Genomic DNA, 65,110 nt, shown 5'->3' on the forward strand with positions numbered 1-65,110 from the left:
TGACCAATACAAAAAAAAACCATAATAATATATATGTACGTTGTATATTATAAAGTTACTTCGTACCACTTGTTACCACAACTGTACGTCTGTACTTGTTATTGATTGTAAACAAATTATGTGGGGTGAAAAACGAGAGTTCGTGGACTCCTAATCGATAAAGATAGAAACCTTCCCACACGATATATAGGGTGGTAGGAGAGGGTGCAGCTGCCCTCAATTTCGCCCGGGTAAAATGGAAAGTACGTTTGAATAAATTTATTAACTTTCCAAAAAATTATAAATGTGACCAATACAAAAAAAAACCATAATAATATATATGTACGTTGTATATTATAAAGTTACTTCGTATCACTTGTTACCACAACTGTACGTCTGTACTTGTTATTGATTGTAAACAAATTGTGTGGGGTGAAAAACGAGAGTTCGTGGACTCCTAATCGATAAAGATAGAAACCATCCCAAACGATATATAGGGTGGTAGGAGAGGGTGCAGCTGCCCTCAATTTCGCCCGGGTAAAATGGAAAGTACGTATTGAATAAATTTAATAACTTTCCAAAAAATTATAAATGTGACCAATACAAAAAAAAACAGCATAATAATATATATTATGCATAGTATGTACGTTGTATTAAAAAGTTACTTCGTACCACTTGTTACCGCAACTGTACGTCTGTAGTACTTGTTATTGATTGTAAACAAATGGTGTGGGGTGAAAAACGAGAGTTCGTGGACTCCTAATCGATAAAGATAGAAACCATCCCACACGATATATAGGGTGGTAGGAGAGGGTGCAGCTGCCCTCAATTTCGCCCGGGTGAAATGGAAAGTATGTATAGGTACGTTTAGGTACCCGTGTCCAAAACAATTTTTCATTGCAATTGGCAGACATTTTTACCACGGGACACAACTAGTACCTAAAACCAAAAATGTCCATGATAAAATTATCCAAAATCAACAAAGTAAAACACCTCATTCAAAAATATTTACAACATTCATTAAAATAATACATATTTAAAAAAAAATAAACAATTATTTCGTTATTGCAGTAGTCAGATATAAAAAATGTATTTACAACATTGATTATAGTATATTTAAAAAAAATTATTAATAATAACTAATAATAATTCTTTCGTTATTGCTGTATACTTAAAATGTCAAAAAAACCAGATAATTAACACGTCATACATTTGTACCTAATTAAAATTTATAAATGTGAATGATATATACATTTTAAGAAGTTTTCAATACTTCTTTCGTTATTATTATACTCCTCACAAATTTTTTTTTAATTTTCATTGCGTATTAATATTCATTTTTTTCCGGTGGTTGTCCAATATCTCTTTGCCCAATTTTAACTTCATCGGCTCCTAATATTCTAATCGCATCTTTTCTATGAGTAACCATCATATACTTGGATGTGAACAATTTACCAATTTAGAAAATCTGTGATTCCGTCCTTATTATTTATCTATATATACTTAATTATTATTTATATATTAGCGCATTTTTCTAAAATTATATTAAACACATTCTCATACGTCTTTTGACTCTTATAGATAAGATATAATTCAGTATACTAATATCTTGCCTAATTAATAAAATATTTTTTAAAAATAAAAAATTGTATTATTCATTTTTTTATCTCCTACATAATCTAAATATCAAACTTCGATTTTAATTATTTGTGAATAGTATTATTAAGACCTGTGATAATAATTGATAAATGTCACAAGATATTATAAGTTATAACTAGAGCCCGGATTTATATGCGCCTAAAATTTTAAATAGGTATAAAATGTTTTTATGCTCTATAGTTTCATTAAAATAATCTTTTATATTCAAAAATTTTTTATAAATATATAATACATCGAAAATGACTTATAAAAGTATTCTCAATGTATTTTGAAGTATTTTGTCATGCGCAGTACACACGAAACACAATATTATGGATGACAATATTTTTTTATTAGTAACACAACAATCGATTGCGTTGATGCATAGCGTTCCATACGACCGTTTGTGAAATAACAACGTACCTCTACGTACCCCTCTACCACAGACCCGCGTCAACGACTCGCAGACCTCCGTCTCCTAGACATTGGGCGTGCCTACGGCCTACCGAGGCTGCGTCGATACGCGCGGAACGCCATCTATCGAGCGTTGTATACGTTTCGTTTTTGTGTATAGCGTCCTCTTAAAGTTTATTGTGTGTGTGTGTTCGTCTCTGTTCTTTGTTTATGAACGCACATCTCGCCGAAAACCGAAGTCCTGTAATTTATTGATCAGCAGAAGAAATTTGCACAATTCGTATTCTAACAGTTGATTAAACACAATAAATTTCGCGTTGTCGTTTTAACGGACGTGCTTTATTTACATTTTTCTACTATAATTCTCGAATACCTACACAACAAAATAACAATAATGGCATCAGCACCGTACCTTGATCAGTATCTTGGATGTAAGTTCTCTTTCGGTTTTGTATTTCAACGAAATACTAATAGAATGATATTTTAGCTTTGAAGAATCTTCCTATTGAGTTGAAACGAAACTTCGATTTGATGCGATACCTCGAAAAGAAAGCTCAGGAAGAGATGCGAGAAATCGACAAACTAGCGGACTACTTTATGAAGAATGTCCATCTCTACAAGCGAAATAAAAAAAATGAAGCTCTCATGCGACGTAAATATGACAAAGTAAAAGAATTAAAAGATGACAAAGTTAAATTGTCTATTCTAACTTATGAAATGGTATGTTGATTTTGAGGATTTCACGTAATGCTCGAACTGTTCTATTCTATTGTACCTTACAGGTGGATGAATATATTAAGAACATGGATCCAAACATGGCTCGCTTTGAATCCGAAATTCAAGACAGATCCATTGATGCTAAAAAAAATGCAGAGGAAGTAAAACGTAAGAGTTATGAAATATTTTTTATTATGATACCATTGTATTTGACTATTTCTTTATGCGTGTTTCAGGTGGACGCAACAAGAATAGAAGCAGTGAAATTTGGATAAAGATTGAAAATGATGAAGATGCAGCTCGTTACGATATACCGATAAAGCAACAACCTAAAAAAGGTTTATGGACAGCATTACTTTAGTCTTGTTTAAGTATATAAATTACAATAATTACCAACATTTTTCAGGACTTTCAAAAACGTCAAGTGCGGCATCGAGCAAAACATCTTCGGCCAGTGTTGTCAGTAATCCGAAAAACCCTACAAAAAGTGTAGCCAGTGCTGCAGTAGAGACTGCCCCCCTTACTGGAACATTAGTTAGTGCTGGAGCTGTACACTCGCCTGAAGTATTTGACATGCCTGTTGATCCAAATGAACCAACATACTGTTTGTGCAACCAAGTTTCCTATGGTGAAATGGTTGGCTGTGATAATCCCGATGTAAGCATACAAATTTTAATTTAATAATTATATATCTATGTATAACTTAATTACACGGACATATATTTCATATTGTGACCATTAAACAATTATAAATATTCAATTTTAACTGTGAATATTGTTTCAATATTTTGTTTTTATATAATTTTTTTTTAATCGTGTGCTTTAATTTATTTTAGTGTCCTATTGAATGGTTTCACTTTGAATGTGTCAAATTAACTACCAAGCCCAAGGGAAAATGGTTTTGTTCAAAATGTTTAAAAAATAAGAAGAAAAAATAATGTACTTGAAATATGAAATAAGATTATTTTTTTTTTAATATATATTATACAGTATATTTACACATATTATGTATATCCATGTTAATGTGTATATAATATACATGTATGTATGTGCAAATAATATAATATGGCGTTTAATTTTATGTTCATTTTCTTACAGTCTTAAACAATTGATTGAAATTGTAATTTGCAGTATAACTATTGTCGTAGAATTAGAAATACATGTAGTATTTGAATTACATATTCAAGAATAAAATAATAATTAAATAGAATAAACTTTCGATTCTTATTTATATGCATTTATATTTATGTAATTTCATGTTAGTTTTCTTCGTGTAAGCGATTAATTGGAGTTGTAATTTGTAGTATTACTAATGTCGTAGAATTAGAAATACATGTAGTATTTGAATTACATATTCAAGAATAAAATTATAATTAAATAAAATTAAATTTGGATTATGATTTATATGCATTTATATTTATGTAATTTTAAGTTAATATTCTTACAGTCTTAAGCCATTGATTGGAATTGTAATTTGTAGTATTTAGTGTATTACTATTGTCGTAGAATTAGAAACACATGTAGTATTTGAATTACATATTTAGGAATAAAATTATAATTAAATTGAATTAAATTTGGATTTATTTTATTAAAAACTGAAAGTAAATTCCATATTTCAAATCAATTAAATTAAGAATTATACTAGACTTTTTTGTGATAAAATATATTTATGGAAATAAAGACAATTAATGTTCAGTGCAATATTTAGGTAAACTAATCGTATTCCTACGAAGCAATATATTTGATCACACATTTTTCCAGTCTGAATAGTTAGTGACCAGTGCAGTTTCATCATTTTAGGACTATGTTTATGTGTTACAAAATAATCATTATGACAATTATTGAAACTATCTGTGGTAAATCACTTATCATGTCTAATTGTTAAATTTAATGGACTTACCAAATACCAGCAGAAACATCTATCCTATTAAAGAAAATGTAGAATTAAAAAGGTGGTCAAGTGAGTATTGCTCTGCTGTATAGCAGGCGGTGAGTGGATATTTCAAATTTGAATTAAATGGTATATCATTGTGCATAAAAACGTTTCTATGCAGGTACAGTCTTCTGACAGCCTATATCACTTGATAATCTCAAGGTAAGTTTTTGTTATAGTTATCTAAGTAATCTATTTTACTTTTTGTAGTACAGTACTAACAGTAAGTTGAATTCATTTTTACCAAAAACATTATATTTGAAAATGTTATTGCAGTGTGTTTACTGTATAATATAATATAAGTAAAAGTTCAGTGTCCCCCTGGAATAATGTTTTTGAATTATATTGAATATTATTATTCATAGTTTAAATTAAATATGTTCAAAAGTATATTATGCTTACATTTTTTTTAGATTTTTGATTTCTGTTTATGAACTACTAAGTATATTTTTATAAAACATTTTATTACATTTTAAGCTTTAGTTATCAAAATTGAACATTTCATAAATTTTCATCAGCAAGTATTCTTTTTTTTTTTTTTTTTGAAATTAAATGATATAGATATTCATATAATTATTCATTTATTTACTGTTTTTCTCGTTATTTGGCTTTAAAATAATATTGTTATTTTATAATTTATCATGGAATAACTATAAAATAAACATTGAGTGATATGTTCTGTTTATAAAAAAAAGTTAATGGGAGAACACATTTTCTTTTTAAATTAAGATTATATTTTAATAAATATGAATACATTTGAATTTAGTGGCCATCTACTCTACTGGAATAGGTGAATAGGAAACTGATGGAAAGCTCTATGATATTGAGTTATGATACTATATTAACTAATTACTTATAAACAGTATGGCATAGTAATGATTTACCTGTAAGAATATATAGGTACCTGATAATCAATTAAAAATATACAATAATATAAAATAAGTTTAATAACTTTAAAAATCATTGTGGTAATGTCATTTACATAGTTTATGTATTTATAAAAGTAAGATATAGTAACACATATTTATACTTACCAGCCGTGATTATGAGGAGGGGGTGCTTCGTAGCTGAAGCAATAAAACTATATTAATCGTATTCAATAAATAATGTCAATGGATTGGTGACAATCTTATCGATATATTATAATGTATAGTTATTTTTTTTTTTGATTTACACAAACATAAAAACTTTTTGGAGAGTGAATATAAAAGCTATATCTATAAAGGTGTTCTATGAGTAGGTTTAAATGGTTTAATTAAACTTATTTTATTAAAATATCCCTAAACCAAAATTATTTTAATTTTTATATATTCTTTAATATTTATTTATAATGATTTTACAGTTACAATTTTTAATCATCTAACACATTGATGACATCAATGGTATCATCATCCACTATTCCCATTGTGGATGCAGAGTCTTCATCCCGTATTAGAGTACCATCAAAGCGGAACTCTGTTTTTTCCATATCTGAACCCTAAAACAATTTTTAATGAATTAAATTATAAATGTTAAACTAACACATATTTTTTATTTAATGCTATTCATATAGATAAATAAAATATCTATCAAAACATTTAAAATATAATTTTAATTATATAATATATTTCTTTGAAACAATGATTCATCATTAACTAACATTGTACAGTTTTTTTTTTTGTTCACCATACTTATGTTTATTGTTTTCATCTCATAAATATGTCACTTTGACAATGAACATTAAGAAATTCACATACAAATTATTTATTCATCATCTATATTCAATGTTATAAAGAGGAAAGATATGATTGTTTGTATTGAATGGGCTCCAAAACAACTGAACCCATTTAAATGACTTATTTTAATATCCTTGCAATCACTTAGAAGACAAGGTTATTAATTAAATTAAAAAATGTTCCGGGTCAGCTATTAATATAAAAAAATCTCGGTTTTCATCTGAGATGACTTGTGCCAGGGCAACGTTGGGTGGGACAGCTATTATAAATTCCAGTATGAGCTATCATGTAGTGGAAATGTGCCAATTTTAGTAAAATAGAACTAAATGCAAGTTGATAAATGTGAATTTGTCAAACATTTGTTAGGTAAATGTTACAATGTTATATCATTATAAAAATAAATACAAGTGTGACGTCATCGCTTTTCTTTAAAGCAAACAAGATATGCATACAACTTAAACCAAGAAGTTATAATTCTGAACATATAGCCACTAGCCAGTAACTTTGCACATTTTTGGCTATACTAATAATGTTGAGGTTGTACGGCATTGTACAACAATTTAAATTCCAGAAAGATAACTTAGTCTTTTTTAAAAAGGATGTTTTACCTGAATGTCTTGTCTCTATTTTACTAATGTACAACATATTAAAACCGATTCATTCAAACAAGAATTACAGAAGCTGTAGTCTGTTCAAATTAAGTAACCATATTTTCATACTGAAAGAACACTATTCAATATAGTTTTAAATGTTTTAGCACAGTAAAGTCTGTGGTAACACTGGAAGATAACAAAGTCCTTCTTCTTATATTGTGAAAATATGATTGTTAACTTGGACTACAGCAGCCGTAATGGTGCATACAATTTTGTAATAATGTTACTTTACTTTTTTTCTGCAATTATGAGTAATCTATACTCTATATTGTCTTATAAAAAAAATATAGTATTTTAAAATGTAGATAAAACTAGAAAAATAAGACCTAAATAGTTTATTGTTTTATCTCAGTTATGATAAAAATACTAGGGTCTCTATTTCTAAAATCTAGACAATATGGAAAATAGAATTTATTATTTTCAAGTTAATAATACATTACAAGGGTGTTATTAAAAAAACATGACACTTAGTTGAATTTAATTGTTTTCCAACAAATAAATGGATACAAAAATATTCTATAGAATAAGTTTAATTAATGGAATTTAACTAAATATACAAGTATATTATAAAAACCATATTTAGTTACATCCACTATGTAAAACAAAGACACAAAAGTAGTGGTTAACTAAATATCTAAATAATACAAGTCATATACAAAGATTATGAATTATTTAATATACATAATATTGAGTAAAATTATTATTTAGGGTGATTCATTTAAAACCTAATTATGTAAAAAATGAATTTAATAACACCAAGTTGCATTTATGTATATACAATTGTATATGGTAATATACAATATACAGTATACAATAAAATTGAAGCAATTTCACAAGGTTGTCATCAGTCTTATCAATGTGATAGTACATAAATTCTTATATTGAATATTTCACTAACTTATGCTTGCATACACATACACAAATAAAGTTGATGACCACCTTACTTTTCCACTACTTGTTAGTAGTTTGAATCTTTTAGTTAATAGATATGGCTAATAAATTCATGTTAGTAACTACAGTTGCTAAACAACCGTGGTTTTATTCACTGCCAATTAGTGAGTAAATTAGCACAATAAAAATCAGTAGCTAAATTAATTCTTGATTGTATAACTTCTATTTAAAAAAATGTAGTCTAAAATGTAGTTATTTTAACTAATGGTAACAATTTCAATAAATAACTTCTTAATAACTTATACTTACAGTTCTTTCACAGTAACTTATCATGAGCCTTTTTAAAGGAGTATCTTTCTTGATCTTGAAGTGAAAATGATTATAATCATCTTGGTCTATAACATGAACCATAATTGCGCATTGAGGAGCATTCTAAAATAAAAGATATTTTGAATAATGATTGATATTTAAAAACTAAAACATTTAATATTTGTAACTAATGTTCAAATTCTATAAAATTAGATAAATTAATAATTCAATAAAAACCTATTGTAATCGTATCGAAACACTTTTTACACACAATCCAAAATTGATTTTTCATAACCACACGATTATAAACTTATAAAACCGGAGATAAGTCAGAAGTCACTTGACTTATCGTCCTAAATATAATCAATATTAACAATAAAAATTGTCAACAGGTCAGGTTCTAGGTATATAATTAAACTTATGAATGCGACATTTAATAATGGTACCACCACTTCTAAGACTAACAACATAACGACCTTCAATATGACAAAATACCATGGTTGACAAATACACACTATGCAGCACTGTCAAATTTTAGAAAAGCTTGATTGTTTAATAAGACGTGTATGAAACAAATGATCGTGTGTGGGAATGAAATAAGACGTTAACAAACCAGATTGGGAACTAATATTTCGGAAGGGTACGACAGAGTATATGCAATTTTACTCTTATATTAAAGCAAACATCACAAAATATGTTCTGCTGAACACAAATTTGTTATGATGTACGTTAGTAAGACGGAGACAACACATGCGGGCTCGGCGTCCTCTTAAAATACTAGATAGATATTTAGAAAAAATATATATACGGACACGACGCCGAATTGAGCAGTAGATGTCAACACGTACAGCGCGCACGAGCAAACGTCGAAACGGATGAGCAACAGACGCGATCGATCATCGGATTTTTCGTCAACCGACGCTATTACAGAACACCGACTTGTGTATTTATTTTGCGCGCGTTACGCTAACTTGAATATACATACTTCATTGTTTTCAGCCATTTCTGATTTGAGTTGATAATTTGGTTTACGGTGTTGAAGCCAAGAAAACACGGTAGCAGTGAAATTTACCGACAACAGTCAACAATAATGAATAGTGTGGTTCACGACAAATAAAATAGGTACGCCGGCAACTCGTAATGCGCATGTCTGTAACGCAAGTATTTCTCCCACTCGAATAGTTGTGGAGTGGGGTGATCTTCGGTGCGTTGGCGGAACATTGGGCCATTACCATTGGTAAACGGAGAAATGCTAACATCCATTGTTCTGTTTATATGATTTTTTATCCAGGGTAGATAGACATGTTAGTCGGTTGGTCACCATGATTTAGGTGGCACAACCGCTCACGCGTCGGGCGGCGACCGGTCTTCCGCCAAGATCCCTTTAACCGAGGTGTACCGACTATCCGCACGACCACCATTTTGTCACACTTATCACACCGATTAAAACCCTGTTACAACCATCATCGCATCCCGTCTATTGTTGTTGCATTTATAAAATTGTTATATCCTCGCGTCGTTCGACATCGAACTTGTTATTTTGTTAAGTCTAAACGTATATTCACGATATAATACAGTTATTACACTGTTACCTCCCTGTCGTTTCTTTCCTCCATAAAGCTAGAATGTGGAATTGATCGTTGGAGGTAAATACGACATCGGTAACCATTTTACCTCCATACGGCACGACCAAGCCGTTAGTACCAACGTTGAAGATAACGAGATCGATATTGACTATATAGAGAATATTGGAGCATATCATGCGTTCATGTATTACTGTCAATTTTGAGGGTATATGGTGTAAATATTTTTTGCACGCAAACCTTTATTATTCTAATTACAATGAGACTTAATTTGAAATTTGAACATAATAGTAGGTACTCCGCGTCAAAGAGAGGACATTCTTAAAGATATTTTCTCTCCAACAAAAAAGAACGCGAGCTCGTACAGTATTAATATAGTCGTAGTCTATCCATATATCCATTATCTATGTTTAAGAATACGAAAGGCTCTTATGGTTGCAGTAATTACCTCGAAAATTAAAAGTGACAACTATCAATTACATCGAATTTGTATTACATGCAGTTACTACGAAAATCAGTTACTACCAATAAACACAATCCACATAAAGTTATACCGAATTTATAAAATAATTGAATTTAGGAGGTATTGCCACGATTCCCTCAGAGGAGTGCAAAGTTATTATCAGTATTATCACAACGGGTTTGGCGAATCCAGGGCCCCCAAGCGATTCCAGTAACAAGTTGGTGTAGCGAATGAGACGTACCATCGCCTACACACCTTAACCATGTTTGTATCGTTGTTGAACAGCGTCACTAGTTCTCTACGCACCGTCAACCACGACTATCAGTCTCTCATCCCTTATCAGTTTAACTCACGATTACCAGGCAAACCGCAATTTTACAAACTTCCACCGGTAGTGAACAACACTGTTTTTATCGTCAGCTGACTGAACATGACATCGATCGGTAGCAGTGGTGGCGTTTGATATTTGCAATCGGGATAGCGGCTTAGAAGAGAACAATGCGCAAGCGCAGCCATACAATAAACAGCTAATGAACAGCTGCGCTCACAACCACCCCTTGCGAAGGCCACCATCACGTATTCGTGTTTTTTAATGCAAAGCCGTAGCGTGACACATCAGTGCTCCTGGCCATCTTGACATATTTCCACCCTTGTAAATGATTACTCCTCCCCACACCCTTCTTTTTTACAACAAAGACTTGAATATTAATTTGATTTCTTTTTTTAATTATTGTTTTTCGAATGGGTCAACAAACTTATGTTTTTACATTATTTTAATTCAAATTTAATCGATAAAAATAAAAACCAATAAATGGAAATGACAATTTTTTAAATACCTACTAATAGTAATTTGACCACTATCGACTATAGTATCATTACTATTATTTCAAAAATTTGAATATAGAGTTTTTTTGACGTTTATTTTGATGTTCAATAGTAATCTTAACTCTTAAGTTTTCGTTTTTCACCACCACTTTTAAATTTTCGATATTTATCACGTAAACGACCACTCATTTTAATATTGTTGTACTAGAATATTATATATAACCGATGTCAACAGCAAACGCACACACGAAAAAGTAAAAACTACTACTAATAGAATCAATTTACCTACTATTTGTTCAATACATATTATTTATTATTATCAATGTTTTCCCGATGCCCGACGGTGACAAAAGCATATTCATTCTATAAAAAAGCAAAAAATTAACATGAATAATTAGTAATAATTTATAAAACTGAATAAAAAAATAATTAAAAATTAATTTAAATTAAAATAAGAATTTACTGCCACGTATTTACTATATTCAATAGCCGATAAGCTATCGACCTATTAACTATCCGCAGATCGATAATCTATACGTTTAAGGTCATTTCACACTAATGGTACGATCACGGTCATTATTGCGGGTTTTCACATTTCTTATTAAGTAAATAAACATTTATTTTTTATTTTTATAGCATAATAGACATATAAAAATTCCACAGTTAGAGTAACTGAAAAAAGCACAAAAATCATTTACACAAAAAAAAGCTAAAAAAGCCAAAATAAATTCGTTTATTTGGAATTAGATTGACGTGAAACGAATTTATGTATAATAATTAGATTTCTATCTTAAATATATAAAAAGAAGCATTTCCTTAAAAATCCGAGCCCTACTAATAACTAATAAGTAATAACAATTCGACGAAAAAGACGGTCCGTAGCTACTGCCTGTTACCTGCATCACCAACTACAAAGATCGATGTATTGCGATTACGAAAATATTGTATTATGGATATTCCAATATTAGTACGTGGAACCAACTTCGTTATTTTTATACATTTATTCATATTTACTAATTAGGTATATAAAACATACAATTTAAATACTACGAAAAAAAACAATTAAAAAAAAAAACGCGAGACCCTAAATTTAAGCAAAAAGCGAGAGGCCCAGGGCCTGGGCCCTGCTTGCCTCCCCCCCTAAGGACGGTCCTGCCTACTAGATATTTTCATTTTGTATAACTAAACAATCTTATTTATATTGGAATATTATAATGTGAATAGGTTACCTACCTATTAATACATATTTATGTGTATATTACCTATATAAACGGGATTTGAATTTTAAGTCATATCTTTAACTTTGACATTTAACTTATATTCATTTTAATAATAATAATTCAAATTAATTTTGGAAATTTTTACTATCACAGCGTAATATTATAACGTCATATATTTTATTTGAAAAGCATTTTGTATTATTTGTATACTAAATATATTGTCTATTATGGATTCGTTATATATCTTGAATAGCCTTAAATATAGCACTATGCCCTTATATTTATGATTTATATATAAATATTAATATTATATAGTAAAACTATACTTTATGCATATTCTAAGTAAAATGTATATTTTATATTATTGATATTATAATAGATAAATAATAATAAGATAATTATTTTTTCGTATTTATTTTGCTTTTGCGACCCTAGGTCTGGTCAAGCCTTAGCTTGGGTTTTAATCCAATGCAATTACCGACGCCACTAGCACTACCACTTTCAAGCTAAGGTTTGTAGCGGTGAATGGAGGGGACTATATTACTGCATGATGTGAGTGTGTGGGACAACCCACTGACATTGAGTGGCAACCACCCACTATCACTTTTAGTTAAGCTATTGGGTCGCTCAGGTCGCTGTAAATTGCGTCCCCTTATAAATTTTTTATGTAAATTGCGGTCCGGGTATATTATTTGTCGGAGCACACTAGTTGCCTTGCAAAATATACCAATAGCCATTAGCCTCTCATCTTTATCGTAAATAAAATGGTTAATCTACACTAGTTGCCTACACTAGTAGATGAACAGGTAATTAAAAATTATATACAATTTGCCTGACAAGAATTTACTCACTGGTTGCCTCCCGTATAGACTTAAGTAGTGGTTCATAAATTATTATAGTAACATATGTAATATAATATATGGATATTTAGAAATTTAGAATTATTAAATAATTGTTATTGTAATTATTTAAAAAAATTTTTAGATAATAGGTACACAATTATATTAAAAACAATACTATAATTAATCAATAAAAAGAATATTATATAATATATTCTGTTTTAACTTATAGGTAATAATTATAAATTGTTTTATATTAAATAATTTTCAGTCATTACTCATTAAGTATATGTAGTTACAAATATATAGTACGATTAAAAAATTGCACATAATTAATATAAAATAATAAGTAGGTAAGTTAATACAAAACATGTGGTAGTCAATTAAAAAAATATAGGTAATATACATAAAATTATCTGTAAAATATTTGAATAAAAAATTATTTGTTATAACATTGCTTAGGTTTATATTTATTAGCCAATATTTGTAGGTATACTTAAAATTTGATAAATTTTTTTCATTCAACTTTTTTATTTGAGTATCAATGAAAATTATTTTGTTTCTAATTTGTAATTTGTAGTGTGGTTTAGGCTTATTAGAACTTTGTCTTAATATTACAGTGTCGGTCTGAATTAATTTTAAAACTTCGATAAATTTAAATATATTAGGATGCGGAGACTCAAAATAGCTATTAAATTTGCTATGAAAAGATTCACGTGCATTGGTTGTGCGCTGAATGCTTGAACATTTTCAGCCCATAAACGACTTTTATACAAATATTTGGCCACATACACGACTTTACAGAATTGTGTATTGCTTTTTCAAAGTCAATATAAATTATTTTTGGCAAATTTTTTTTTACAATGTATTTTTAAGCACAGCGTATTTAATATATTAAATGTATCAGTATATTTTTGTTCACTTTTATCTTTTAATAAAAAAAAAGCAAGAGGTATGCAATAATTATTTATTAATTCGTGTATAGTAAATAATTGACAAAAATATTTTGTGCAATATTGAAATGTCCCATCTACATATAAAGTATCGATTTTAACAAGAAATTCAAAATTAGTTTTAGTAGAAAATAATACAATTCCGCTTTCTATATCATTGTGTAATAACAATGGTTTATTTTCGTAAATAACATATATCTATTTGATGCTGTTTTAATTCTGCATGTAATAACTTTGACGGCCTTTCACATACGTATAATTATGTTTCAGTGACTGCTTTTCTTTTTAAAGAGTTACTTATTTCTTGTCTATTAAATACTAGTTCAGATAATGGTTCATGATTAGATATTATGGATTAACTTACTTTCATTGAATATTACTTGATCATTTTAATCTACTTTTAAAAAAGCTTTACATACTTTTTGTCGTACAATTCCACCGTTGATTGTCAGAGGCTAACTTCTTTTGAAAACTAAATTTAAAATTATTGATTATTTTGACACATTTTCCCTTTTCACTTATCATTTTCCGCACTTCAATTTGATTCATTAAAAAAACTAGTTCAAAAATTAAAATTAACTCAGGAAAATTTTTGAAAAAATAAAATAGTACAACGATAATATACAAGACACGAGTGTTGGAAATCAACTAAAGATACTCGATATAGCTTATATAGTTATACCAGTCTGGCTCAAGTCTGGTTTTTATTATATCTTATCAATTATTATTATTACACAAAATAGTATAATATTATCTTGATGAAAGTCGTATAGACTATACGTATAGGTCTGCAATGCACAAAAATCATAAATTACGACTTTGAACTTATTTTGATACATTATGAAGTTTGAAAATGTTTGGAACCACTTATACAATTATTACCTGTTCGTTGGGAGACAACTAGTACAGACCTTTTTCGATTACGATAAAAATTAGGGTAGGTCGGGACTCGGGAGGCAACTCGTATATAGTCGGGAGGCAATTCGTATAAAAATTATTGACCTTTTTGACTTCGGGAGGCAACTAGTGTGTCCCCTTATTAGTACATACATAAATTTATTGGGGCCTGGGTATATATATTATATCTTTAATATATATAGGTAAATTGTGGCCTGGGTATAACTTTGTATGTATGCCTATACCTAAATATTTTTTATTCATACGTAATTTACACCTGAGGCTTTTTTTGCAAAATCTATATTTTCCTTCTCATTTTTCAGACTTCGAACTGGCAATATAATTATATATAAATAGTGGTATGATTAAAAATATTGGTTTTGCTGTTTTTTGTTTATAATTAAAAAATATGTTATTAAAAGTAAAGTTTAAAGTGTCTATAAAAAATGTAGTATTAAGTGTCTGTAAAAATATGACGATTTATACAACCAAAATTGTTTTGTCCATCAATGTATAGAAAAATATACAATAAAATAATATGAATAAACCTATATAGATAAAAGTCTAAGTCTTAGATATACTTATTTAAATAATCTTGGAACAAATATCATAGACAAAGAAATATTCATTAGAAATACTATAACACTATTAAGAAAAAATCAAATTAACAAATTTGTGTTTATAAAACAAAAATCAAAAAAGTTTGTACTAGTGACTTATTAAGCCCACGGTATGGCATAATCTAATAAAAAATAAGACACATTTAAAGAATAATTATCTATTTAAATAACTAAAATAATTATGCTAAAGATAAGTATATTATAATAGCTCGTGTGTAAAAACCGGCGCATCCCAAACGGCTCCCGCCCTTTGATTGCTTATTCCAAAACGGCTCCCGTCACAAAAAAAATTTACAAACAGGTAAATTCCCAAACTGCTAACGGTAATAACTGTATGGGTACCAATTTAAGTAGACATTATTAGACATCTAAGCTTCTCTAAGTCTCTAGTATTACTTTTAAATTTAATTCACAATAATACGATAGTATATGCTTTCTTATATAATGTTTATAATTAACTCAGTGTTCAGAAACACATTTTTAACCACATATTTTTTGAGACAGTCCTAAGTCTGTATGGAATGGGAAGGAATAGGTATTGTAAAAAGCTGGAGACGTTTGTAAATTAATAGCTTTTTGTAAAATGGAAGCAGAATATTTTACCTCCGTAAAAACAGAAAGGATAATTTAATTTAAAATAATATAATCATATATTCCATAATATATAATAAATTATTTTATAAAGTACCCAGTTATACTTGTAAAAAAAACCTGGGTGGATATTTTTAAAATTGTGTGGTTATAACCTATTAAATGTGTGCGGTTTTGTCCTGTATTTTATCAAAAGGTACAATACGTACTTATTAAATTATTTTTTGAAAAGTTAAAATATTATAATTTATAAGAAACCATAATACAGCTAATAGATATTCGGATCCGGATTATTATTACAAATTATATTATATTCACTATGCAGACTTTAAATAATGATACCTAATGATAATTTATACTTTATAGTATATTAATAATTTTTGTATTATAAATTATAATTATCATCTATCATTATTTATTGGTATAATTGGAAATTTTAAATAAAACTAATGTTTCCTAATCATTTTTCTGTGAAACACTTTTATTGGAAATTTTGATCCTTAGTTCTGATTGTACTCGCTATGTTGTTGTGAGCTAGTCGTGACAGTTTTGTGTGGGACGAAAAACGAAAGTTCTCGGCCTTCTAATCGATAAAGTTAGAAACCATCCCACTCGATATAGGGTGGTGGTTGAGAGTGCAGCTGACCTCAATTTCGCCCGGGTGAAATGGAAATTACGAATTGGTACCCGTACCCAAAACAATTTTTCACTGCAATTAGAAGAAACTTTTACTGCAGGACACAACTAGTAGACACCGATAAGATTTAAGGTACCTGGCTACCTATGTCGATAGGTAACTCACAGGTTACTGCATACAGAAGTTTATTCATAGAGTAATTATAGACCTTTTTGACTTCGCGAGATAACTATAATTTGTACTATATGTCCACATTTATATACTACTAAGTACATATATACCTTTATATATAAATAGAGTTACGAAAAGTCATAATATATACACACCAGTTAAAAAAAAAATATATCGAAAATCAAGAGCTTACTTGATCATGTGTCATATCTAATTTATAGTTCTTAAACTTTTCACCACATTATACGGTAACAATTACCCTATAATTATTATACGTTGAACATTTGGTGTTCGTTAATTGCACCGAATTTAGGACGCTACCTGTAACATACTATATTATATCTATCATGCTAGTAAAAAATGTATATATCAGTATCACGTCAGAGCATTTTCGACAAACTGAAAAGGCACATTTCGCATGATTTGCGCTATTTAAAAATAATTGTTATCCCATATTGTCTTAGTGAATTTAATTTTTATAATTTTAGTTTATATAAATAGTAGAAAGAGAAACAACTTTAATTTCAATAAAGCAAGCTGTTCACTATGTGAGTTGCCAGTAGACACTTGCAGGCTGCAGCATACTTAATCAATACATAAATAGATATAGAAAAAAATAAAATGTATGATATTTGTAAACAATGTAAAATAGTATATTATAATAATGCTTATTTCGGTCTTAAATTTAACAATTAATTAATTAAACATAATTCTTATATAATAAAACCGAAAGAGAATAACTTATAGAATAACTATAATCTTACTGTGAATACAATCTTTTTAAGACAGTTAAGCATAATTTGGCAAGGTCCTCCATAGCGAGGTTGTGTGAACGGATGTATGATTTTAAGAATCCGGGACTGTACCACGTGATCCAAACCAAAGTCCAACACCTCCCATGTCCCAATTGGCGATTATCAATTTTTATCTGTAGATAAAATAATATTGTGTTTAGTATGTTATCTACGTTTATTGAGAGTAAGCTGCCAATATATATTATATATACATAATTATTATTATTTAATCTTTAGGTAAAATTGAATAGTCATTAATCATTATTGATCGATAAAAGCCATGCTCATAATTAGTACCTATATACCACAATGGCTCAGTAAACACTAATCAGTACAACTAAGTATATAATATTTTTCATGGCAAGCTTAAAAAAAAGGTAATTTTTGGCACGTAGTTTTTAAAAGATTTTACACCCCTGATATATTTCATTATTTACGAATACGAAAAACGTATCTGAGCGGAAACCGATGAAACAGTCTATAATATATTAACATATTATATTACCAAGTGGTATGTTTTTTTGATATAGTTATTAAAGTTGTTTATTTTATTTTTAATATTAGGTATAGTATAGCTATTGATATAATTTTTTCGAAAATATTGCAGCATTTATATAATATTATTAGTATATATTATTATTAAAATATATTATAATTTTATTTTTATTGTATCTATTATTAATATATACATATAGCTCATAATGTAATAATATGTTTCTGTAAATTCGGTAAAACAATAAAAACTTATAAATAGATAATACTTTAAAATTAAAAAAAATCTTAGGGTATCTATTGCATATAGTAGAATTAATTATAATATAATATATTACATTTAAGTTTAAGTTCTCACGAATAATATTTTTAAATTATAACAATACAATTACCATATCGTTATTTATCGTTTAAATAAGTAACTTCATCCAAATTTGAACTCAAAATGTCTTTTTTTTTTATTAAATGAATATTTACAATCTGTATACATACAATACAATAAGTAAATTTGAGAAAAAAAAACTTAAACGAAAAAAAAAAAAACAAAAAAGAACATGAAGGCTTGAGAGAAGGAGGCGTCCAGTGACACCACTTCAAAATGTCTATAAAAAATATTTATAATATATATTTTTTAGATTTAATGGTTCAACTATACTTGTACGAGGAAACTTAATATATTAAAGTTTCAGAGCTGGGATACAAAAAGATTTTTTTATAAATCTATATTGTGGAATCTTGTATTCAATTTTCAAGCATTTTTAGTTTGTACCAAGCTAATAATTTTTAGTCAACAATTAAAAATCAAAAAAAAATTATAAATGTCTTTATGCCAATAAATAAATCAAAAAGAGTATCAACTCAACAATTTTTTTATGTAATAATGAAAATAATTATATAAACATTTGATAACCATTTCAGCTGCTGTTATTATTTATTTATTTTTGAAATAAAATAAAATATCAAAAATATCAAAAAAAGAAATAATTAGTTTAGGGGTGCATGAATATCAAATGTCTAATATTCCAGTAGAATTTTTTTTCATGTATAGATTGAACATTTAATAAAGAACCTTGAATTTAATTTTTTAAATTGTAGATATAAAAACAAAAATTGTTATGGATTAACAATAAAATATCTACAAAATAAAATAAATTTACTAATTTTCGTGGTTTTTATAATGAATTTTGTCAACATTTTAACTTTAAACACCTAAAAAATATATTGTGACAATAGACTTGATATTTTTTAATTGAGGTAACAACCAAATTATGAGGAGCTATGTATTAAACATTTGGTGAAAATTTCAAGTTAACGCGTTTTGTCCATGTCGTACACTCGTACGTGTGTGTAAGACGGAGACAGCACATGCGTGTGCGACGTCTTCTTAATTTACTGTTTGTTTTTCCCAAATTGCCAATTATATAAACACATAGGTACTGGGAATTTTTAAGTGTTAATTAAACATTGGTCGACGGGTACGTGTGGATATGATAAATAGTTTTAGTGGAATAATCACAAACAAAATATTTATAATATAGAGAGTTGCTTTCTTTATTGAACTTTAATATTCCAAATCGTAGAATTAGGCAAATTGTATACTTTTTATGTGCCAATCCAACGTTCAAAATATGGTAAAAATGCACCCATAAATAGATTATTGCAGCTTGTAAATGATTTAAATGTTGATCTATTTTCTTGTGTTTCATAAAATAATTTTAACTATTACCTAAATAATCTTTAGGCTGTATAAATATTATGTATTATATTGTTACTATTATATTATTTATTATTATTTTATACTATTATGTCAATAACATTAAATTAATGTTTTATTGTTTTATATTTCTTATTTTTGTATTTTTAACGTTTTTGTGAATTATTACATTATCGTCATAGCACCGCATTAATACTTAAACCTGTAAACTTATCTATTATACTTTAAAATTAATCCGAAATGTAATAACAAATATTATGCAAATCCTAGACGTATGTCTATAATAATTGTAATTGGGTTAGCCCATTTAAATAAATAAATAAATAAATAATGTTTACGCTATACGCACGCCAAGACGGTTTTTTTCTATACAGGTAAAAGTAGAATAAAACACTATTTTACGAAAAGCACTTCTTTTGGTCAGTTATAAGTTATAACGTAAAAGACACAACACGTTGATTAAAAAATGTATTTAACCATAATATATGTATTATTTTCCAAGTATTTTAAAAAGCAATTAGGCTATAAATATAATTCGAACTATGTTGTACAACAGATCGTATAGTCCGTGTAAATGTGTAATGAAAATATTATTTAAGTAAACAGGAGCCTTATTTTAGAAATGGTTTGTGATTCGTGATAGGAGCGAACGCTCTGCGTGCTAGTACACGAATTACCATGACAACTTATTTTGTCATGCGCAGTACATACGAAACACAATATTATGGACGACAGTCAACAAAATTTTTTTATTATTTACGCAAGACGCAACGATCGATTGCATTGATGCAAAGCGTTCCATACGACCGTTTGTGAAATAACGTACCTCTACGTACCCCTCTCACACAGACCCACGACAACGACGCGCAGACCTCGGTCTCCTAGACATTGGGCGTGCCTACGGCCTACCGAGGCTGCGTCGGTACGCGCGGAACGCCATCTATCGAGCGTTGTATACGTTTCGTTTTTGTGTATAGCGTCCTCTTAAAGTTTATTGTGTGTGTGTGTTCGTCTCTGTTCTTTGTTTATGAACGCACATCTCGCCGAAAACCGAAGTCCTGTAATTTATTGATCAGCAGAAGAAATTTGCACAATTCGTATTCTAACAGTTGATTAAACACAATAAATTTCGCGTTGTTGTTTTAACAGGCGTGCTTTATTTACATTTTTCTACTATAATTCTCGAATACCTACACAACAAAATAATAATAATGGCATCAGCACCGTACCTTGATCAGTATCTTGGATGTAAGTTCTCTTTCGGTTTTGTATTTCAACGAAATACTAATAGAATGATATTTTAGCTTTGAAGAATCTTCCTATTGAGTTGAAACGAAACATGGCTTTGATGCGAGACCTCGAAAAGAGAGCTCAGGAAGAGATGCGAGAAATCGACAGACTAGCGGACTACTTTATGAAGAATGTCCATCTCTACAAGCGAAATAAAAAAAATGAAGCTATGATGAAACGTAAATATGACAAAGTAAAAGAACTAAACGATGACAAAGTTAAATTGTCTATTCTAACTTATGAAATGGTATGTTGATTTTGAGGATTTCACGTAATGCTCGAACTGTTCTATTCTATTGTACCTTACAGGTGGACGAACATATTAAGGACTTGGATCCAAACATAGCTCGCTTTGAATCCGAAATTCAAGACAGAGCCAATGATGCTAAAAAAAAAGCAGAGGAAGTAAAACGTAAGAGTTATGAAATATATTTTATTATGATACCATTGTATTTGACTATTTCCTTATGCGTGTTTCAGGTGGACGCAACAAGAATAGAAGCAGTGAAATTTGGATAAAGATTGAAAATGATGAAGATGCAGCTCGTTACGATATACCGATAAAGCAACAACCTAAAAAAGGTTTATGGACAGCATTACTTTAGTCTTGTTTAAGTATATAAATTACAATAATTACCAACATTTTTCAGGACTTTCAAAAACGTCAAGTGCGGCATCGAGCAAAACATCTTCGGCCAGTGTTGTCAGTAATCCGAAAAACCCTACAAAAAGTGTAGCCAGTGCTGCAGTAGAGACTGCCCCCCTTACTGGAACATTAGTTAGTGCTGGAGCTGTACACTCGCCTGATGTATTTGACATGCCTGTTGATCCAAATGAACCAACATACTGTTTGTGCAACCAAGTTTCCTATGGTAAAATGGTTGGCTGTGATAATCCCGATGTAAGCATACAAATTTTAATTTAATAATTATATATCTATGTACAACTTAATTACACGGACATATATTTCATATTGTGACCATTAAACAATTATAAATATTCAATTTTAACTGTGAATATTGTTTCAATATTTTGTTTTTATATAATTTTTTTTTAATCGTGTGCTTTAATTTATTTTAGTGTCCTATTGAATGGTTTCACTTTGAATGTGTCAAATTAACTACCAAGCCCAAGGGAAAATGGTTTTGTTCAAAATGTTTAAAAAATAAGAAGAAAAAATAATGTACTTGAAATATGAAATAAGATTATTTTTTTTTTAATATATATTATACAGTATACTTACACATATTATGTATATCCATGTTAATGTGTATATAATATACATGTATGTATGTGCAAATAATATAATATGGCGTTTAATTTTATGTTCATTTTCTTACAGTCTTAAACAATTGATTGAAATTGTAATTTGCAGTATTACTATTGTCGTAGAATTAGAAATACATGTAGTATTTGAATTACATATTCAAGAATAAAATAATAATTAAATAGAATAAACTTTCGATTCTTATTTATATGCATTTATATTTATGTAATTTCATGTTAGTTTTCTTCGTGTAAGCGATTAATTGGAGTTGTAATTTGTAGTATTACTAATGTCGAAGAATTAGAAATACATGTAGTATTTGAATTACATATTCAAGAATAAAATTATAATTAAATAAAATTAAATTTGGATTATGATTTATATGCATTTATATTTATGTAATTTTAAGTTAATATTCTTACAGTCTTAAGCCATTGATTGGAATTGTAATTTGTAGTATTTAGTGTATTACTATTGTCGTAGAATTAGAAACACATGTTACATGTAGTATTTGAATTACATATTTAGGAATAAAATTATAATTAAATTGAATTAAATTTGGATTTATTTTATTAAAAACTGAAAGTAAATTCCATATTTCAAATCAATTAAATTAAGAATTATACTAGACTTTTTATGTGAAAAAATATATTTATGGAAATAAAGACAATTAATGTTCAGTGCAATATTTAGGTAAACCAATCGTATTCCTACGAAGCAATATATTTGATCACACATTTTTCCAGTCTGAATAGTTAGTGACCAGTGCAGTTTCATCATTTTAGGACTATGTTTATGTGTTACAAAATAATCATTATGATAATTATTGAACCTATCTGTGGTAAATCACTTATTATGTCTAATTGTTAAATTTAATGGACTTACCAAATACCAGCAGAAACATCTATTCTATTAAAGAAAATGTAGAATTAAAAAGGTGGTCAAGTGAGTATTGCTCTGCTGTATAGCAGGCGGTGAGTGGATATTTCAAATTTGAATTAAATGGTATATCATTGTGCATTAAAACGTCTTCTGACAGCCTATATCACTTAGTAATCTCGATGTAAGTTTTTGTTATTGTTATCTAAGTAATCTATTTTACTTTTAGCAGTACAGTACTAGCAGTAAGTTGAATTCATTTTTACCAAAAACATTATATTTGAAAATGTTATTGCAGTGTGTATACTGTATAATATAATATAAGTAAAAGTTCAGTGTCCCCCTGGAATAATGTTTTTGAATTATATTGAATATTATTATTCATAGTTTAAATTAAATATGTTCAAAAGTATATTATGCTTACTTTTTTTTTAGATTTTTGATTTCTGTTTATGAACTATTAAGTATATTTTTATAAAACATTTTATTACATTTTAAGCTTTAGTTATAAAAATTGAACATTTCATAAATTTTCATCTGCAAGTATTCTTTTTTTTTTTTTTGAAATTAAATGATATAGATATTCATATAATTATTCATTTATTTACTGTTTTTCTCGTTATTTGGCTTTAAAATAATATTGTTATTTTATAATTTATCATGGAATAACTATAAAATAAACATTGAGTGAAATGTTCTGTTTATAAAAAAAAGTTAATGGGAGAACACATTTTCTTTTTAAATTAAGATTATATTTTAATAAATATGAATACATTATAGGTGAATAGGAAACTGATGGAAAGCTCTATGATATTGAGTTATGATACTATATTAACTAATTACTTATAAACAGTATGGCATAGTAATGATTTACCTGTAAGAATATATAGGTACCTGATAATCAATTAAAAATATACAATAATATAAAATAAGTTTAATAACATTAAAAATCATTGTGGTAATGTCATTTACATATTTTATGTATTTATAAAAGTAAGATATAGTAACACGTATTTATACTTACCAGCGGTGATTATGAGGAGGGGGTGCTTGGTAGCTGAAGCAATAAAACTATATTAATCGTATTCAATAAATAATGTCAATGGATTGGTGACAATCTTATCGATATATTATAATGTATAGTTATTTTTTTTTTTATTCACACAAATATAAAAACTTTTTGGAGAGTGAATATAAAAGCTATATCTATACAGGTGTTTTCTGAGTAAGTTTAAATGGTTTAATTAAACTTATTTTATTAAAATATCCCTAAACCAAAATTATTCTAATTTTTATATATTCTTTAATATTTATTAATAATAATTTTACAGTTACAGTTTTAACCATACAACACATTGGTGACATCAATGGTATTATCATGTACTATTCCCATTGATGCCGCGGTATCCTCATATTTTAGTTGTTTTCCATCAAAGCGGAACTGTAGTTTTTCCATATGTAAACCCTAAAACATTACAATTTTTAATGAATAAAATTATAAATGTTAAACTAACACATATTTTTTAGTTAATGATAGATATATAGACAAATACTATCAAAACATTTAAAATATAATTTTAATCATATATATTTCTTTAAAACAATGATTCATCATTAGCTAACATTGTTCAGTTTTTTTGTTCACCATACTTATGTTTATTGTCTTCATCTCATAAATATGTTACTTTGACAATGAACATTAGGAAATTCACATACAAATTATTTATTCATCATCTATATTCAATGTTATAAAAAGGAAAGATATGATTGTTTGTATTGAATGGGCTCCAAAACAACTGAACCCATTTGAATGAAATCTGGTACATAGATAATTTAGATACTGAGAAAGGACATAGGCTACTTTTAAATACTAAAAAAAAGGACTGTAAGGGGTTGAAATAGGGGATAGTATATAGTATAACAAAATAATTTAAAAAAATAAAATAAAATAAAAGTAATATTTTAGTATCCTAGCAATTGCTTAGAAGACATAAACATTATTAAACAAAATAATAAATACATAAACGTTTGCCTGGTTAGCTATTAATGTCAAAAAAATCTTTTGTTTTCATCAGAGGTGACTTGTGCCAGGCAACGCCGGTTGGGTACAGCTAGTATTATGTATGGACATTGAACAATTGGACGATTATAAATTTCAATAGGAGCTATCAAGTAGTGAAAATTAGCCAATTTGAGTAAAATAAAACTAAATGCAAATTAATCAATGTGAATTTGTCAAACATTTGTTAAGTAACTGTTACAATGTTATATCATTGTAATTTGTAAAAATAAATACAAATGTGGCGTCATTGCTTTTCTTAAAAGCAAACAAGATATGCATACAACTTAAACCAAGAAGTGATAATTCAGAACATATAGCCACTAGCCAGTAACTATGCACATTTTTGGCTATACTAATAATGTTGAGGTTGTACGGCATTGAACAACAATTTAAATTCCAGAAAGATAACTTAGTCTTTTTTAAAAAGGATGCTTATATTATATATCTTATATTGTGAAAATATGGTTGTTAACTTGGACTACAGCAGCCGTAATGGTACATACAATTTTGTAATAATGTTACTTTACTTTTTTTCTGTAATTATGAGTACTGTCTTATATAAAAAAATATAGTGTTTTGTTTTATCTCAGTTATGATGAAAATACTAGGGTTTCTATTTCTACAATCTAGACAATATGGAAAATAGAATTTATTATTTTCAAGTTAATAACACTTTAAAAGGATGTTAATAAAAAAACATGACACTTAGTTGAATTTAATTGTTTTCCAACAAATCAATGGATACAAAAATATTCTATAGAATGAGTTTAATTTATGGAATTTAACTAAATATATAAGTATATTATAAAAACCATATTTAATTATTACTTGTTAGTAGTTTTAATTTTTTAGTTAATAGAGATGGTTAATAAATACATGTTAGCAATTACAGTTGCTAAACAACCGTGGTTTTGTTCACTGCCAATCAGTGAGTAAATTAGCACAATAAAAATCAGTAGCTAAATAAATTGTTGATTGAATATCTTCTATTTAAAAATATGTAGTGTAAAATTTAGTTATTTTTACTAATGGTAACAATTTCAATAAATTACTTCTTAATAACTTATACTTACAGTTCTTTCACAGTAACTTAACATGAGCTTTTTTAAAGGAGCAACATTCTTGATCTTGAAGTGCATATGATTAAAATTATCTAGGTCTCTAACATAAAGCATGATTGCGCATTGAGGAGCATCCTAAAATAAAAGATATTTTGAATAATGATTGATATTTAAAAACTAAAACATATAATATTTGTAACTAATGTTCAAATTCTATAAAATTAGATAAATTAATAATTCAATAAAAACCTATTGTAATCGTATCGAAACACTTTTTACACACAATCCAAAATTGATTTTTCATAACCACACGATTATAAACTTATAAAACCTGAGATAAGTCAGAAGTCACTTGACTTATCGTCCTAAATATAATCAATATTAACAATAAAATTGTCAACAGGTCAGGTTCTAGGTAAATAATTAAACTTATGAATACGACATTTAATAATAGTACCACCACTTCTAGGACTAACAACATAACGAACTTCAATATGACAAAATACCATGGTTGACCAATACACACTATGCAGCACTGTCAAATTTTGGAAAAGCTTGATTGTTTAATAAGACGTGTATGAAACAAATGATCGTGTGTGGGAATGAAATAAGACGTTAACAAACCAGATTGGGAACTAATATTTCGGAAGGGTACGACAGAGTATATGCAATTTTACTCTTATATTAAAGCAAACATCACAAAATATGTTCTGCTGAACACAAATTTGTTATGATGTACGTTAGTAAGACGGAGACAACACATGCGGGCTCGGCGTCCTCTTAAAATACTAGATAGATATTAAGAAAAAATATATATACGGGCACGACGCCGAATTGAGCAGTAGATGTCAACACGTACAGCGCGCACGAGCAAACGTCGAAACGGATGAGCAACAGACGCGATCGATCATCGGATTTTTCGTCAACCGACGCTATTATAGAACACCGACTTGTGTATTTATTTTGCGCGCGTTACGCTAACTTGAAAATACATACTCCATTGTTTTCAGCCATTTCTGATTTGAGTTGATAATTTGGTTTACGGTGTTGAAGCCAAGAAAACACGGTAGCAGTGAAATGTACCGACAACAGTCAACAATAATGAATAGTGTGGTTCACGACAAATAAAATAGGTATGCCAGCAACTCGTAATGAGCATGTCTGTAACGCAAGCATTTCTCCCACACGAATAGCGGCGGTGTGGTGGTAGTCATCGGCGGCGTTGGCGGACCATTGACATAAACGGAGAACTGCTAACATCATATTTATATGATTATTTATCCGGGGTAGGTAGACATGTAAGTAGGTTGGTCACCATATTCTAGGTGGCATAACCGCTCACTTTGTAGGGCGGGAAGGTACCGACTACCCGCACGAGCGACTCCTGATCAACCACCGTTTTGCCATACTTATCATACCGAATAAAACCTCGTGACGACCGTCATCGCATCCCGTCTATTGTTGTTGCATTTATAAAATTGTTATATCCTCGCATGGTTCGTCATCAAACTTGTTATTTTGTTAAGTCAATAAACATATATATATATTCACGATATTACACTGTTACCTCCCTGTCGTTTCTTTCCTCCATAAAGCTAGAATGTGGAATTGATGGTTGGAGGTAAATACGACATCGGTAACCATTTTACCTCCATACGGCACGACCAAGCCGTTAGTAACAACGTTGAAGATAACGAGATCGATATTGACTATATAGAGAATATTGGAGCATATCATGCGTTCATGTATTACTGTCAATTTTGAGGGTATATGGTGTAAATATTTTTTGCACGCAAACCTTTATTATTCTAATTACAATGAGACTTTATTTGAAATTTGAACTTAATAGTAGGTACCCCGCGTCAGAGAAAGGACATTCTTAAAGATATTTTCTCTCCAACAAAAAACAACGCGAGCTCGAACAGTATTAATATAGTCATAGTCTATCCATATATCCATTATCTATGTTTAAGAATACGAAAGGCTCTTATGGTTGCAGTAATTACCTCGAAAATTAAAAGTGACAACTATCAATTACATCGAATTTATATTACATGCAGTTACTACGAAAATCAGTTACTACCAATAAACAGAATCCACAAAAAGTTATACCGAATTTATAAAATAATTGAATTTAGGAGGTATTGTCACGATCCCCTCAGAGGAGAGCAAAGTAATTATCAGTATTATCACAACGGGTTTGGCGAATCCAGGGCCCCCAAGCGATTCCAGTAACAAGTTGGTGTAGCGAATGAGACGTACCATCGCCTATACACCTTAGCCATGTTTGTATCGTTGTTGAACAGCGTCACTAGTTCTCTACGCACCGTCAACCACGACTATCAGTCTCTCATCCTTTATCAGTTTAACTCACGATTACCAGGCAAACCGCAATTTTACAAACTTCCACCGGTAGTGAACAATACTGTTTTTAACGTCAGCTGACTGAACATGACATCGATCGGTAGCAGTGGTGGCGTTCGAAATTTACAATCGGAACCGCGGCTTAGAAGAGAACAATGCGCAAGCGCAGCCATACAATAAACAGCTAATGAACAGCTGCGCTCACAACCGCCCCTTGCGAAGGCCACCATCACGTATTCGCGTTTTTTAATGCAAAGCCGTAGCGAGACACATCAGTGCTCCTGGCCATCTTGACATATTTCCACCCTTGTAAATGATTACTCCTCCCCACACCCAACTTGTTTTAAAACAAAGACTTTTGAATATTAATTCGGTTTCTTTTTTTAATTATTGTTTTTAGAATGTATCAACAAACTTATGTTTTTACATTATTTGAATTCAAATTTAATCGATAAAAAACAAAAATCAACAAATGGAAATGACAATTTTTTAAATACCTACTAGATATTTACATTGTTTTATATTACTACACAGTCTTATTTTTATTGGAATATGATAATATGAATGGGTTACCTACCTATTAATACGTATTTACGTGTATATTATACATACAGGAGTAATATTATAACATAATATATTTTATTTGATAAGCATTTTGTATTATGTAAATACTAAATATATTGTGTATTATGGATTCGTAGTATATCATGAATATCCTAAAATAGCCCTATGCGGCTATGCTCTTATATTTATGATTTATATTAATATTATATAGTAAAACTTCTTTGCACATATTTTAAGTTAAATGTATATTTTATATTATTGGTATTATAATAGATAAATAATAGTAAGATAATTATTTTTTCGTATTTATTATTCCTTAGTTACGGTTTTAATTCAATGTCGTTATACCGCCACCACTGTCACCATCGCATCAAGCTAAGTTTTGTTGTGGTGAATGGCGGGGGGGGGGGAAATATTACTTCATGGTGAGAGAGTCTAGGACAGGGATGGCCAACCCAAATGATCTTGCGGGCCACTTTGTAAATACATCACAATCTTGCGGGCCACATATAGAGGGTTGCCAAAAAAAAAGGTCATCAGCCAAAATATTAATATAAGTAATCACATATTTTATTCAAAATTAGGCCACATATAAAAATATAAAAGAATTTAAAAAAAAATTAAAATATATAAAAGTTATAATAAAAGTATTTAATAATACTTTAGCCAACCATAGCAGGTGCACCATCAGTTGATATTCCAGAAATAATTTCCAAATCCAAATTGTTTTCGCATAAACTGTTTTCAAAAGCGTGAAAAATATCTTCACCTTTTGTAGTTCCTTTCAAACTTATCAATTTTAACATTTCTTCAGTTATTTGAAATGATTCATTTACTCCACGAACGAATATTACAAGTTGAGCTGTATCTGATATATCTGTACTTTCGTCAAATGCAATAGAAAAATATTTAAAATCTTGAATTCGATCGCGTAGTTTTACAATAATTTCGTTTGAAATGTCATTAATTCGACGACATACTGTTTGTCGGGATAAACTTATATTCGAAAAAAGTTTATTTTTATCAAGTAAAATATCCTTTGCTACAGCTTCCAAACATTCTTTCACAAATTCACCATCTGAAAATTTTTTCATTTTTTTTGCAATCAAAAATGAGACAGAATAACTTGCTTTAACGATATTAGATGGTTGCTGTAATGCTGAACTTAACATTTTTTGTTGAGTTTTTAATTGTGACGTAAATTCCCTGAGCTTCGATTGTTTCACTTCACTACTAAATTTCAAATAATCATTATGTTTTGTTTCATAATGCCTTTTAACATTATATTCTTTAAATACAGCTACTGTTTCTCGGCAAATCAAACACATTAATTTTGTGTTTTGAATTATAAAAAAGTACTTTTCTTCCCACTCCTCACTGTACTTTCTATTTTCGTCTACTATTTTTCTTTTCTTTGCAACACTCATATTAAAAAAAAATACAATAATAAAAAAAGTACGTACTTAAATATTTTTCTACACTGAACGCACTTCAACAGTCACAGCGAACGAACAGATTATGACTGTTATTAGCCACGTTTTATTTTAACAATTCAATTTGCTATATTACTATAAGCTGGTGTCTACTCGTATATATACTTTTATCAGATTAGATTAGAATTATTACTTTTGTTGCGATTACGTTGTTAATAATACAGATCCTAGACTCTAGGACAAACCACTGGCAATGAGTGGCAATCATCCCCTATCACTTTTAGTTAAGCTATTGGGTCGCTGTAAATTGCGTCCCATTTTTAGTTTTTTATGTAAATTGCGGTCCGCGTATATTTTGTACATGCATAAATTTATTGCGGCCTGAGTATATATATATATTTAATATATATAGGTAAATTGTGGCCTGGGTATAACTTTTTATGTATGCCTATACCTAAATATTTTTTATTCATACGTAATTTACACCTGAGGCTTTTTTTGCAAAATCTATATTTTCCTTCTCATTTTTCAGACTTCGAACTGGCAATATAATTATATATAAATAGTGGTATGATTAAAAATATTGGTTTTGCTGTTTTTTGTTTATAATTAAAAAATATGTTATTAAAAGTAAAGTTTAAAGTGTCTATAAAAAATGTAGTATTAAGTGTCTGTAAAAATATGACAATTTATACAACCAAAATTGTTTTGTCCATCAATGTATAGAAAAATATACAATAAAATAATATGAATAAACCTATATAGATAAAAGTCTAAGTCTTAGATATACTTATTTAAATAATCTTGGAACAAATATCATAGACAAAGAAATATTCATTAGAAATACTATAACACTTTTAAGAAAAAATCAAATTAACAAATTTGTGTTTATAAAACAAAAATCAAAAAAGTTTGTATTAGTGACTTATAATAAGCCCACAAAATGGCATAATCTAATAAAAAAATAAGACACATTTAAAGAATAATTATCTATTTAAAAAACTAAAATAATTATGCTAAAGATAAGTATATTATAGTAGCTCGTGTGTAAAAACCGGCGCATCCCAAACGGCTCCCGCCCTTTGATTGCTTATTCCAAAACGGCTCCCGTCACAAAAAAAATTTACAAACAGGTAAATTCCCAAACTGCTAACGGTAATAACTGTATGGGTACCAATTTAAGTAGACAATATTAGACATCTAAGCTTCTCTAAGTCTCTAGTATTACTTTTAAATTTAATTCACAATAATACGATAGTATATGCTTTCTTATATAATGTTTATAATTAACTCAGTGTTCAGAAACACATTTTTAACCACACATTTTTTGAGACAGTCCTAAGTCTGTATGGAATGGGAAGGAATAGGTATTGTAAAAAGCTGGAGACGTTTGTAAATTATTAGCTTTTTGTAAAATGGTAAGCAGAATATTTTACCTCCGTAAAAACAGAAAGGATAATTTAATTTAAAATAATATAGTCATATATTCCGTAGTATATAATAGATTATTTTATTAAATTATATCAAGTACCCAGTACCTATAAATAAACCCGGGTGGCAATTTTTAAAATTGTGTGGTTATAACCTAGCTATTAAATATGTGCGGTTTTGTCCTGTATTTTATTAAAACGTACAATACATACTTATTAGTTTATTATTTAAAAAGATTAAATATTATTATTTATAAGATGCCATAATACAGCTAATAGATATTTGGATCCGGATTATTATTACAAACTATAATTATTTATAATTTATAAATTATATATAGAGCATGCAAGATTCATTCACTATGCAGACTTTAAATAATAGTAATGATAATTTATAGTTTATAGTATATTAATAATTTATGTATTATAATTATCATCTATCATTATTTATTGTTATGATTGGAAATTTTAAATAAAACTAATGTTTCCTAATAATTTTTCTGAGATCCATTTTTTTTCGGAAATTTTGATCCCTAGTTCTGACTGTATTCGCTATGTTGTTGCGAGCTAGTCGTGACAGTTTTTTGTGGGACGAAAAACGAAAGTTCTCAGCCTTCTAATCGATAAAGTTAGTAACCATCCCACTCGATATAGGGTGGTGGTTGAGAGTGCAGCTGACCTCAATTTCGCCCGGGTGAAATGGAAATTACGAATTGGTACCCGTACCCAAAACAATTTTTCACTGCAATTAGAAGAAACTTTTACCGCGGGACACAACTAGTAGACACCGATAAGATTTAAGGTACCTGGCTACCTATGTCGATAGGTAACTCACAGGTTACTGCATACAGAAGTTTATTCATAGAGTAATTATAGACCTTTTTGACTTCGTGAGATAACTATATTTTGTACTATATGTCCACATTTATATACGGGCGGGACCATTTTCCTCTAACAATAAGATACCGTTTTCCTCCACTGACCATTTTCCACCAAAAAAAAAAAAGGTTGGTTTCCATTTTCCTCCACATTATTTTTGACTAAAATTATATTCATTTTCCTCCAATACATATTTTAGTCAGTGTTGTAGTGTTGCGTTCCGTATTATAAAAATAGAGTATGGCTAGGATCACATTTTGCGCGTATCTGTTGATTAAATTTTGGTCGCGTTCTTATCGGTTAGGTAAAAACGCTAGTCCAAGTGTCCGACAACACACGCAGTCTATAACAATCGATAACTTAATATTGTAACTTTGATTAAGCCTAATAAAGATACGTACATACAACATATGGACATATTATACGTATATACTTATATTGTTATATTGTGTATCATCAATTGTCACTGATTATCAACATTGAGTTGAGTTAGACAGACACACGAATATACAAAATACTCGTATCAATAAGATTATATTTTTAGTAGCTTACCGTACGTCGAATAGTGTTTAAAGTGTGTTTCTATCAAATTTTAATTTTTAACATGTCTGAAAAAGCGACGTTTATTGAAAGTTCTCGAGGAAAACCTTTGATAATTCGTGATAGTTACAAATATTTTTTAGCGTATAAATCAAAATCAGAATTATCACGTTGGCGATGTTGTTTAACTACTTGTCAAGCAGTTATATACACAAATAAAACTGAAGAAATAGTAGTCAATGAATTACACAAAAATGAACATAATCATTTGCCATCACCAATAAAAGTAAATCGACAAATAGTGAATAATGCATGTAAGCGAAAAGCAATTGACGATTTATTCTCACGCCCAAAAAAAAATAATACTTAAGGAATGAGGACAACATTCTGCCGACTGTTCTAATTTTGATGATACCGATATTCATAAAATCAGGAAAAATATTTATGCAGCCCGTCAATCTTTGCTGCCGAACCTGCCGAAAAATATTGAAGAGGTACATTTAGCAATCAACAATATGGACATTAAGACTACTTCCGAAGAACAATTTTTACTCGTTAATGATGATAGTAAAAATGTGTTAATATTTTCTTGTTACCAAAACTTGAAATTTTTATGTGAATGTGAAAATATTTATTGCGATGGTACATTTACATACAGTGCCAAACATTTTAACCAAATGTTTACAATACATGGCTTTAAAAACGGACACTATATACCAGTTGTATTTTGTCTTCTAGTAAATAAATCCACTGATACATATGTTAATACATTTAATCATATTATACTTAAATGTATTGAATTAAAATTGATAATAAATCCAAAATCAATCACAATTGATTTTGAGCAAGCCATTCATGATGCTATTTCTACATTATGGCCTGATGCACTAATAGTTGGCTGTAGGTTTCACCTGACACAATCATGGTTTCGGAAAACCCAAGATCTTGGTTTAGTTCAATACTATAAAGAAAAAAACTCTGAAATTGGGTCTTGGATAAGAAACACGTTTGGACTCACATTTCTAAGTCCACAAGAAGTTTCCAAATGTTTTATTGAAGTCTTTATGAGTATTATACCAAACGATCAAAGAGTGAGTCAGTACGCTGATTATTTAACCGATACGTATATTTCGGAAAATTCTATATTTCCACCAATTATTTGGGCAGAATCGTCTTCTTCGTTATCAAGAACCACTAATGCATGTGAGTCTTTCCACTCTCATTTCAAAGAAAACTTTTATAAAGAAAAGCCTAATATATTTATGTGGCTTAATATTGTAAAGCAAACTCAAACAAATATTTATTGTAAAATGAGAAGTATACATATTCCAAAAAAATCAAAAGATTACCGAGCAAACAAGCGTCGTGGAGCAATCGACGATACAATTATTAAATTACAAAACAGAGAAATTTCTAGGTATGTAATTGCAAAAATTGAAATAATTATTTATATGAAGTTTATCTAATTTTTATTTTTCCAACAGGTATTCATTTGTTGCTGAGATATCATATAATTATAAAAAAATTTAATTTTATTTACTGCAGCGATTTTACTATATTGTATATTTTACATATTGTCTGGTTGCGTTATCACCAATCCCTTATTATTATTATTTTATTTATTGATTGATGTATTTTTATTGACGTGCGTACTTTTTTATTATATTCATTCTCTTTTTAGCCACCTGTCAAGATCAGCGCGTACGGTGTATTATTATATTATAATTATACTTTAAATATTTAATTTGTTCTTTTATTTCATTTAACATTCTGATAATGAGTGACGATTTTATTATTTTATTTATTGGAGGAAAATGGACAGTGGAGGAAAACGGTATCTCATTTTTGGAGGAAAATGGCTACGACCTTATATACTACTAAGTACATATATACCTTTATATATAAATAGAGTTACGAAAAGTCATAATATATACACACCAATTAAAAAAAAATATATCGAAAATCCAGAGCTAACTCGTTCATGTGTCATATCTAATTTAGAGTTCTTAAACTTTTCACCACATTATACGTTGAACATTTGATGTTCATTATAATTGCGCCGAATTTAGGAAGCTACCTGTAGTATAATATATTATGTCTATCGTGCTAGTAAAAATGGTATGTATCAAAATGACGTCAAAGTATTTTCGACAAGCTGAAAACGCACATTTAGCATCATTTGCGCCATTTAAAAATAATGGTTATCCCATACTGTTTTTGTTATTTTAATTTTTATAATTTTAGTTTATTTAAATAGTATATATAGTTATACAATTTATCTTTTCATTTTATATAAATTTATAATTCATTATACTTATATTTTGCCTATAATTAATAAAACATTTTTTAAAAATTATATTATTATCTTTTTTATCTCCTACACAATCTAAATATCAAACTTCGATTTTAATTATTTGTGAATAGTATTATTAAGACCTGTGATAATAATTGATAAATGTCACAAGATATTATAAGTTATAACTAGAGCCCGGATTTATATGCGCCTAAAATCTTAAATAAGTATAAAATATTTTTATGCTCCATAGTTTCAGAAAAATAATCTTTTATATTCAAAATTTTTTTTTTTGGAAAAATATAAAATACACTAAAAAAACGTATAAAAGTATTCTAAAAGTATTTTAAAGTAAGTACTTTTCATGTGCAGTACATACGAAACACAATATTATGGACGACAATATTTTTTTATTAGTAACACAACAATCGATTGCGTTGATGCATAGCGTTCCATACGACCGTTTGTGAAATAACAACGTACCTCTACGTACCCCTCTCCCACAGACCCGCGTCAACGACTCACAGACCTCCGTCTCCTAGACATTGGGCGTGCCTACGGCCTACCGAGGCTGCGTCGATACGCGCGGAACGCCATCTATCGAGCGTTGTATACGTTTCGTTTTTGTGTATAGCGTCCTCTTAAAGTTTATTGTGTGTGTGTGTTCGTCTCTGTTCTTTGTTTATGAACGCACATCTCGCCGAAAACCGAAGTCCTGTAATTTATTGATCAGCAGAAGAAATTTGCACAATTCGTATTCTAACAGTTGATTAAACACAATAAATTTCGCGTTGTCGTTTTAACAGACGTGCTTTATTTACATTTTTCTACTATAATTCTCGAATACCTACACAACAAAATAACAATAATGGCATCAGCACCGTACCTTGATCAGTATCTTGGATGTAAGTTCTCTTTCGGTTTTGAATTTCAACGAAATACTAATAGAATGATATTTTAGCTTTGAAGAATCTTCCTATTGAGTTGCAACGAAACATGGCTTTGATGCGAGACCTCGAAAAGAGAGCTCAGGAAGAGATGCGAGAAATTGACAGACTGGCAGACTACTTTATGAAGAATGTCCATCTCTACAAGCGAAATAAAAAAAATGAAGCTATGATGCAACGTAAATATGACAAAGTAAAAGAACTAAACGATGACAAAGTTAAATTGTCTATTCTAACTTATGAAATGGTATGTTGATTTTGAGGATTTCACGTAATGCTCGAACTGTTCTATTCTATTGTACCTTACAGGTGGACGAACATATTAAGGAATTGGATCCAAACATAGCTCGCTTTGAATCCGAAATTCAAGATAGAGCCATTGATGCTAAAAAAAAAGCAGAGGAAGTAAAACGTAAGAGTTATGAAATATATTTTATTATGATACCATTGTATTTGACTATTTCCTTATGCGTGTTTCAGGTGGACGCAACAAGAATAGAAGCAGTGAAATTTGGATAAAGATTGAAAATGATGAAGATGCAGCTCGTTACGATATACCGATAAAGCAACAACCTAAAAAAGGTTTATGGACAGCATTACTTTAGTCTTGTTTAAATATATAAATTACAATAATTACCAACATTTTTCAGGACTTTCAAAAACGTCAAGTGCGGCATCGAGCAAAACATCTTCGGCCAGTGTTGTCAGTAATCCGAAAAACCCTACAAAAAGTGTAGCCAGTGCTGCAGTAGAGACTGCCCCCCTTACTGGAACATTAGTTAGTGCTGGAGCTGTACACTCGCCTGAAGTATTTGACATGCCTGTTGATCCAAATGAACCAACATACTGTTTGTGCAACCAAGTTTCCTATGGTAAAATGGTTGGCTGTGATAATCCCGATGTAAGCATACAAATTTTAATTTAATAATTATATATCTATGTATAACTTAATTACACGGACATATATTTCATATTGTGACCATTAAACAATTATAAATATTCAATTTTAACTGTGAATATTGTTTCAATATTTTGTTTTTATATAATTTTTTTTTAATCGTGTGCTTTAATTTATTTTAGTGTCCTATTGAATGGTTTCACTTTGAATGTGTCAAATTAACTACCAAGCCCAAGGGAAAATGGTTTTGTTCAAAATGTTTAAAAAATAAGAAGAAAAAATAATGTACTTGAAATATGAAATAAGATTATTTTTTTTTTAATATATATTATACAGTATACTTACACATATTATGTATATCCATGTTAATGTGTATATAATATACATGTATGTATGTGCAAATAATATAATATGGCGTTTAATTTTATGTTCATTTTCTTACAGTCTTAAACAATTGATTGAAATTGTAATTTGCAGTATTACTATTGTCGTAGAATTAGAAATACATGTAGTATTTGAATTACATATTCAAGAATAAAATAATAATTAAATAGACTAAACTTTCGATTCTTATTTATATGCATTTATATTTATGTAATTTCATGTTAGTTTTCTTCGTGTAAGCGATTAATTGGAGTTGTAATTTGTAGTATTACTAATGTCGTAGAATTAGAAATACATGTAGTATTTGAATTACATATTCAAGAATAAAATTATAATTAAATAAAATTAAATTTGGATTATGATTTATATGCATTTATATTTATGTAATTTTAAGTTAATATTCTTACAGTCTTAAGCCATTGATTGGAATTGTAATTTGTAGTATTTAGTGTATTACTATTGTCGTAGAATTAGAAACACATGTAGTATTTGAATTACATATTTAGGAATAAAATTATAATTAAATTGAATTAAATTTGGATTTATTTTATTAAAAACTGAAAGTAAATTCCATATTTCAAATCAATTAAATTAAGAATTATACTAGACTTTTTATGTGAAAAAATATATTTATGGAAATAAAGACAATTAATGTTCAGTGCAATATTTAGGTAAACCAATCGTATTCCTACGAAGCAATATATTTGATCACACATTTTTCCAGTCTGAATAGTTAGTGACCAGTGCAGTTTCATCATTTTAGGACTATGTTTATGTGTTACAAAATAATCATTATGATAATTATTGAACCTATCTGTGGTAAATCACTTATTATGTCTAATTGTTAAATTTAATGGACTTACCAAATACCAGCAGAAACATCTACTCTATTAAAGAAAATGTAGAATTAAAAAGGTGGTCAAGTGAGTATTGCTTTGCTGTATAGCAGGCGGTGAGTGGATATTTCAAATTTGAATTAAATGGTATATCATTGTGCATTAAAACGTTTCTATGCAGGTACAGTCTTCTGACAGCCTATATCACTTAGTAATCTCGAAGTAAGTTTTTGTCATTGTTATCTAAGTAATCTATTTTACTTTTAGTAGTACAGTACTAACAGTAAGTTGAATTCATTTTTACCAAAAACATTATATTTGAAAATGTTATTGCAGTGTGTTTACTGTATAATATAATATAAGTAAAAGTTCAGTGTCCCCCTGGAATAATGTTTTTGAATTATATTGAATATTATTATTCATAGTTTAAATTAAATATGTTCAAAAGTATATTATTATGCTTACATTTTTTTTAGATTTTTGGTTTCTGTTTATGAACTACTAAGTATATTTTTATAAAACATTATATTACATTTTAAGCTTTAGTTATAAAAATTGAACATTTCATAAATTTTCATCTGCAAGTATTCTTTTTTTTTTTTTTTGAAATTAAATAATATAGATATTCATATAATTATTCATCTATTTACTGATTTTATTTTTATTTGGCTTTAAAATAACATTGTTATTTATAATGTTGTTATAATTTATTACAGAATAAAAATAACGAATAACTATATAATAAATATTGAGTGAAATGTTCTGTTTATAAAAAAAAAAAATATTTGGAGAACACATTTTCTTTTTAAATTAAGATTATATTTTAATAAATATGAATAAATTTGAATTTAGTGGCCATCTACTCTAGTGGATTAGGTGAATAGGTAACTGATGGAAAGCTCTATGATATTTACACTACATTAACTAATTACTTATAAACCAAATGGCATAATAATTATTTACCTGTATGGATGTATAGGTACCTGACAATCATTTAGAAATATACAATAATAAAAAATAAGTTCAATAAATTTAAAAATCATTCTGGTTATTTCATTTACATATTTTATTAGTTTATAAAAGTAAAATGTAGCATTGTAACCACATAGGTATACTATTTACCTATATTTTAATATATAATTAATAATGGTACCTATATTTTATTTTTAATAAAATTAAGATTGAATATGTAGGTAATCAGAATTTTATGTTAATTTTTAGTAAAATTCATGCAATTTTTAACTTAAGTATGTATTGCAACTATCATTTATGATTTATAGTTTCATGCTAATAATTTAAGCTTATTAGACATTTTATTTATTTATTAGAATATACGGGCTAGGTCCTTTTTTACATAGACAAAACAGGTTAAAATATGGTTTACAAAGATAGAAAAGAACAAGTAAATAGAAGAAAAAGAAAAAAAAAGAGAAAATAATAATAATAATACTAATATACATATGCAATTATAGATAAAGATATACGAAGAAGTTAAAGTGACTTATGTCATACCAACCAAATAATATATTTTAATTCCCAAGTTAAATATACCGTGTGATTGTTTTTATTTTACAGTTATCAGTGAAAGTTTCCTTTCCCTCAAAACTTTTATATGTTGAATTCAAATTTAAGTATAGATATGACATGTTTGATGATAATGGAAAAAACAGGAAGAGCACATAAGTTGCCTACTATATATTTTAAACTTTACCAAATGAAGAAAGCGATTTATCAGATGTAGGTACGAGGTACCTACTACGACACTTACACATATCACATACCAAATGTGACATACCTACCTGTAGGTTACATGTAGTATAGATCACACATTACAAGAGCCACGAATTTACCGGTACAATCGGTACATACTAGTGTCTAGTTGCCTCCCAAAAAATACGAATTGCCTCTCATCCTTATTGTAAATAAAAAGGTTAATATATACACTGGTTGTCTCCGATGACCAGGTACTAGGTAGTTCATAATTAAATACGAGTTTTCTCCCAAGAATTTTCACATTAGTTGACTCTCGTGTACTGTACCCATACAATTATGTAGTAGTTCATACACCACTAGAATACGCACTACCGTCACTACCTATTTGTATTATAATTATAAAAATTAAGTTTACAGTAACATAATAATTTTTATTATTCTATTATTCTATATAATTATAAATAATAATAATATTATTTATATTTATTATTAAATATATCAATCTTATAGGTATATGATTTAAATTATAGGTTTATAGGTAGACATAAGACATTTATACAAATAATAACAGGTATACAATTAAATTAAAAACAAATTGGTAATTTTATAATAATAAGTTAATATAAAGCAGGTAGTAATAGTACCTAATAAACAGACAATAAAACAACATTGTATAGTAATGTAATGGTAAAAAAAATATTTATAACATTGTTTTTTTTATTATTATTCAGCTTTTTTATTTAGGACATTCCATTAGGTATGAATTAAAATGTTTTTGTTTCTAATTTTTAATTTTTAAACATTGGTTTAGGCTTATTAGAAATTTGTATTAAAATTAAAGTCTTGATCTGAATTTGTTTTAAGACTTCGATAAATGTATAGGTATATAACAGTATGCTATCTATGTAGATTGCGGAGACTCAAAAAACATATTAAATTTGCTATGGAAAGATTCATATGTGTTGGTTGTACGCTGAATGCTTGAACTTTTTTCTGCCCATAAATGAGTAGGAAAAATTGAACCCTCTGATTTCGAAATTACAAACTTTTATTGATATATAATGTTTGAAAAGATTTGGAAACATTTATATATTTATTACCAGTTCATTAGGAGGAAATCAGTACTCGACCCTTTTCATTTACGTTAAATTTTAGGCTAATCAGGAGATGTTTGCAGGCATTTATGTAAAAATTATTGATCTTTTTGACTTCGGGAGGCAACTGCAGGTTTGCGTCCGAATGTACATATACAAAACAGTGATACCGTCAAAATTACAAAGAAAATTTAGAAATTATTAATCTGTTAAATAACATCTAATATAATTAGTACCTTAGGTATTTTAGGAAATAAGGACTTTTCAATTACTCTTTCTAGCTTCTTTAAGCTTCTCAGTTCTTAATGTTCTTATTAAATTGGCAATATAGATAATATTTTTTTTTTTAAATAGAAACTTATACTTACCTCATTATATTATTCTAATAACACGCTAAAGGCTAAACCTATGATTGTTTTACTACCAGTACGTTTTGAGCTATAGTGACTTTCTCCAAAATATTTCGGATAAGTGCTATTAGCTTTAACGAGGTATGATAATAGAAGTATAGTGTGTTTTAGGATCGTTATTCGTTAAGTACCTACTAACTACTTCCAATGCAAAATAACTTAAGACTAAATGTACCACAGCGCTATTCAGTTTATGCAACTTCCAAGATCCAAATAGTAAGGCGTCCCTTCACTGTTCCGTAAATAAAAAAGGAAGAATGTCAAACGATTACAATAAAATTCAATTACAGTTTTGGTCAGAAACGCTTTTATTGGTTTATAATCAAACATAAAATAAAATACTTAGCCCACGCTAAATAGTAGTTAAATAGTAGTATTTTAGTGTCACCTTAGCACATTTTGCTTCTCTGGTCTGACAATTCTATAACATATGTATTATATATCTTAAAATAATGTTCACGTCTAAAATAAACGACAAAAGTAATTCATTATTTTATGAAAAATGCTGTTTTTACGTTCTTCCATGCGAAATGATATCACCAATAATAGGTAAAGACAATAAATACCTAAAACCGATTAGGAGTAATATTATAAAATTATATTGTTAACAATATTTTAATTATTACTCAATACTTACAAGCATACATAGAATAATAATAAGTAATAGTAAAGACATCGATACACAATAATATGTACAGAAAATGTATTCCATGAAGCGTCAACCACGTATCGATGCTTAGAATATCTTTCTGAAAAATAAAAATAAAAATGTATAATGAACTATAATATTGTAATATTATTGTCATTAATCGAATGACGTAAGTATACATAATATAACAGGGACGGCCATGCGATCGATCGCGGATGATTTAAAAATAGATCATCTCAGCATTTATTTTTAATAAATTTTATCAAATGTCTAGCGTTAGAAAAACTCGATAATCAGTGATAAATTAAAAATTTAAAGTGGTACGAGGTCGGACAAGTGTAAAAAAAAATTGAGAAACGATTAAAAAAAATAAATTAAAAATTATAACCGATTATATCGCATTATGTCATTCCCTTGCTCTGAAGCCAACAATATCGAAAATATTTATAAATAAGTGATTTATTTGACATAGATTCTATAAAAATCGAAGCTGAGATTATAAAAATAAAATCAGATATATTCCTTAAAACTCGAGATTTAATTTTTGAAGTCTGCTGAGCGAAGAAAAATAATCTTGTTTGAGAATTATAGCCTTATAGTTACACATCTATAGTATCAGGTATTACCTACGTCCTACATATTTTGAGTAAACGTATTTGTGTGAAATAGAATTTTCTCACATAAAATGTATTAAATAATAAATGTGAATATCGAGCTAAACTTTCCGATCACCATTTAGAGAAGTGTCTTCATTTAGCAGTAAGCGATTACATTCTCTATAGATATTATGATCAGTTTACTAATGTTATGCAAAGTCACATTCCAAACCAACAAAATAATATATTAATTATTTAATTTTTATTTAGATTTTAGAAATTTATTGTAAAATATATTTTAATTTTATTATTTATACAAGTAGGTATGTTATGTTTGTTAATAAGTAAAATAGGTAAAATAGGTGCAAGACGTATTTGCACCATTTAATATTTCAATATTTTTAATAATCAAATTTTTTTATTGTAGTCAATCGTTAAGAGGACGTTATATTATATAGTGTTATACCCGCATGTGTTGCTTCTGTATTACTATAATGTAGATCATAGCAAATTTTCGTTCAGCAGAACACATTTTGTGATTTTAACTTTAATATTAGAGTCGATTTACCTATTATCAAACTTAAAGATAATAATGTTATCTAGGGCATCTCATAGGCTTTTATTGGTAATTTAATTTTTAAGCGAGTTACGAGCATTTTTCACATAACCATTACTCACTTAAAAATTAAGATATCAATACAAGCCTATGAGATGCCTTTGGGCTTAGATAATAATATTCTTACCTTTATTTTTGATAATAGGTAAATTGACTCTAATATTAAAGCTAACATCACAAAATGTGTTCTGCTGAACGAAAAGTTGCTAAAATCTCCATTAGTAAGACAGAGACAACACAGTTTAATCTATTCTGTGGTATAATAACGTTCTCTTAAAGGAAAAATATGTTTTTAGTAAATCTCTCAATCTCTGGCCTCTGTCAAAATAAGTTTGGCCGTCCCTGGTATATAATAGGTATATGTATATACTATGGGATTAATATATATGTTTATAGTATACAGTAAAACTTCTAAATACCGGACACCCTCGGCCGCTGAAATTTTGTCCGCTATTTGGAGGTGTCCGGTATTTAGAGGGAGAAATATAATACTAGAGAAATAAAAAATTTGAATTATAAAATTGATTGATTTATTTAAAGTAATTTATAAATAGGTACATAATAAATATTTATTTTTATTTTTATTATTCTTATATGTATTTTTAAAAATGCGAAGGTAAAAAGATAAAAAAATTGATAATATAAAAATTAAAACTAACATATATTAAAAAAAAATCAGTTGGATACTTTAGATTGTTTCATATTTTGACGCGGTCATTTCGTATGTTAATGCATTTTCTAATTCCACAAAGACGATAGAAATGATTAAAATCAAAATTTATAAAAATGTCTACTATTTAGAGGTATTCATTAAGAGAGGTTTCACTATATTATATAAGGCTATAAGCATACTGATTATTAAATGGAAAAATATTTAATATTTTGAGCATTTAGTATTCACAGGTTTGCTTTTATCAGAAATGCAATAAAGATAAAATTGGTTGTAAATGAAAAATATGTAGGTATTAATGTATTATAATGAATAATGATTATTAATTTATAACAAAGATAAAATATTTAGAGCGGACGAATAAATTAGTTGCAGAAAAATAGAACTTATTGAACAATTAATGAATACAATTAATCACATGAGATTTTTCCTAATGGAATCTAAATAGATTTAATTTTGTTATACTATACGAATTGCTAAAATTAATATTATAATGACGTTTACACAATAAATATTTGTTAAATTTTAAATGTGTTTATAGGCATTCAAATTATTTTACTTACTTTAAATGTTGCTTTTAGCAGACCAAAGTTGACGACTAGAAACAAATCAAGAACAAATGAATGATACCATTGACATAACAAGATAGTTGGGCGTGGGCCATCTGAATTTTGGCGTAACAAGATCTGAGCCTCAATTCGAAGATAATGAAAAGTCAAATCTATAAATATACAAAAGTGTCAAATTAATTAGAAAAAAATAATATGAATTATAGTTAAGTTAAGCCAATATTAGTTATTAACTTAAAGATTAACGTTCTAAATGTAAGTTAATTGCAGTCTTGTAAAGTTGTAAAAGATACTTTTAAAATTGTATTTAAATACAGATACAAGTACATCCATTTAGAAAGTATTTAAAATACATTTCAAAGTATATTTAAGAACAAATACAAATATCTGCTATGTATTTAAATAGGTACTTTTCAAATACTTTTTTTTTTTACTTTTCTACTAGTTTACTTACTAGCTTTCCAAATTAATGTTGTAATAATTAATTTAAAATTATCATGTTACATTCAACTAGATATTATTAGAACTTTTTGTACCACTTACTTAATTGTATACTAAAAATGAGAATAAATAAAACTTGTTATATCATAGCAATTTTTTTAATATTATAGGTAGTAGGTTGTTAATGAAATATAAATAAGAGGATATAAAAAGCAATTAAAAAAAAAAATCATTCCCAAAAAATTTTGTTGCATTTAATTATATTTATATTTTGTAATAATCACATTCACAAATGAACGAGACATCAGCAATAGGGGCAGGAGTTCTCAAAATGTATGAATGAAAAATATAAATAAAATAAACAAATAGCATAATCATTTAAAAAAAAAAATATGTGACGACTGACGAATAATTCGTTTATCAAAAGTATAATTGTATTAAAGTATTTGATTTTCAAATACAAATACGTCCTAGACAGTATTTAAAATACTTAACAAATACTTATATTAAAAACTATTTAAAAAGTATTTAAATACATGTAATCAAACACTTTACTAGACTGGTTAACAGGTACTAATTTAATAATCAATATATTTAACTATAAAGATTTTATGTTAATATGGATACAAAAAGGTTTATCTACCTGTTTTGGTACACAATTCGCGTGCACCGATTAATTTAGTTAAAAAAAATACCTTAATTATTTTTTATTTACCACCTGTTACACATATGCAACTTTCTATTTTTTCTTTTAGTACTTCATGACAAAATATTTTAATGAGCAATATGCACCGTATAGTCCATATACTCTATATTATAGATATTCCTTAAATAGTATTATTATACGTATAGTTATATAGTGACTAATAAACTAGTGGTTAGGCACTAAATTATACTTTGTGCATAAAAAACAGTAATTAGTATTTAATATTTATTAATATACTGGTTGAGAGATATAATTTTTTCGTTATATTTTGATCATTTATATATGTTGAACGTGTACCTATTAACTGTCAATAAAACTATATAATTTAAAAAAAATATAAGTAAAAATAAATAAAATAAAAAATATAATACATATTATACTAATAATTATGTATTAAATTCTTAACATTTAGAAAAGATTTTTTACAAAGCCTTATTAACAGTAAAATTAATTTGAAAGTTCAAATATACTTTATAGATGAAAACCAGTATTATTATTTTCACTATGAACTAAATCGTCTAAATCGTTTGGGAAGGCAGAACATTTTGATCAAATTATTGATTTTTTAGTAAATTTATTCTTTTTTCTAATAGCAAACATGTTCACTGTTTAATTGAATAATTATTAATTTAAGATGTAAAAAAATAAGTTAATTGTTACTACATATTTATATTATAATTACGATTTTCTTTGGTATTTAAATTAAAATATAGCGTTAGGAATACGAGCGTAGTGTGTAAGACTTTATAATATTTGAAGAGAAATAGTCTATTAGAGACGAAATAGTACTATGATAATTAATTTGTATGTTTATTTATAAAATAGCACACTTACTAAACTTGGGAGACAATCCCAAAATCCACAGAAAGCACATATTCATTATCTTATATATTTTGATTACGTCCATTGTTCCTAGATAACACTAAAGCATAAATAATATAATATTATATTTATATTATAATAATAATATAAATTTATATATAATATATAAATTATAAATATTAAAAATTATTTATTTATTTTTTAATTATTTATAGTGTAGTTATGATTATAGATCAGGCTGATCAGGGTACTTGTTTTTGGGTCAACGTTCCAAAACAATTATTGACCCCACCAACCAACTGGGCGTCGATGATTGTGACCCAAAGAAACCTTTTTACCTTTCTGATTGTGGACTGTACATTAAAGGTAAAAAGTAATATTTCAATGGTTTTTGAGACTAAATAAATATCCCAATTTATGTTCGATACGTATATTTTGATATGAATATAATTATTTTCGTATTAACATTATATTTTCAATCTATTAAAGACAACTAAAACCAAATAAATTTATGATTCTGATTTTCCACTTGATATATGGAACGCACTGTAGCTCCACACGAATAAAAATCTTTTGTAGCTCCACATTATAATAATATTTTTAACACCAAATGTCCGCATACCTATTATAAAATAAATGATGATATTGCTATATCGTTGTAAAAGTAAAATTAAGTTGAAATTAAACTATTATATCTGCAAAACCATATCTATTTTAAATTCTAATCTTTATTGTGTAGGTACCGATTAATTTCTCAATATCTTTGTGATTCAATGAATTGACAGTGATCACTGATCAGTTCTCTAACTAGTAGTTGCTAAAAATATTATTATTTAAAATTATAAGTTATTACAAATCTATTTAATTAAGTGACTCTTTTCATGTAAAAATTGGTGATTTATTTACTTCAGCACATCTAAATATTGTAGTTTTTATTAAAAATGTATTGGCTACGCAGATAGATTCGTATTACATACGAATGAATTCTGCCAATAATAACGAAAGTAAAATAACAAAAAACTAATATGAAATTTATAAACAAAAAAAATCAAATTTTATAACGACAACCAAATTGATAGATATGATTTTGTAAAAAGTTTAGTTTCATTTAATAATATATTTAGTTATAATTTAATTTAATTTAATTGTACAGTGTACAGTGAAAACGACGATGTACCTATGTTATATCATATATGTATTGTTTATTATTATTTTTATTAGATAATTAGTTTTTAGTTATAACTACCTAAAGATTTAAATGTTTTATGTTAATGATACATTTTTTAGATCAATCTCTATTTTTCATAAAAATTCACAATATATATTTTGTAACGTACAATGGTATGATACAGTGCTATCGCGGGGGGGGGGGCACTCTCTACACTACTTCCATATGATTATAATTTTTAGTACAATGTGAACTTTTTTTTGTAATAATTATTTTTTATTAATCAAATTGCACATTATTATTAGGTAACTACCAATCTGTTATTGTTGTATAAACTGAAAATATACTTATGTCTGGTTAAAAATTTGAATAGTGTAGTGTTAGTACTACCTATACTATCTAGCCAGTGCCCAGTGGTCTTATTTATTAGTATTTAGTAGGTACACACTTCTCGAATTCGTTGTGCACGATTAAAATTTCTTACTATACATTGTGCGGAGGTTCACTAAAAAATAAGGGGCTAATAATATTTATTATTAATACTATTTTTTTAAATTTTAATAACATGTATTGTAATTAAACAATAAAAAAATAAAAACTTATGTGTGGAGTTACAGTTTTAAAAACAAAACTTATGTGCGGATTTAAGATGATAGATTATAAAATGGCTACGATGCTTGCGCAGTTACGGTGCACTGAAAATATGGACTACATGTTGTTCTAGTATGTATTTAATAACGAATGCGTGTAAAAGTTTTCATTTGAAATTCAATTCTTTGTTTATAATACTGCACATTCAAGTATACTTCAATTTTTGGAAATTTTAAAACAATGCCAAATAAGAGATTCTAAAATAAAAATGCAATACATAGTCTGTACTCTTATGTAAACAACTAATCATATTAATAAAAAAAAATTTTTACAAATCCAAGTTTAAAAATTAAAAACAAGGGAATATGTAATTTTTAGTTTGTAATGATAGTAAGTTATAAAAATCTACCTATATGACACTATAATCTAATATTTTTTTTTATTCGAATATTTATTGATTTGACTATTCGACCATTTGTATATATTAATTTGTACTAAAAATTAATATTTTAATATTATTGCTATGTTTATTATGGCATTGTTTTAAAATTTCCAAAAATTGAAATATACTTGGATTTTAAAGAATAAAGAATTGAATTTCATACTTATTTTTTATATTTTTTTTATTATTAACGTTTAATAAATTTAATATAAATAATACATATTATTTATGTATAATATACTATTTATGATGTATTTTAATGAAAATACAGTGGAACCTCAATAACTTGCATCAATCTGAGGCAAAAAAATTTGAGTTATTGAAATTATTGTTTTGTACCACACAGATTTAACTTTAAAGTATTATTTATTCCACGAATGATGTATGCGTGTATGCATTATAAATATATAAAAAGTATTCTATAGTAAAATAAATAAATAAATTAAAGTAGCATTATTTTTCGAAGAAATCAGATGTTTTGGATTGTTATTTTATTTGTTTGATAAAGACCTATCTGTAAAGTTTTCAATTAAGTTGAACGCGAAAAAAATCTCGACTGTAATTTCTTGTTGTTCGCGAATATAGTTGTGTACTATCTGTAGACGATCTATTATTGTATATCGTATATTTATTGTATTTCAGAAATTTTCTGTATATAGTGTATATCGAACAATACGTGTTACAGAGGACGCCACTTATAAGACTCACGGATATAAGGTTCAATCGTTTATTAGACTCAAAATCGTTTGTAACGGTACGGACTTATACATTATATAAAAAAAAATCGGATAAAACTCGAATTTCTTTTAAAAAAATGTTAGAAAATATACATTTTTAGTTAAAATTTAGGAATAAATTGGTTTTCAGAAATTACATATTTTTGTTGGTTATTACTGGTTTCGATTCATGCTTTATAATGTGTTATACAACGAATAATTAATATTAAAAAAATAACATTAGTCGAAACAAACCAAAATTACAAACTTTTTACTAATAAATAAAAGTAAAATACAGTGAAAACTCTTTATAACGAAACTTCTTACAACGAAAAACTCTATATAACATAAACATTATAATATAATAATGTTTGGTTTGCTTTATAACCCACTAGTCAATTCACTCTCAATTACGAAACAATATTTTATGTTTCATAACATAATTTACCCGTTAAGTATTATAAATTATAAAAATAATCGGCAAAAAATCTGAAATTTCCAAGAACGATTAGGTACATTTTTTCATTATCTACTTTTAATATCGTAATAATACTATTATTATCGATATCAAATATATTCATTTTATTATAGACGTAATTTCTAACAAAAATTATGTTTTTCTTAAACCCTCTTTATTACGAAAACTCTCCTTAACGAAAGAAATCTCTTGGTCCCTTCATATTCGTTATAAAGAGTTTTCACTGTATAATGTAAAATAAAATTCATAAATATGTAATTCCCACCGCCTCTATAAGATTCATTCGGTGCTGGTCCCAAAGTGAGTCTTATAACGGTGTCCACTGTAAAAGCCAAACGTCATCTTTATTTTTATTTTACCTATATATACCTATTCTATTAATTTTACGTTATTTTGTCAACCAATGTGTGTTTGGACGCAATTGGAATAGTTATATTTAGGACAAAATACGACTAGGCACCTAGCTGGATTCGGGTCGCGATTGGACATCTTCGGACCCACCATTAGGTGACTATCGGTTAAAAGTTCAAAATTTATGATCGATATTTTTCAGTATCTCAATATAAAAATGAAAAGACAATTATGATTTTACAAAATAGAGCAAAAATTAGAAAATCGTAAATTCTTAAGATAATACTGGAAAAAAACAATTTTTTAAACAATTTTATGCAAATACAAATTAAATATAATATATTATACTAAACAGCGTACTAGTATTCTAGTAATCTCACTAAGACATTATATATACTCCTGTTTCTTTGTCATGATACCTGTTACGAAACTAAAATGCCTGACCAGTTATCTCTTAAATATACTATGTGGAGCGGAAAAAAAAAAAAAAAATTGTTTTGATGTAAACTAAATATAATTATATTATATTGTACAACTATGTGAACATTGTAAACCATGGATCAGTACTGGTGATGGGCTGACTCTTATTTAATATACTGTAAGCATACCAATATTTTACACTTTTACAACAAACAAATCAATATTACCCTATGAGTTTGTTATAACCAATTTCCACTGTTTACGATTCGAGCCGGGTTGGGATGGTAAGGGTGGAAGATGAGCATAAATTAATTTTTTTTAAATATGGGAATATAACTTTATTTTTATAAAATGAAATATAGTAGTGACGTATCGTGGTCGAAAAATAAAATAAAATTGTTAATGATGCAGGGTTAAAGCTATTTTTTGATGGTTTTTTTCTATTCGACGAGCGTCCTATCATATTGAAGTGAATATATGTATGTTTATACGTAGGGTTTCACCAAATATATTCAATGTTCTACCCATTTTTTCCCTTAATAATAATATTAATAAATTTCGATAATTTGAATTTTTAACCTTATATTAAGGTAATTATAGACCAAATTTTTAAACACTTAGTTAAGATTTTTATATACCTACCATTTGAGGAATTTTTTGTGCATACATGAAATTTGGGTTTATAATATATTATTTACCTTAAAACAATTAAAATGTTTTAAATTATCATGCGTATTTATTTAAAAAATTAATAACATAAATTTTTTTAAGATCACTAAAATCTAATTAACTTCAACCACAGCTACTGCAGAAAACTATAAACATATTGTGGTTATCTGCTAAGTATTTATATTTACTATTAAAAATGAAAAAGATTGATTTATAGGATGTTAGTGAACTATTAAGAAATAAATCATTTACCATTTACTGTAAAAAAGGTCGGTTTGAAAAATATAAGTTTGCATGGTCATAGAATACTCCTTAAATGATGGCAGAGAAAAATCTAAATATAATATGATGCTTATAAGTATAATTAAAAAAATAATAAGAATTTTAATAATTTGTTTACTGATATAAAGAATGGAAGTAATCGTGCTTGATGATTCATGTTTGGTGTATTATATAAAATATTATCGACTATTTATCATAGTTATGAATCGTTATCATTATATTATTTTTTATTATACATTTAAATATAAAATAAAACTAGCAAAATGTTTAAATATAACGTTTATAATATTATTATTAAATGAGTACAAACGCATACTTACAACGTGTATGAAAGCCATGGATCTAGTGAACTTTCGCTGAACACTGATACCGTTATACAACCTTTCCAAAAGGGACATATTTTGCAATCCTATTATGCGTAGAATAAATGACCAGAATATCTTAATAGGATGTCGTGTAAATTTTAAGTCGTTTGTCGTCGAAAGTGGATACACGGTCAGAGTCGAAAGCGAAATGCAGGCGCCGTCCGTGCTGCGGTCCGGTGAAACATCCACCCTCTGGATGCTCGCCACAGCCTCACCGTGTTCAAGGACGTACGATACGTCAGTATAGTGTTCGACATACCTCGACAGACGTCAGCAACTCGGTAGGAGATGCAAAAGTCTCCATCGCCTAACCTATATATTCCAGAGGAAGAGGTGGTGGGTTGGTTGGAAGGACAGCCGGGAGACCCGTAATAATAATGTTACATTATTATTACTACGTTATTATTATCATCACCGTCATCGTCATTTTGTGTATCTGTAAACATGGTCCGAGGAACGTTGATTGATCAACGAAAACGACCGAAGACCCTGCTGTAACCCGCCACCGTCACGTATAATATTTTTCGCTATTTTCTTATTTATTTTTATCACGTATACAATTTCATATTTTTGTCGTCAAATGTAGTAGTTTTCAAGAACTTATAATATTATTATATACATTCGGATTTAGGGTATCCGTCATATCGTTTGAAGTGTTTCATTTCTTTTTCACCAGTTTACCACAACTGACTTTGTACTAAGTATATATACTATTATAATATTATGTGGGGATAAGCATGTGGGGACAGATTCATCATATTAGAAAAAAATAAGGATTTCCCAGGAGGTCCGGTTTTTGAAGCACAATATTATATATTTATATGATTATAATATTGTCTTTAAGTTGTATGAAAATATACTATAATATTATATGAAATTTTTATTAGACACTTATGAAAATATTAGTCACATTTACACACTACAGTACTACACACATCACGAAGTCAAGTCTTCATTTTTTTAGTGTCTAAATAACACGTTATAGATAGATACTATACGAAATACGAACATTTAGTGAAAATAGTCATTTTCGTGCATTTTGTCTACTGAGCGACATTTGTATACAATACATGTTAAACGTGTATGCGATACCAAAAAAAAGCAATAAACGTGGCTCAACATGTATACTGTATATACCTCGTACCTACTATGCAGTAGTAATAACATATTGATTAGAACAATTCCGCAAGTGGCGAGACATTTGTACGCGTACAGGTCATCTGACTGTAGTTATTTAAAAAGACTAAGTTAAAATGAATGCCAATTTTAAAGAAATACTACCAATTATCTTTTGAAATCTACGTAAACTACATGGGTAGGTCGTAGGTACTAAAGTTAAATTAACACAATACCACATTTGTGACTGCAGGTGTACATGGACGAGATATGGAAACATTTTATTTAATTTTTACTTCACTTTTTTAAATATTAAGTTTACTTATTTGGTCTATATAAATATTTGCCATATCTCTCTGCAGAAGTTTAGATAAAACAATGACGTGTTATGAACCTAAGTACATATTATGTGAATATTGTATAATGTGTTAATAGATACTTTTTACACTTGGTGCAAATATGTAATATGCTAATATTCTGTGTGTACAAAGTAGTACATGTATAATATCTATAATATATGTACGTAAAAGATCAGTCTCCAAAAAAAAATATTGGAATCATAAAAAAATAAAGAATATCATTCCTAATTTTCATCCAAATTAAAATTTAAAATATCAAAAAAAAAAAAAATGTTTTGGTATACATTTTATATATTTTTCGGTTTCAGACTTTCAGTATATGTACTACTTATGAAAAACTTTAAGTTAAATGTCCAAGCTTTAACTATAAAAAGTGGGTATCGCTCTGCTGTATACTGTATAGTAGAGATGGAGAGTAGGTCACTATAATGAGTGTATTAAATTTGAATGCAATGACAGGTATCATTTATATACGAACAACGCTTCTGAACGAAGATGATTTGTCAGTCTAGGATAATTAGTAGGATATATTATATTATATTATTAGCTATATTTAAATTGTAATATATCGTTATTTTATGCGATTTCGTAAACAATTAAATTTCATACGCTCATAAAATATTTTATATAAAATAATTATTTGAAAAAAAAGTTATGGAGAACCTTGTGTTGGGTTATTTAACCTTAAGTAAAGATTTTTTGGATTGCCAAAATTTTTTCATAGGCATTTCAAAAAAAAACTTAGAAAAATCGAAAATTTCAATTGTCTATAAATAGCTTTAAAAAAAATCAAAATATTTTGAAAATTTAATTGTAAATAGATAACGTTAATAAAAACACTAAATGAAAATTTCAAGTATTTACAATGATTCGTTTTTGAGTAACAGCAAAATAAAAAAATCAATTTTGTCAAAAACTGATTTATGCGTAAAAATTCCCGTTTTCCGTTACTTTTTTTTAGGGTTTTTCGAGACGTTTTTGAAAACTACTAGACATTTTCTACTTTTAACCCCTTTCAACTAGATGAATTTTCCTTTTCAAAGAGGCTGAAGTCAAAAATCAAAGCATTATTTCTACTCAAAAACGTGATGATAGACACTAAAATAAAAAAAAACACATATCATTGTAAAATCAATACATTTATCACTCCGTTTAGAATATAAAATTGAATATTTTATAAATTTTCAACTGAAAACAATATGAAAATTGTAGTGATTTTGACGAATTTTTTCAATTTTTGAATTTCATATACCTACTTATAAAAATTAATTGAATCTATTTGTTTTAAATTTTATATATCTTTAAGAATAATTTATTCGAGTTTTATATTAAATTGTTGGGCTTTTTGATAATGTGAAAATGGTTTTATTGTCATTTATAGAAATAAAACTAACACAATTTCAAATGTTTATAAATATAAAATAACTCAAAAAGAGTAAATGTTCTGACTAAATTTGATTCTGTAAAAAAAAATACATGTAAACATACGGTAATTTAAATATATATTTACTGTTATTCGTTTTTAATTACAAAAACATACGAAAATTGTTTGATGAGAAATAATTCTTTTACGGATGTGCATTATCGTAAAAATTCAAACGTTCATAAAAAAAAAATTTAATTTCTTTATATACCTATATTATTTTGATTTTGATTTAAAATCTTCATAAAAAACCTTGTATTATTATTTATTAAATTTTCAAATATTTTTATCCCGTGACTATTTTTTTTATCATCGTTCATAAAATAAAAAAAAAATAATATGAAATGTTTTTAAATAGCTTAAAAAGAGAAAAAATATTTTGAAAATTATATTCGGTATATATTAAATTACCATATAAACATTTAGTGAAAATATCAAGTATTTAAAGTAATTCGTTTTTAAGTTACACACAAAAAAAATCGATGTTGTCAAAAAATGAATTTTTATAAAAATTCTAGTTTTTCCTTAATTTTTAATTTTAATTTTTTTTTGAAAAATATTGGGAATTTTTAATTTTGACCTCTTTAAAGTATAAATTAAATCTAATTTATTATTCAAAATCACCCTTGAAGTGATAAATCATATTTTCGACTTCTTATCATGGTACATAGTAGCGTAGAAAGACTCGTTAACGCCTCCGGAAATCTTAGAAAAAAAGCTCCTTTTTAGTTTTTACCAATTATAAAATATTATTTATATACACGTTAATAACAATAATTATTAATGGAACAGTGATGGAACAATTTGGGATTTTTCCTATGCTATTTACATAATTTTGTCATTAAATTCACACGTAGTGTGTATAAATAAACAAAAAAACATACACATTTCAAAATGTTTAATGAAACAAAAGTCGTTCCGAAGGTAGAATAAAAATACTATTTTCAAAGCAGAATTTTGCGCCCCTTCGCAATTAGCACACTTCGCCATACCCTTGCTACGCCAGTACCTACTCCACTGCATGTACACATACTACACACACGACACATAAAAAAAAAATAGCAACATTAACAACACACATTGTAAAATCAATATGTTCATCGCTCCGCTCAGAATCTAAAATACACCTTCCAGATAAGGATGAACCACGCAGAACACTTTAATATGAAACACTTTGTAAGATTAAAGATCGACACGTATGCGCTATAATATTAATATCGTATAAATATATTATTATATACATAAATCTGCTCTGTGGTGTCTACTTACTAATATTACCATTATATGCGTATATAATATTATAATAGTTGTCTTTAACATTATGCTTATTTTCTTAAAACCCATATTGCAATGTTACACGGATTAAATTATTTATGTTTATTAATTTTAATCTACTTGTTATTTCAAAATAAATCCCATGCAGGATATTCATACGATATAATAAACATCTTGATTTAAAATTAATTTAAATAAACAATTCCAGAATAATCTTTTCACCAAATTCCCAAAACTGTTGAAAAACGTGACCTAGAGCTGAGGCATATTATTCTAATAATGAGTAATAAATAATAAAAAAAATAAATAAAATAGGTACACAAGGATCCGACTGTTGGTGGTTGTTCAATTGTTGACGTGCACTGTTCCATAGATATTTTAAAGATATAGATAATCGTTTATTTTAATTTTAGTATTTAGCGAGATAACCTAATTATATTTTTCAATGTTTAATTTTCTATTTTTTTTTAAACTAAAATATAATTAATAATTAAATATAAATAATATTTTTATTTTTATGTGAATTGTAAATACACTTTTATTTTTTTTTATCTTTAAAAGAAAAAAATACAAAATGTAAAAAAGAAAGTTATATTATTTTGAGTTATAGCGAGTTCAAGTCAGGAATACTTAATAATAGTAATATCAATAATAATAAAAAAGGTTTTTGTAATATTGTCATCGGGAATTCGGGACTATCGTTTTGCTCTCGAGATTTATCATTCACCGCTGTAGACGTCGTAAATAATATTCCATCCGCAGAATGATGATGATAATAATAACGGCAATAATATATCGTATAAAAATAAATTACGTTCGGATTGATATAGGTAATAAAAAGAAACGTGCGACCGCGTGCTGTCGCATGGCTATATGCCGATTTTTAATAACAATTTATTGATTATTGCCCGGTTGCCCCGGGTTACGCGTCCGTGGACGTTTGCGTTACGGACTGTATTTGGGAAGTTTGTTTGTGGCCAAATGCGGTTGTGGCGGTGCGGTAAAATAATTGTTAACAACGTTTAACTATATTGTGTGTGTGAGTGTCAGTGACCTCCACCCGTAGAAGTGAAAGCCAGACAGGCGCAAGACCGAACTCGTATAATATAATCGAATATTATAATACGCTACATAATGTAGTGGTTCTAAACTTGTTTTTGGGAAACATTTTATTATTTTATTTCGTTTTGATACATTACTTGTTTACATTACTTTTTGTAACAAGATATAATGATTCCAAAAATGCCTATACACTTTTTTCTATCAACAACTACAACGTTTACCTCTTAAAAACTAATTTACAAATTCGTCCAATAATTTTAAATAGCATATAATTAATAGAAACTCAAGTTCAATTAAATACTATCAAAACTTTAACACGTTTATCCTAGTTTCCAATGTATTAAGGAGAATTCAAATATCGTGATGTTCATTCCTCGTATAATATTACTACAGCAACAGTTGGCGTATTTCTCGATCGCAGTACGGCGCAGTGGACGAAGCGAAAATCTCTACGTAGTACGATGCGATATTAATAATATTGTATACATGCTCTTATCGATCTTAATCTGATTTAACGTTAAGCACGAAATAATTATTGTTCTTATTATAAATTATAGTAGCTATCAATTAATTACCAATAACTGATAATAATATAATAATAGGTGTTTATAATTACAAATTAGTGTGTTATTTTAGTACAACCTACTGCAATAATTGAAAGCCGTAAAAATATTAGATAAGGCTGAACTCACCTAAAGGACCGAAACGAACTCAAGCCGGAAGCCCCATTTAATATTGAAACTTACTAATATACAATGGTGGATTCAGGGGCACGTGCCCCCCTGTCAATTTTCTATCGAACATTTTTTTTTATGTAACTACGAGTATCATATAAATGAAAAATACAGTAAATAAGAATAATACCTACTACTAAAACATAATCGAAGACTTCAATTCGACCTATAAGGCTATAAAGTATGAGAATCCTACTCGTACATGTTTATTACCTATATCTATAAATTATTATTTTGATGTGTAATATTATGTAAGTAATCAACATAATATTAAATATATTATCAATTTTGTTTAAAAATAAGAGTATGTATTATTAATTATGATTCAAATTATACAATTTATATGTGCCCTCTCCCTATCAAAATATCCAAGATCCGCCTCTGCTAATATATATAAAAAAAGTTAAAAACAAGCTTAGGAGCAAACATACAAGCAAACATACAAGCAAACAATAAACTCAATGTAACACATTATGTGACTAGACCACTAGAAACATCACTAGGGAACGGATTTTATTGTAATAAAAAAATCAATATATGTACATAAATAAAATATATAGGTATGTATCAATTTTTCTAAAATATGGAATAAAAAATCCAAAATATGTAAATATTGAAAAAATATATTAGTATTAAAATTTGAAAATTACAAAAAATAAATATTTTATAATTATAAATATTAAATAAAAGTAATACAAATGATGTAAGTATATAAAATTATGAATATTATTCCGGAACAAAGCAATGAGAAACAACTGTAGGTTTGCAAATAAAAAATTATAACGGTTTGGTCGGAGAATACTTTTATATTGGCTAAAAGACCGTTTCACATCAACAGAATAATTCGTATTCAATATGTCAGAAAGAGTGTATTCAATTTCCAGAGATCCTTGTTGAATTTTTCCTATTAAAATATCTCTGTCAAAAATTACATATCTTGTTGTTTTAGACAAAGCAAATTATGTTAAACGTCGGCGAAAATCAATGAAAAAATCAAAAATTACTGTAATATGTACAAAATATGTACTTGTGTATCAAATATGTAAAAATATGTATTTATACCTAAATATGTAAAAATATGGAAAATAAATTTGGGTTTATTTCAATTAGAATAATTTTATACATTTTTTATCAGATTTAAAATATCTCATTCCAATAAAAATATGTATTTACAATAAAATCCGTTCCCTAAACATCATCAACCTAATGAATTAAATAAAGTTTCAGTTTCAATAGATACCTTTTGACCATATTACCTATTTATATATTTTAAATTATTAAAATAATTTATATATTTTATCATAATATTGTGCGCAAGTAACACGTACTCAGACTGATAAAAATGTTCAACTTATATTATTATTAATATAATTTGATCAACAAGCTCTACAATAGTTCAGGAAAGATTTTCAAATATATGGCCATACTTTCAATAAAAACACAATTCGCTAGTAAATTAGATAATGAAGAAATTATTGACAAATTTGCTGACACACAAAATCAAAGACAATTAGGTATGTTATAAATAATAATTATTGTAAATTTTTTTATTTTATTTTAATTATTATTAACTATTATTTTGAAATACCTAATAATTTGTAAATTTTAAATTGATTTGTTTACTATAAAGTAAATAAAAGGAGTAAAGAGTTGAGTATTATATACTTGTGGGTGTGGTTAAAAATAGTATTTCTTGTTTTGTTCGAAACTTAATTACAAATGTTCAGATTTTTCTGAATCTTATTAAAAAATATTAAAAGATGTGAGTGTGTCACCTCCCACAACCTAAGAGGCGTATTGGTATAGAGTTCTGTCTCAGGATAAAAAATTACTCGGTACGGCTCTGAGTTTTATACATTTTTATACATATTTTATTATTAATTTTTCTAACTAGAAAACCACGCTATAATTGATTGTTATAAGTTATTAGTATTTAATTCATTACTACCATTATTAATGGTAAAAAGAATTGTTTCGTTTTAAAAAAGTCGTATTAAATTATAAACCCAATGTTGGTTCAGCGCGTAGGAAAAATTACGTATGTATAATAATATATATATATATATATATATTGTGCGTTGAGGTTTTTGCTCTGCCACCGCGTCGAAGCCGCGCCACACCGTTATAGGATCGGGAAATACTGCAACAGTTGTATTGATTCCAAAAAATGTTCACAGAAAAAACAGGTGGCAACAGTTAATATTCAAGGACGTAGAACGTTTGAGTGAATCGAAACAAAATGTGACCTGTTTGGTTGTATAGAAAGTTACAAATCGTTTGGGCGAGTGCTTATTCCACTAAAAATACTGTTTAGACGAATATAAGTATGAATAGATTTATAGATACATTTATTTATATATTGTATGATTATGTAAATTGTCAATTGAAAAAATAAAGTCACATACAATATACATAATAAATAATTAATAATAAACAATCAATTTTCAAAAATGTATTGATATAGTAATATTGTAATATAGGTATAGAGGTACCTACAGACAAAAAATAATAAATAAAAATAGATACACATAATTTAATATTAATAAATTTTAAAGTGATGTATAGAACTTGTTTTTTAAATCTAGGAGCTTAATGTATTGGAATTTGTCAATATTTATATTGACAAATATAAATATATTGTCAATATCTTTTATATTTCTGGCGCAAACTTTTATTTTCTGTGGATTTTTTTCTTCAAAAGTTATGGATATTTTTTCAATGGTATTGATTTTAATTACATTTTCTGTTTTTATTTTTTTGTTTTTCTGTAGGAGTACTATAGTATACTTTTTATAGCTAAATATTAATTAATATTGTTAATTTAGAAGAAGGTTTCTAGTTGTAAATTGAATCTATTATCTAAGTTTGTACATGCTACATAGGTGATTGTGAGAAAATATATGTATTGGTATATAAAATAAGTTATTTGTGTGTTGATAAATAATTGAATAGGGTAAAAAACCTATAAAAAGTAATAAAATATCTTTCATGAGTTGTTAATGTTATGGTTATTTAAAAATATCGAAAATACAGTCACATTTTTTTTAAGCGTTTGTGGTTTTCAAATAAATTATTGTTAAAAAAAAAAATGTATACTATTTTTAATTTTAGTAACAATGCTTGAAATATTAATATAAGGTTTTACACAAGTTATTCTTACAGAAAATTGGCAATTTAAAAATACAACTAAATAATTTTTTTTAAACACATTTCTAGTTTAATTTTGACGAAATTGAATATTTATATAAAAAAATATCAATTTTAGTGATAATTCTTTAAACAGAAACAGTTCTTTTAAAATGTTCACCAATATATTATAGTATATACGGTTCTACGACAATTGAGCGAAAGAAAAAGAGCGAATGTAAATGAGCGAATAAAAAAAGAGCGAATACAAAATGAGCGAATAAAAATATGATCGAAAACATATAGAGCGAGAAAATATAATATATAAACATTTTCGTCTTTAAATATTTTAAACCAGTTGTGTATACTAACTATGTGAAACTACAGTTAAATATTTTAGGATTCGAAAAATCCGCGATAACGATTCGATAAGATTACGTTTATGATTATTTGTCTTATCTGAATCACTGTCGTTCTTCTTGGGTTGAATTTATCATTTTAGTCGTACGCCGGAGTTCTTCTATTAATGTGTTCTTTAACGTGTATGAATAATTCAGTATATTCAGTCACAAGGAAAACTTTTCCTACAGTTAAATAGTTTCTTATATCGGAAAGAAAAAATACATAAAGATGTCGAATATTGGCGATGTATAGACAAACTATGTACAGGGCGTTTGAATTTAAAAAAACGAAGAAATTATTAAAGGCCCTTCCGATCATAATCATGTTGCCAAATCATGACCCAAATTTTTCTATTCAAATTCGTTTACTACCAGCACTTGCGTTTGTTCCAATAAATGACGTAGAAAAAGCATTTGAGGAACTTTTAGTTAGTGAATACTACAAGGAACATGAGGATTTTCTTCAATCAATAGTAGACTATTTTGAAGATATTAGGCAGACCAACTTGAAGACAGGGAAGAAAAAATTCAATATTTTCAATTCAGATGTAGAATTGTTATGAAGCAAATAACAAACGAATAACTCTATTGAAGGTAATCAGAAATTAGTTAATAACTAGCAATCATGTATATTATATAATTATGCTTGTTTTAGGCTGAAGTAGAGGCTTCAATTGTCCATTAGGGTCGTGTAATCCAACAATTTGGAAGTTCATAAAAGCCCTTAAAAATCAACAGACTTTAGTGGATATGCAGTTACATCAAATTAATAGTGGCATACGTTCGTCCAATAAAAAAAAAAATATATGTAATGATTCTGCGAAAAAATTAAAAAATATTGTTGACGATTATTATAATATTCCGACACTTCAATATTAAAAAGGTATCGTGTATAATTTTTCATTGCAAGTATAAATGTATTAATTCAATATTCAATAAGTTTGACAAATATGAAATATTTTTTTTATTTATTATTAATTTTTATTGCAAGTATAAAATATATTAATTCAATATTCATTAAGTATGACAAATATGAAATATTTATTATTTTTTTTAAATTCATTATTTATTTTTATTCTATAATATATAATATAATCATATAATTATGTATGTGCAAATAATTTATTTTAATTATATTATAATATTATATTTTTTCGCTCTTTTTCTTTCGCTCAATTATCGTGATACCAGTATAATATACGTATAGTATTATTTACTTCACACAATTAAATTTTCAATATAATATATAATTTATATATTTTGTATAATTGAACAGTAAATAATATGTTTTTTACAATAAGTTTAAGCGATTTATAGGTGTGGTCATTATACTGTAAGTCTTAAAAAAAGAATCATTTATCCACCGATGAAACTTCACGGTAACGAATTCAAAATATTCAGACTAATTTTTAGCTATTTAAATGTGAAACAAAACAAACCTAATCATAACAATGTTCTACACGCTTCTACAGTAAGTTTGTCAAAGTATTGAATATTAATAAGTTAATAATAATACGCTAGTAATATTATATAATATATGTTATATGAAATAATATTGTAATAATTACTATATTATGATATATGAGATTAATTTTTTGTCAAACTTAGTTCAACCTTTCATATCACTAATAGAAAAATAAATTACTATAAATACTATATATAGCTATATAATAGCTATTAGTATAAATAATAAATATATAACAAAATATATTACGAAATATAGTCTATCTCCGCTCAGAATCAATTTTTCGTATTCAATGATTTATCATTGAACTCAAATTTAACACATCCATTATGGTGATATACTAAATTAGAAGTTCACTCGACAACTACTATACAGTAGAGCGATTTTCTCTGATTTCTTTTTAAAAATTCTTGAATCTATTCAGCTATAAGTATTAAATACAATCATATTATATTATTATAAATTATAAATATATATGTTTTGTTTGGCTGAACGATATTATAGAAATAAATAATAGTACACCATAAATAAATATTAAATAATTAAATACTTGTATAGTATAAGATTTTTATATTTTTAAATATAGTTTCTTTTATTTTTAATCATTACAATTAAATATAAATTGATGAAACATAGTTTTTTAAACACACATATTGATAAGTATACATATAACAGAATAACATTAATATAAATATTATCTATAAGATTTAAACATTCCAGGATAAATTGATCTAAATAAAATATTATTTTTTTAAAGTGATAAAAATATAAAATAAAAAATAAAAAAAAAAAGTTGTATAATAATATATCTTAATTTGTTAAATTATTTAGCATTGAAAAACTATTGATATACCTATATTTAAACAAAAAATATAACATAATATTACATAATTGTCAAATTTACTTTGAGCTACGGCCACTCTTAATATCTGTTAAATATATGTTAAAAATGATATAAATAGGAGACACAGTTCTCAGAAATTATTTTATTTTTTGAGTAGATAAAAAGATGTACCAATTGCATTTCATTTTTATAAATTTATAATCATATTTTTAAACGGATGATTCATCAATCGAACAATTTTACCGTAATTTATAAATGTATACATTTATCAACAGTAATAACTATTTTAAGTTTATAGTAGAACGATGGGCCGTACATCTAAGTTAACCCGACAAATTTTAAAGTTATAAATATTATTATTT

At 27.3% G+C, this 65,110-nt stretch overlaps 5 protein-coding genes and 1 long non-coding RNA gene across 9 annotated transcripts; 3 read left to right on the forward strand and 3 right to left on the reverse strand.

Annotated features, from left to right (window-relative positions):
* Positions 1-2,216: 2,216 nt before the first annotated feature.
* On the forward strand, positions 2,217-3,979 carry LOC132931928 (inhibitor of growth protein 4-like). The gene is made up of 6 exons (XM_060998016.1): positions 2,217-2,462; positions 2,519-2,751; positions 2,814-2,916; positions 2,985-3,086; positions 3,155-3,405; positions 3,585-3,979. The coding sequence occupies exons 1-6, from the start codon at positions 2,426-2,428 to the stop codon at positions 3,684-3,686; spliced, it is 828 nt and encodes a 275-aa protein (XP_060853999.1). The 5' UTR covers positions 2,217-2,425; the 3' UTR covers positions 3,687-3,979.
* A 1,948-nt stretch (positions 3,980-5,927) lies between these two features.
* Positions 5,928-28,290, reverse strand: LOC132931942 (small ubiquitin-related modifier 2-A-like). 4 transcript variants are annotated; one of them, XM_060998053.1, is made up of 4 exons: positions 27,950-28,262; positions 27,604-27,857; positions 26,620-26,742; positions 24,481-24,949 (listed from the first exon to the last, which is right to left on the reverse strand). In XM_060998053.1, exons 2-4 carry the CDS (start codon positions 27,619-27,621, stop codon positions 24,824-24,826), a joined length of 267 nt encoding a protein of 88 aa, XP_060854036.1. In that variant the 5' UTR covers positions 27,622-27,857; positions 27,950-28,262; the 3' UTR covers positions 24,481-24,823. The 4 variants fall into 4 exon arrangements, with proteins under 4 accessions (XP_060854039.1, XP_060854040.1, XP_060854036.1 ...); XM_060998055.1 differs by having other exon boundaries at positions 27,923-28,262; XM_060998056.1 differs by lacking the exons at positions 24,481-24,949; positions 26,620-26,742 and adding exons at positions 5,928-6,158; positions 8,250-8,372 and having other exon boundaries at positions 27,604-28,290.
* On the forward strand, positions 21,021-22,809 carry LOC132931812 (inhibitor of growth protein 4-like). The gene is made up of 6 exons (XM_060997834.1): positions 21,021-21,296; positions 21,353-21,585; positions 21,648-21,750; positions 21,819-21,920; positions 21,989-22,239; positions 22,419-22,809. The coding sequence occupies exons 1-6, from the start codon at positions 21,260-21,262 to the stop codon at positions 22,518-22,520; spliced, it is 828 nt and encodes a 275-aa protein (XP_060853817.1). The 5' UTR covers positions 21,021-21,259; the 3' UTR covers positions 22,521-22,809.
* Positions 28,291-30,197: 1,907 nt separating the features above from the next.
* LOC132931150 (general transcription factor II-I repeat domain-containing protein 2A-like) lies at positions 30,198-30,863 on the reverse strand. Its single transcript, XM_060997302.1, has one exon. The coding sequence runs from the start codon at positions 30,861-30,863 to the stop codon at positions 30,198-30,200; it is 666 nt and encodes a 221-aa protein (XP_060853285.1).
* A 5,863-nt stretch (positions 30,864-36,726) lies between these two features.
* LOC132931985 (inhibitor of growth protein 4-like) lies at positions 36,727-38,365 on the forward strand. Its single transcript, XM_060998139.1, has 6 exons — positions 36,727-37,015; positions 37,072-37,304; positions 37,367-37,469; positions 37,538-37,639; positions 37,708-37,958; positions 38,138-38,365. The coding sequence occupies exons 1-6, from the start codon at positions 36,979-36,981 to the stop codon at positions 38,237-38,239; spliced, it is 828 nt and encodes a 275-aa protein (XP_060854122.1). The 5' UTR covers positions 36,727-36,978; the 3' UTR covers positions 38,240-38,365.
* A 4,379-nt stretch (positions 38,366-42,744) lies between these two features.
* LOC132919566 (uncharacterized) lies at positions 42,745-45,568 on the reverse strand. Its single transcript, XR_009660655.1, has 3 exons — positions 45,487-45,568; positions 43,030-43,141; positions 42,745-42,958 (listed from the first exon to the last, which is right to left on the reverse strand). It is a non-coding gene; the product is annotated as an uncharacterized LOC132919566 (long non-coding RNA).
* Positions 45,569-65,110: the final 19,542 nt, after the last annotated feature.

This window comes from Rhopalosiphum padi, chromosome 1 (genome assembly GCF_020882245.1).
Source record: "Rhopalosiphum padi isolate XX-2018 chromosome 1, ASM2088224v1, whole genome shotgun sequence".
Taxonomy (NCBI): domain Eukaryota; kingdom Metazoa; phylum Arthropoda; class Insecta; order Hemiptera; family Aphididae; genus Rhopalosiphum; species Rhopalosiphum padi.

Coding starts and splice junctions, on each gene's coding strand:
- LOC132931928 (XM_060998016.1), top strand. CDS start 2,426: ATGGCATCAGCACCGTACCTTGATCAGTATCTTGGAT. Junction 2,463..2,518: donor CCTTGATCAGTATCTTGGAT/GTAAGTTCTCTT, acceptor ATGATATTTTAG/CTTTGAAGAATCTTCCTATT. Junction 3,087..3,154: donor AAAGCAACAACCTAAAAAAG/GTTTATGGACAG, acceptor AACATTTTTCAG/GACTTTCAAAAACGTCAAGT.
- LOC132931812 (XM_060997834.1), top strand. CDS start 21,260: ATGGCATCAGCACCGTACCTTGATCAGTATCTTGGAT. Junction 21,921..21,988: donor AAAGCAACAACCTAAAAAAG/GTTTATGGACAG, acceptor AACATTTTTCAG/GACTTTCAAAAACGTCAAGT. Junction 22,240..22,418: donor TTGGCTGTGATAATCCCGAT/GTAAGCATACAA, acceptor AATTTATTTTAG/TGTCCTATTGAATGGTTTCA.
- LOC132931942 (XM_060998056.1), bottom strand. Junction 6,159..8,249: donor TAAGTTACTGTGAAAGAACT/GTAAGTATAAGT, acceptor AAATTGTTTTAG/GGTTCAGATATGGAAAAAAC.
- LOC132931150 (XM_060997302.1), bottom strand. CDS start 30,863: ATGTGTTTGATTTGCCGAGAAACAGTAGCTGTATTTAAAGAATATAAT.
- LOC132931985 (XM_060998139.1), top strand. CDS start 36,979: ATGGCATCAGCACCGTACCTTGATCAGTATCTTGGAT. Junction 37,016..37,071: donor CCTTGATCAGTATCTTGGAT/GTAAGTTCTCTT, acceptor ATGATATTTTAG/CTTTGAAGAATCTTCCTATT. Junction 37,640..37,707: donor AAAGCAACAACCTAAAAAAG/GTTTATGGACAG, acceptor AACATTTTTCAG/GACTTTCAAAAACGTCAAGT.